The 72,089-nt window shown below is 30.7% G+C and overlaps 1 protein-coding gene, 2 non-coding genes and 1 pseudogene across 3 annotated transcripts in view; 2 read left to right on the top strand and 2 right to left on the bottom strand.

Moving 5' to 3' along the window:
* The first annotated feature begins 6,665 nt into the window (after positions 1-6,665).
* LOC149514262 (uncharacterized) lies at positions 6,666-7,395 on the top strand (annotated as a pseudogene).
* A 24,738-nt stretch (positions 7,396-32,133) lies between these two features.
* Positions 32,134-32,240, top strand: LOC149514261 (small nucleolar RNA R71). Its single transcript, XR_016328876.1, has one exon. It is a non-coding gene; the product is annotated as a small nucleolar RNA R71 (small nucleolar RNA).
* A 7,710-nt stretch (positions 32,241-39,950) lies between these two features.
* Positions 39,951-40,057, bottom strand: LOC149514260 (small nucleolar RNA R71). The gene has a single exon (XR_016328871.1). It is a non-coding gene; the product is annotated as a small nucleolar RNA R71 (small nucleolar RNA).
* A 24,442-nt stretch (positions 40,058-64,499) lies between these two features.
* The window catches only part of LOC111298464 (uncharacterized), an 8,468-nt gene continuing 878 nt past the window's right edge, over positions 64,500-72,089 (bottom strand). The window contains exons 1-4 of the mRNA XM_022893176.2: positions 71,795-72,089; positions 71,583-71,633; positions 71,354-71,426; positions 64,500-64,886 (exon numbers count right to left, since the gene is read on the bottom strand). The exon at positions 71,795-72,089 is cut by the window's right edge and continues 878 nt beyond it. Of these exons, the coding sequence (XP_022748911.2) occupies positions 64,731-64,886; positions 71,354-71,426; positions 71,583-71,633; positions 71,795-72,089 (575 nt within the window). The 3' untranslated portion in view covers positions 64,500-64,730. The remainder of the gene's footprint in view (positions 64,887-71,353; positions 71,427-71,582; positions 71,634-71,794) is intronic.

Below are 72,089 nucleotides of genomic sequence, written 5' to 3'. Positions count from 1 at the left end.
GGTTTTGGGGTTTCATGATTTTATTTAGGTCTTCAATTGGGGTTTAGGGTCTCGATGTTGTATTTTAGGGTTTCAAGTTTTACCTAAGGTTTAAGGTTTCACTTAAAGTTTCAGTTTTAGGGTTCTGTTTTATGGTTTCATTTCAGGGTTTTAGTTTAGGTTTGATTTACGGTTTCATTTTAAGGTTTCATTTTGGGGTTTTATTTAGGATTTTGATTTTAATGTTTTAGTTTGGGGTTTTGATTTAGGGTTTTAATTTTAAGGATTTACGAATCTCTCTAAAAATTTTTAACATCTAGGCAAACTCTCGGAGTAAGTTCATATTTTGTAATTTTCTTAAAAATAGAATTTTTTTATATTTTCATATTTTTTCCTTTAAAATTATTATTATTATTTATTTACCCTTATCTATTTTTCTAAAAGATGGATTTTTATATTTTATTTATTTTCCTTTTCATTAAACATTTTATCATTATTATTATAATTTATTAATCTTTTATTATTTTTATTTTTTAATATTTAATAATTTCTCAATATCTAAGTGAAATTATTAATTTTTAAAACATGATTTTTAATTTCCTCCAACATCTAAGCGGTGATTTTTTAAAATTTTATTTATTTATTTATTTATTATTATTATCATTATTATTATTATTATTATTATTTTGAGTTGCATGAATTTATCTTAAAATTGTTCACTCTAATTTTTGTAGTGAATTTGGCTTTCAAATTGTAAGGGATTGGTGTCAACAAGTTGAAAAAAAAAAAAAAAAAAAAACTGCATGAAGATTTAATAAAGCAGTAGCTAATTGTAATCACATCAAATAAATCACATCTACAAACTATCAAGTTTCACACAGTAGCTAATTTGCTTAAAAGAAATTTTGCTAAGCTAAATAACGACCAAAACCAATTAAAGAAAGGTTTAAACAAAATTTAAAACAAAAAAAAAAAAAAACAAAGAGAAGTGAGCTAAACAGCCAAGGATCTAACAACTGAGAAACTAAAACTAAAAAGAAGGTTTTAAATTTTATGAGCAAAGGATCAAGATATCAAAGCTAAGCTTGGAAGATTTATGCATGATGACATGCTCGAAAAGGTCCAAAGAGATTACCTTTCCTGTGAGCTTCACCCTCTCAGTTTTTTTGGTTGTTTTTCTGCTAAATATTTCCAGTTTTCCTTTTGGCTACTGCCTTTCTGCTCTTTCTTCTAATTTTTCCTCACAAGCTTTCACGTTAAGCGTCCTTTCTTCGCTGTGAATTTTGCTACATTTTTCTTTGCTGAGCTAGTCTTTGGTTCCTTTTTTTTTGGCTTTGTTTTTCTTCTTCACGTGCTGGTTGCCTAGTTTTCTTCTCACCCTCTGTTTTTCCTCTTTGCTTTTGTTTCTTCCATTTTGTTTTGGCCACTGCCTTCAGGTTTTTCTGCCTCACCGTTTGAGAGACCTTCCTCCCTTCTTTTTACTTTCTGTTTTCCTCCCAGTCTTCCCTTTTCTGGTCTACTTCACCCCCGCTACTGCCTTTTGCGCCCTTCTTTCTCTTCTCCTCTCGCTTTTGTTTTCTTTTCTTGCCTGTTTGGTTCAGTTTCTACATGCCCCCAGTTTTGTTTTCATGTTCATTTTTTTTGGTTTTGGCTGCGAGCCAGTTCTTTTTCACTCCTCCTTCTGGTCTTCGTCCTCTTCTTTTTTTGCTTCCTACTCTTCTTTTTTTCACATTTCTGTTTTTCCTCCCTTTGGCCTCGCGTCCTTCCTTTCTCTTCTTTGTTTAGTTTTTTTGCCTTTCCTTTTGCACGTATCTGCTCCAGTTGCCTTCCCAGCGCATGAAAACCTCTCCCCATGCAGTTTTTGTAGCCACTTCCATTCAATTTTTTCTCTCAACTCACATCCCATACGCGCCCTCTTCCTCTCATGCTGCCACCCTTTCTGTTTCATGCCTCAAGCCGTTTTTAGTTCTTTACCATTTGGCAGTAGCTTACTTTTATTTTTTTTCACCTAAAACTTCATCTCATGCATGGTTAATGGCCCTTATTTCTTGGCCATGGGCCTCTCTTCATTTTAGTCTTTTCGGCTTTGGGCTTTTATTGGATTGGGCCAAGCTTTTTTGTTTTTCTATTTTTTGGTTTTGTATTTATTTATTTTTTATGTTATTAGTTTTAAATTTTGTAATTTGTAATTTGTAATTTTTAATGTTTTAATAATAATTTTTTAAATTTTAATGTTATTATTATTTATTTTATTATATATATTTTTATGTTTAATGGCCAACTTCAAGCTTTCTTCATTTCACTTTTTCCTTTGGGCTTTGATTGGGCCACTTATCAAGTCTTTTATCGGGCCATTTTGGGCTTTATACAGAGCATTTAAAAGTAGACCATATATTGGACTTAAAAAATGAAGATTGGGTCCAATTGCAAAAACCAACCCCTAATTAAAAGATAAAATATTATGGATAAAATTCGATATCTGTAGCTACCCTTCGTTGCATATTTCTGAGGATCAAGAATATTTTAGAGATATAAACAAAAAATTTGTTTGGTTATTATTTCCTAAGACAATTTTTTTTTTTTTTGTTTTGGTTCTTTTTTTTTTTGTTTTGGTTTTTTTTTTTCTTTTTTGGTTTTTTTGGTATTTTGTTTTGTTTTTTTTCCTCAAGACAACCAAGATTAAATTGTAAGTCGAAAGATAAGAATGACCAAAATTAAACTATAGGTCGAATGAAGTGATCAAGATTAAACTACATATCAAACTAAGTGACTACTAATCTGGGCCAATATGCAAGCTAATTTGGGCTTTTGTGCCAGCTAATATTAGGCTTAAAATTTCAAAGCTAGCTAATTTGAGCTTAAATTTTCATTGGTGTTAGTTAAACTAGGCTTAAATCTTTCATTGGGTGCCAACTAAACTGGGCTTAAAACTTAATTGGATGCCAGCTAAATTGGGTTTAAATTTCATTATGTTCCAAATAAACTGGCTTAAATTTTTATTGGGTGCTAAGTAATTTGGGCTTAAAACTTTATTGGGTGCCAGCTAATTTTGGCTTAAATCTTTTCATGAGTGTCAGATAAACCAGGCTTAAATTTCATTGGATGCCAGATAAATTGGGTTTAAATCGTTTCATGAGTGCCAGATATACCACCTTAAATTTCATCAGTAATAGATAATTTGGGCTTAAATTTTATTGAGAGCCAATTATACTAGGTCTAAGTTTCATTGGTGCTAGCTATACTGGACTTAAAACATCATTAGGTGACAACTAAGTTGGGCTTAAATTTTTTCATGAGTGCTAGCTAAATTGGGCTTAAAACTTCATTGTTACCAACTAGACTAGGCTTAAATCTTCATTTGTGTCAGCTATACTAGGCTTAAATCTTTTCATGAGTGCAAGCTAAACTGGGCTTAAAATTTTTTATGGATACCAGCTAAGCTTGGCTTAAATTTTCATTGAGTGCCAGATAATTTGGGCTTAAATCCTTTGATGAGTGTTAGCTAAAATGGGCTTAATTCCTATCGATGCTAGCTAAACTAGGCTTAAATCTTTTTAAGAGTGCCAGCTAAATTAGGCTTAAAATTTTTATGGATGCCAACTAAGTTGAGCTTAAATTTTCACTAAGTGTAGATAATCTGTGCTTAAAACCTGGATAGGTTTTAAATTTTTCTGGACAATTGATGATCCTTACTAAGATTGAAAAAGGTGAAAATTATCTCTCTCAATGGATTGAATGATTTTGTACCTAAAAATTTCTGTTGATTCAAAAAGGACTTCACAACTTGAAGGGGATAAATGAGGTGTATATTTTTTCAACTAATCTAGGCTTACATGCCAAGTAGACTAGGCTTATGTGCCAGTTAATTTGGGCTTATGTGTCAGCTAATTTGGGCTTATGTGCCAGTTTTACTAAGCTTAAATTTTGATTAATGCCAACTAAACTAGGTTAAGACTTCATTGGTGCTAGATAATTTGAACTTAAAACCTGGGTACTAGCTACTAGCTAAACTAAGCTTAAATTCTCGAGAATTGGCAATCCTTATCAAAAATAAAAGTGGTGAAAATTTTCTTTCAAACTAGATTGAATAACTAGCACACTGAGGTTTTTATCCATTTAAAAGGGTTTCTCCACCAAAAAGAGATAAATGAGGCATATACTTTTTCCATGCAAACTCACAAATGAAACATAAGTTTTTTCAAAACATGAATCCCTTGAAAATCAAACAAGTTAAACATTTTCTTTAGCCTTGAAATGTGACATTTTGATATATGTCAAAGTTAGCTGTAAAGGCTTGAGATTTTAAAGGTTATTTGAGAATGAAAAAAAGTTAAGATTTTCGAAATCAACCCTTCTCAAACTTTTAGGGCTTTGATATTTTAGATCTTTCAAAAAAGTTTGGCTTATCCTTATTCAGTATCCACCTCATTTAGTATTGGTATGGCTTTCAAAGTTTACTCTAGATTGCCCTTTTGTAGGGTTTTACCCCAGAGCCACATTCATTTTTTTATTTTCTATTTTTTTCTTTTCTTCTTTTTTTGATTTTTTTAATATTTTGGATTGATTATCACACCATGCACTTAAAAATTCAAACTTAATAAAAAAGGGTTAATGGTCTAAATAGAAAATTAAGTAATAAAGAGGGACCAAAAGGTTCATGGGTTTTAGGGCCATTTTTCCAATAGAAGCTCTTCAATTTTCAAGCATCCATGCTTGATCTAATATGGACTTTTCATAGGATGTAACATATGCTAAAGATCGAGGTTGCCAAAGAAAAGGATAAATAGGCCTAAAGCAAGTGTTTAAAGGTAATTAAAACCAATGATCATTCTTTCATTTGAAGGATTCACTCTAAAGTATATTCCTTTTCATTTTTTATGCTTTTAACCCATTCATTTCATTTCATCCTCTTTTTCTTTCTTTGTTCTTATTCATTTTATTTTCTCTTTTTCCTCACCTTTTCTTTTGTATTCTTTCACTAAATGGATTCAAAACTTTTATGAACTTTTATATTGGGCCTTTGGCCTAACACATAGGATTCTATTTGGACATCACCATTTTTAAACTCTTGAATGCAATCCTTTTGCCTCTCAATGTGGAGAGTGATCCTTAGTTAGGGCTTATTTGGAAAGAATTCAATAAGGCTCAAAGGGATAACAAAGGATAAATTTCTACATTCATGAAAGAATGATGAAAGATGGCCATTTGTCACTTCAAGAATGATCACTTAAATCGAAAAGTAGTTTCCTTTAGGAAAATGAACTTGAATAAATAATTTTTTATTCCAAAAATTTTCCCTCTCTTCTTGGTTTTTTTTACTAACTTTTTGGTTCTCTTGACTTTTTTTTTTGGTTTTTCATTTTAGGCTATTGTTTTTTTATTTCTTTTCCAAAATTTTGGATTTATCAAGACTTTATTTGGATTTATTTGAATTTCTTAAGTGCATAATGTCATAACCAATTTTTTTTTTATTTTTTTTCCTATTTTCTATTTTCTTTTTTGTTTTTAGATGCCACCTATAACTCATGCCTAAATTCACTTTGCCAGTAGTATGTTTCATGGAAGATGCCCCATTTTAACAAACCACCTTTATGAATGTCATTGTAAGAAAAGAGTCATATTGGAATGAATAAGAAAAAAGGTTATATGAATTAACCCATTTATTGTTCAATAGACTTTCAGACAATAATTTTTTTTACTTCTAGTACATAATAAACATCATTCAAAGTTAAAGTTTTTCCAAAAGTGAATTCAAGGTCAATAGTCCTTTTGCCGTTGATTGTTGTTGTAGAAGAATTTCCCATGTAGAAGAAATTGTCATATTCACTTGGTTTGAATGTTGTGAACGTGTTTTTATCCTTGCACACATTTTTTGTTACTCCAAAATCAACCCACTAAGATTCATCATTTTCAAGCATGTTGATCTTGAAAATCATGGCAACAAATTTTTCAAATGTTTCCCCTTTTGAGGAATCATTTTTCTTCTATAGCAATTGACATTCTTTCTTGAAATGTCTTGGCTTACCACAATGGTAGTATGAGCCTTTCTTATTCTTCTTGAATTTAGGCTAGGTAGCAATTTGCTTAAACTTTGACTTCTTTTTGTCAGGCTTTTTAATGTCTATTTCCTCCAAAACATGAACTTTGGCATCATTAGAACCAAAATTATGTTCTTGCTTTCTTTTTTCCTTTTCAATTTGAAGACGATTAGCCAAAGCCTCAAGAGTGATTTCTTCTCTTTTATGTTTCAAACTTCTTTTGAAACCCTTTCACGATGGAGGAAGTTTGTTTATTATAGAGGACACAATAATTGTTTCATCCATGCTTATATTATACTGTTAACATTGATTAAGCATTCTTTCAATTTCACGTAATTGTTCAATCAAAGAATGACCATCAACCATAGGAAAATTATTGAAATGACTAATGAGAAATTTTTTACTTATTGCATCCTTGGTCATATACTTGGTCTCCAATTTGTCCCATAACTCCTTTGTAGTAGCCTTGTTTTGGTAGGTATCAAACAGGTTGTCAGATAGACTATTTAGAATATGGCTTTTACACATGTAGTCTACATTATCTCATTTCTACCTTTCTCTTGTTGCAGCAATAAATTCTTCTATTTCATTTTCTTTTGGCCTGAGAGTAGTCAGAACATATACAACCTTTAAGGTTAAAAATAGAAAATGCATATTCTTCTGCCATCTTCGAAAATTGCCACCATTAAAACAATCCAGTTTGACAAAACTAAAAGCCAATTCCTTGAGTGTTGCTTTAGTAGTCATTGTTTAAAAATATGCACTTATCTTAAGGTTTTATTCGATTTAACAATGGCTACTAAAACTCAGGGAATTGGCTTCTACTTTCGTCAAATTAGATCATTTTGATGGTGGCAATTTTCAAATATGGCAAAAGAAGTTGAGTTTTTTACTTTCAACCTTAAAGGTTGTATATGTTTTGACTACTCCTAGGCTAAAAGAAATTGAAACAAAAGGATATATTGTTGTAACAAGAAAAAAACAGATAAGGGATATACAAACTATATGTGTAAAGGCCATATTCTAAATAGTGTATCTGATAGCCTATTTGATACATACAAAAATGAGGCTACTACAAAGGAGTTATGGGAGAAATTGGAGACCAAGTATATGATCGAGGTTGCAACAAGTAAGAAATTTCTCACTAGACATTTCAATAATTATCATATGGTTGATACACATTTTATGATTGAACAACTATGTGAAATTGAAAGAATGCTTAATCAGTTTAAACAATATAATATAAGTATGGAAGAAACAATTATTGTGTCCTTTATAATAGACAAACATCCTCTATCATGGAAGGACTTTAAAAGAAGTCTGAAACACAAAAAAAAAAAAAGAAATCACTCTTAAGGCTTTGGCTAATCATCTTTGAATTGAAGAGGAATATAGAAAGCAAGAATAAAATTTCGGTTCTGGTGATGCCAAAACACATGTTTTAGAGGAAAGACAAACTACAAAGCCTGACAAAAAGAAGTTCAAGTTCAAGTAGATTTCTAATGGGCCTAAATTCAAAAAGAATAAGAAAGGCTCATGTTACCATTACGGTAAGCCAGGGCATTTCAAGAAAGAATGTCAATTGCTATAGAAGAAAAACAATTCTTAAAAAAGGGATATTTCTAAAAAATTTGTTGCCATGATTTTCGAGATCAACATGCTTGAAAATAACGAATCTTGGTAGGTTGATTTTGGGATAAGAAAACATGTGTGCAAGGACAAAAGCATGTTGACAACATTTAAACCAAGTGAACATAGCAATGCCCTCTACATGGGAAATTCTTCTATTACAACAATCAAAGGCAAAGGGACTATTGACCTTGAATTCATTTCTAGAAAAACTCTAACTTTGAATGATGTTTATTATGTACTAGAAGTAATGAAGAACTTAGTATCTGGAAGTCTATTGAACAAGTTTGGTTTTAAACTTGTATTTAAGGCAGATAAATTTATTTTGTCTAATGGAGTAATTTTTATTGGGAAAGGGTTTATGTATGAGGGAATGTTCAAACTCAATATTATTAATAAAAGTAAGAATGCTGTTTATGCTTACATGGTTGAATCTTCATATTTATGTCATTATAGATTAGGTCATTTAAATTATAAAAAAATGCATGATATGAGTAAGCTTCTATTAATTCTTGAATTTAGTCAAAACATTAATAAATGTAATAATTGCATGTTGGTTAAGCTTACCAAAAATGCTTTTCCTAAAGTTAAAAGAAATACAAAATTACTTGAGTTAATTCATAGTGATGTTTATGATATGTATAGCTCTCTTACATTATTTGGAAAGAAATATTTTGTCACATTTATAAAAGATTATATTGGATATTATTATGTTTATCTGTTATATTCTAATAATGAAGTACTTGATAAGTTTAAAACATATAAATATGACGTTGAACTTCAGTGTGAATCTTTTATCAAGTGCTTGAGGTCAAAAAGGGTAGAGATTATTATAGTCCAAGTTAATTGAATCCACCAAAATAATCCATCAAGTTATTGCTCCTTATACACCATAATAGAATGGTGTAGCTGAAAGGAAGAACAAGGTCTTAATAGAAATGGTAAATGCAATCTTATCGTATTCTAGTCTTAGACAAGGATTTTAGGGTGAAGCTTCATAAACAGCTTGTCATATACTAAATAGAATTCCTAACAAATAAAAAAAAAAAACCCCCATATGAGCAATGGAAGAAAAGAGATCCAAATCTTAATTATTTAAAGGTTTGGGGATGTAGAGCTGTAATTAATATTATAGATCCCAAAAGAAAAAAGTTAGGTGAAAGAGGAATAGAATGCATATTTATAGGAAATGACAAAATAGTAAAGCATATAGGTTCATGGTTATTCAACAACCTCTCTTTTGTTGTAGCAACAGATTCTTTTGTTTCAATTTCTTTTGGCTTAGGAGTAGTCAGAACAGATACAACCTTTAAGGTTGAAAGTAGGAAATGCATCTTTTTCTGTCATCTTTAAAAATTGCCACCATTAAAATGATTTAATTTGACAAAACTAGAAGCCAATTCCTTGAACGTTGCTTAAGTAACCATTGTTGAACCAAATAAAACCTTAAGATTGTTAGAGCAAACACTAAAAATCTAGAATAACTGCTTTTGGTAAATCTAGAATTTTAAGGAAAAGATCCAAGGCGTGTAATGGTGCCTCTTTCCTTAAGGTTTTATTTGCCCTTACTGTATTATTTACTTAGTAGGTGTACAAAAGGGTTGCAAGCAATAACCTTGAGGATACAATGAAGCCTAGTGACTAACTATGTTTTGCATTGAGAAAATGAATCCACCAAGCAATCATTGATGCATCACAAGATCATTGAACTTCTATATAGGTTTTTGGCAGTAAAACTTTTATAAAAGAAATCTAGAGTTTGAAGAAAAAATGAGAGTTCCAAGAATTGTCTCTATATATTTTTAAAAAGCCATAGGAACCTTTTATAAACATATAAGTATCCTTTCCTACAAGCATGACTATCTATTTTGAATAGACAAAAACTGTCTATTTTTGAATTGTTGAAACTATTCATTTTGAACATTTTTATCTCTTTTTTTTAATAGACTTAACTATCTGTCTTTATTTTCTCTTTTCCAAAGTGGGATTATTTCCCATATTATACTTTTAAAATCTCTAACAATCCCCTACCATTTTCAAAATAATCTAAATTTATGATGACCTTGGAAATCAATTGCAAAAATGAAGGTATCTTTTGATTTGAACCTTCACTTAGTGAAAATAAATTAAAATTAACTAAAATCATATGGTAGACTGTGCTTTGAATTGGCTATTACATTTGGTTAATCGAACTTATCTCACACAATGATTTTAACACCTAATGAATGCTTAGTTAGTGACACATTTATGGCCATGTGTCTGCATCCTCTTTTCATGAGTGTTGTTAGAGCCAATCTCTTAAGCTCCTAGAAAGAAAATTAGCCAAATGGTCTTAAAAAATGTTGAATTTAAAGAAAGGAATTGAATCAAAGAAAGTAAACACATGAATTAACAAGATCAAAGTAAGAAAAGAATGGATCGATCACTTAGCAAAGAGAGATGAATCATCAAGTGCTGTCACTAGTTGATCACTGCCATTGTTGTCACATCTTCAACTGAAACTTTCTAGAATTTTAGAAAATTTCTTGGAATGAATTTGAATGTGAAAATTTCCAAAATTTTAAGGCTATGAATTGAGAGTTTATAGAAAAAAAACTTGGATCAAAACTCAGAAGAATTGAATGAGAACTGATATGGAAACTACAACTAACTTAATGAAGCACTTTGCAAAACAACATTGAGTAATCAATGAAAAAGCATGAAATTGTGCAAGAAAACTTTAAAAAAATGGTAAATTGCATTGCTTAAATTTTAAAGTGCATGAAAATAAATGCAAATAAAGTAAATTTTGCTGGAAAATGTAAAGAATTTTCTCCCAAATAGCTCTTTAAAAAAACAATGAGAAAATTAACGAAAAAGTAAAATGCAAGAAATGAAAAGAATCTAAAAATACCAAAAACTCCCCCACTTTGCCAATCATCCCTCTTATTTATTGGTTAAAGATGATGTGTTCCAACCAATCATATTACAAAAAAAACCAACTAGGATGCCACATGTACAAGATATTTCCATGTCATCCAAGTTTTGCTTCATCCTAGTGGGCTTCTCTTCATTTCACTTCTCTTCATGCTCTCTACCTTTTTTCTTATTAGCCTAAAAAGTCAGAATTATGACCAATTAGAAGCCTCCAAATCACCAACTAAGTAGTTGCCCATTGGCCATTCTCTTTGAATCCAAGACTTGGCACCAATCTCACTTGATCATCAAATGCATTAAGCCGTTGGGACTTAACCCTTGTCTCAATTTTAGGCACCAATCATCCTTCTTTTAATCTTTAATTTCTATCCAATTAGAAGCCACTTAATTTCTAAATTAGCCTTGTAAAAATCTAGAAACTTCTAGCTTAATACAAGCTCCCAAAACTACACCTATGCATTGTATCCATTTTAGCTCATACATCTTTACTGCAAAGATGATAAAGCACTAATGAGTTAGAAAGAATATTTAAGAAAGGAAAACTATGAAGAATAAAACTTGAATTGAAGTTCAATTAAGGCTCAAATAAGCAAAGGAAGTAATGAAGGAAAAGGTAGGAAAAATCTCCCAAGTATGGCGTTGAAGCATAAACACACTAATTTCAGTCAAAGATAGCTTTTTACACCAAAATGTATCCAAAATAAGTCCAAAAACTGCATATTTTCTCTTTTTCCATATTTTTATCTACATATTGAATATTTAACCAATTAGGAGTTTTTTTGCCATATTTTTTCAAAGAACAAGCAAATGTTCATTAGAAATTGCCCAAAAAAGGTATGATAAATTAATAAAATTTTAGTGCAATCCAACCCCCAAACCTGAAGTTTTGCTTGGCCTTATGTAAAATAAAACTAAGCTAGATTAGAAATTAACATTATAGATATCAGAATACATGCTTCAAATATTAGATTCTTAGAAGTTCCTTAAAAATTACATGATCAGTATAACCTAGGAAAAATCATAAACATAGTTTAAACACCAAGACTCATTCATGAGTTAGCTCCCTTTAAAATTTCAATTTCCATGTGTATTTGTGTGAATAGTTAGTCTCATATCAATGTATTTTATTCAATTGAAATTATGCAAACATGAAATTTAACAAATCACCTCAAAGCATGCATAAATTTCATAAGTTTGCTCTTCACATACTCTATCCACTAATGTAGCCATTGTTAGCCATAGATCAATAGGTCTTTATTAGGCTTGTATTGTCAAGCTAAGGTTAAAATATGATAAAGGAAAATTTAGGCTCATAACCCTACACATGCATTACTTAGGATATTTTTCTTTGATGAAAGAGCTTTCATGAGAATTGTACACCCCCAAACCTAAAGTTTTCTTTCTTTCTCCTTTCTTTTCTTATCAAACAGCAACTTCTTAATGATTTGCATATATACCTTGTTATTTTCATATTTTCACCATTTTTTCTCTCTTTTTTTCTCAAATAGAAACTTCTTAGTGATTTGCATATATGTCTAGCTATTTTCACATTTTCACCAATTTTCTTTATTATTCTTTTAAAAAATTTTATTATTTTTTATTTGAAATATGTTTTTAGCTTTTCTTTTCTTCGTTTGCGGACAAAATTTCACCCGTTTTTATCTTTGCAACTCTTAGCACCATCTTTCTCCCAAATGCACATAACTCTTTATTTAACTTTTCAAGATCAAAATGCACATAGGGTAAGGTAGAAAAATAAAGATAATAAATAAAGTCTAGGAAATATCATGTAGGTTAAAACAAAGAAAGGATATACAATAGCTCAAATGGAGTGACTAAGGATAAACATATAAGGGTTAGCTTGAAAGGCTCAAATGATTCAAAGATAGCCTAAATCATATTCTTAGTTAAGTGTAGTCTATATTTTAGCCTTAAGATATACTCAAACAAATTCTAAAATAAGAACATAACCTTAAAGATCAATGCAATCCCATATCTACATAAACCTTAACTAAACATTCCTACATCTCCATAATCAAGTGCTCAAGAATTTGGAAATATCACAATTAAAAATAAAGTACTCAAAAACTCGTCTCATGCTTTCACTACAATTATTCTTTTTGAATAAGTTATATTCAAAGTCAATCAAAGTCAATCAAAGTTTCTATTATTGGATTATGAGAAAATAAAAAATGGAAGTAATATATTGATTCTAAACATGACAAGTTAAGTTGAAAGCAAAAAATTTTAAAAATTTTTAAAAAAATTGCACAAAATTTCTCTCCCTCCAACTTAAGCGACACATTGTCCTCAATGGAAAAATAGAACAATAGATCACAAAAGAAAGAGAGATACTACCCTAAACATCTAAGATCAATTTTGCTTATGTAGCATTCTCTTCATTGTACCACACATTTCTTAAGCTTCTTGATCCTTGTATCTACAAAAGCAAAAAACAACAAACCAAAGGCATTACTTGTTCCTAATAGAAAGAAATATAAAACTAGTCCAAAGTATGCAAAACTAAAATTAAAAACTTGGGTTGCCTCCAAAGAAGTGCTAGTTGTAGTCAAGTTTGACTAACTACTAAATATCTTCATCCTTGTAAATTTACCACACCTTTCTTTGTAGAAGCATCTATCGTGATGTCTTGGGACTCGAAGGTGGATTGACCCAAAAGCTAAACAAAATGAGATAGAGATGCTAGAAAATGCAAAGGATGAATATGGAATGGATACCTTCAAGCCAGGCACCAAAAATTTTTCCTCTATTTCTTTTTCACATTTTTTACTCTCTTTTTTTTTTTTTGTGTTTTTCATGTTTTTAGCTCCTCTTTCATGCAGTAAAAAATCCCCCCTTGAATGAAGAAAAAGCCAAAAAAACATCTTACAAGATTGAATATGGAACCTAGGATTAAAAACCTTCTACTGGCTTATATTTTACCCTTATTGTCATTTCAAGAAACCAACTTTCACCATTAGATCCACCTTCCTAATATGATCTAATGGTCCACATTATTCACTACAAAGGTAAGATTTTTACAATCCCTAAATCATAAGAAAAAAAACCATTCTGCCCTTAGTGTAAGGTTTTTGTTATTTTGGTCATTTTCTTAGAAATCAATGTTCCTGTGCTCATTTTTTAGACTTTTAAGCATAAAAAATAATGAAATATTATGAAAGTGAGATCTGAAAATTTTTGTGAAAATTCAACCTTAGGAAGATCAAATTACGAAAATACCCTTAAAAGGGTATTTTGGTAATTTCACACCTCTCAAGGTACTATGATGCTTCTGAATGAACCAAAATCATCAAACATTATAAATCATGATCTAGAAAGTTTTACAAAAAATCAACCTCTGAAAGCTCAAATTACAAAAATACCCCTAAAAGACATTTTGATTGTTGTTTTACACCTCCCAAGGTACAATCAACATTTTCAACATTTTAAAATCCATCAAATATTATAAAATCATGATCTAGAGCTTTTTGAAAAACTTCAACCTCAAAGAGGTCAAATTATAAAAATACCCTTAAGGGGCATTTTGGTAATTTCAAACCTTTAAGGTGCGATTTGGGTTTTAGTGTATCAAAAATATCAAATAACATTCATTTATAATCTAGAAGTTTTCACAAAAATTTAACTTTGAGAAAGCCAAATGACCAAAAATACCCTTAAATGTGTTTTGATAATTTTACACTTCCCAAAGTGCAATCTAACTTTTTAGTGTTTTAAAAATCATAAATTTCCATTTCAAACCATATTCCATTCAATTTTGTTATGAATTTTGAGGATTGGCCCAAATTCGATATGTTTTTATTGAGTTTAACCAAGTTTGACTGATTTTGATTTTGTTTAACCGATTTTGGCCGAAGTTGACTTTGGGGTATTCAAGTCAAATTGATCCAAAATTTAATTTGAAAAGCTTGGAAAAATGTTGGATTTGAATCGAGTTAGATTTTAAGAACTTTACAAATGGTCAAAAATTTTGCCCAAACAAAATTAGGTGTTTATAACTACCCTTATTTGCATATTTTTGAGAATAAAAAGTAATACAAAGACTAGAGGCACCAATTTTGTTCGGTGTTAAGGGCTGAGAGGAAATGTTTTTGTGCTGTCTCTTGCTTTCATGTTAGAGAAGGTCTTTTTTCTTTTTGTGGGAACCTATTTGAAAATGGATCCTATAAAATAGGCATCAAACTTTAAAAATCTATTTGAAAAAGGCTATAATAAAATAGGCATCAAACTTTTAAAAAAAAAAAATGTTTGAAAAGGGCTCCTATAAAATAGGCATTGAACTTTTAAAAAAATCTGTCTAGAAAAGGGCTTCTATAAAAAAGGCATCAAATTTATAAAAAATCTATCTAGAAAAGGGCTCTTATAAAATAGGCATCAAACTTTTAAAACAAAAGTCTGGAAAAGGCTATTATAAAATAGGTTTCAAACTTTAAAAAATTTCTCTAGAAAGGGCTCCTATAAAATAGGCATCAAACTTTTAAAAAAAATTGTTTAAAAAAGGCTTCTATAAAATAAGCATCAGACTATAAATATATGTCGAGAAAGGGCTCATATGAAATAAGCAGTAAACTTAAAAGAATTTTATCAGGTGCTAGTTAAACTAGGCTTAATTACCTTCGGCATCAGCTAGATTGGACTTAATTCTTGTTAATGCCAACTAAATTAGGCTTAATTCTCTTTGTGCCAACTAGACTAGGCTTAATTCTCATCTCAATGTCAACTAAATTGGGCTTGATTCTTATATCATTCCAAAATTTTTTTATATTCATTCTTTCTATGAACGCATTCTGATTATCACATCTCATTTTTACTTTCACTTTTTTAGCAACCCTTCCTCTTTTGCAGGTTCTCTTTTTTTTTTCTTTTTTTCTTTTCCTATTTTCTTCTTCTCTCTCTTTTTTTTTTTTTTTATAAGAGCTCATATAAACATAGGTAGGTGACTATAAAAATCAATTTTGAAAAGGGCAAATCTAGTTTCAAAAAAGTTTGAAAACTTTCATTTTAAAAGTTGGGTTGTATAGGAAACTTTAGAATAGATTTTGATCTTCTTTAGAGGATTATTTCTCATATTTGGTTTTAGGATTTTTTGTTTTTTTCTTTTTTTTTACAAAAAGGGTTCATTTGTTTAGTGGATTTGTTTCTTCAAGGTCAAACTCAATTTGCATGCAATGTATATGATGAATGCAAGGAAAGCATTATGATTTCAAATTTGTTCATATCATGCCCTTGTATTATAGGAAACAAGATTTTTATGATTACAATTATTCTTCAAATTTGCAGTTCTGGCTAGGCCATCAATAGTCAAACATGACCTATCTAATTGAAGTTTTTTTTCTTTTCTTTTTTCAAAACTTTTTGCCTTGACCTCTAATGGTTATGTTGTGAAATTTTACCAAAAGCATTTTCCTTTCCTTTTTCCCTTATCCCTGTCATTCATCTTTTTAGTCATCCTTTCTGTTTCTCCCATCATTATCCTTTGGTCAATCATCATTCATTTTCCCCCATTCAAATTGATGTCTTTTACTTGGTATCATTTCCAATTTTTCTTCCCTTACTTTTCTTTTCTTTAAGAGCCTAAGTCTATTTATCTCAGTTATCTTAAAACCTTCTATATGCATGTTTCAAGTTTGATTATGAGAATTATCATTCAATATCAACAATATCATGTTAAATGCAACACTTTTTCAATCATTGATGAACAAAAAGGTTTGAATGAAAAGGACAACAAGGTGTTCATTGAAGTTATGGAGATTTGATCTAAAAACTAAGTGGCTAAAAGGGAATGAAAGTATAATTAAGCATAAGAGAAAAGTAAACAAATGAAATGGTAAAGAGAAACTATTTTCAAAACTAGCAAATACTAAACACAGATCATTCATTTTTTATTTTTTTTCAAGAATCTTGTCTCATCAATCTTTTTGAGTAATGCTGACTCATTGGTGGTAATGCTACCCCCTAACTTGTAAACTAATGATCTATCTTCTATTTTCTCTTCTATGAACCAATGAAGATGCCTTTTATTTTTTTCTAGTTCAAGCTTGGAATCCAATTTCCTTTTTTTTACCTAAATCATTTTTTTAAGGTTTTAACTTAGATATTTCCTTTTGTGATCTAGATCGCCTTTTTTGGGTTTTCAACCTGGACCTTCCATTCTCTTTTCTTTTTATTTTTTATTTTTTATTTTTTCCTTTTTTTCCTTTCCATTTACTTTTTTTTCTTTCATTTTATCTTTATCTTTTTCTTTTTCTTTCATTCTTTTCTTTTTTTTCAAGCATAGTATTTCTTGATAGCTTATGAGTTTATAAGACTTGATAGTTCATCTCCATCCAATTTTTCTTAAATCAAGGCTACTTTATAGAATACCTTTTTGACTATATATGGACCTTCCTAATTGGGTGTCCATTTTTCCCTATTATCGTGTTGATTTGACAATATCCTCTTAAGGACTAATTCCCAAGCATCTGGGCTTCATTTTCTTATGATGGGCCCTTATCATTCTTTTTTGGTACATTTGGTCATGTTTGAGTGCTACTAGCCTTTTTTCTTCAATCAAATTTAACTATTCAAAATGGTTATGAACCCATTTAGTTTCCTCTAATTGTATTTCCATCAGAACTTTTAAAGAAGGGATTTCAACTTCAATTGGCAAAACCACCTCCATTTCGTATACCAAAGAAAAAAGAGTTGCCTCTATAGAGGTATGGGTTGATGTTCTATATGCAAGTAAAGCAAATGACAACTTTTCATGCCAATTTTTATACGTTTTAGTCATTTTTTCAAAATCTTCTTGATATTCTTATTAGTGGCCTCTATTGCCCCATTTATCTTTGGATGATAGGGTGCCAAATTATGATGGCTAATTTTGAATTGAGAGCAAACTTTTTTCATCATTTTGGTATTCAAATTGCTAGCATTATTAGTGATAATCCTTTAAGGCAACCCATAACAACAAATTATTTCCTTTTTCACAAATCTGCACACTACTGATCGAGTTACATTGGCATAAAATGCTACTTCCACCCATTTTATGAAATTGTCAATTACAATAAAGATGAATTTGTGAAAGTTTGAAGCTTTTGGGGTGATGGGTCCAATCACATCCATTCCCCATATGAGAAAGGCCATAGAGGTACTAAAACATGCAATGGTGCAAGAACATGGATTTTATTTGCATAGATCTAACAATTATAGCATTTTCTTGCATAATTGATATAATCACTTTCCAAGGTCATCCAATAGTAACCTGCTTTCATTACTTGTTTGGCCATCGTGTGTCATTGGCATGTGTCTGGCATATCCCTTCGTGTACTTCTTTGAGTATTTTCCTTGCTTCTACAGCACTCACACATCTCAATAGAATTTGATCCCAGCTCTTTTTATATAATGCTACCCCATCCAATACAAATCTTATTGCCAATTTTCTCAAAATTCTTTTTTCATTCTTTGATGTGTGTTCAGGATACTTTTGGTGCTTAAGATAATGCATAATTTCAAAACACTAGGGCTAGTCATCAACTTCTTATTCTACACTCACCTAATGTGCTGGGAAATCAAAAGTTTGTATTCTAATAGGTTAAACTTCATTGTTTGCATTCATTTTGAACATAGCTTATAGCTGATAATGTGGCCTGAGCATCAACTATTTGGTTTTCTTCTTAGGCACATGTTAGAATTGAATGTCTTCAAATCGCTTTACCAATCGAGTAATAAATTTTTGGTATAACACCAACTTTAAATTCTTTGTTTCCCATTCAATGTTTAGTTGATAAATTATTAATGCCGAATCCCCGAAGACTTTTAAAACCTTGACTTTTCTATCTAGAGGCATTTACAATCCTAAGATGCATGCTTCATATTAAGCTATATTGTTGGTGCAATAAAAGGATAATTTTGTAATGCCAGGGAAGTATTCTCCTTTAGGAGAAGTCAATATAGCTCCAATGCCATGCCCCAAAGCATTTGATGCCTAATCAAAAAATATTTTCCATACAGCATCCACATGTTCTACTTTTACTATTGATAAGATAGCCATAAGATCTTCATCTTTAAATTTAAATTGCATTGGCTCATAAGTATCAGTAACTCTATTAGCTAAAAAATCAACTATGGCACTCCCTTTAACAACCTTCTAAGCCATATATATATCATATTTAAAGAGTAGTACCTGCCATTTTGCTATTCTTATTAATAAAGATGACTTTTAAAATATGTACTTGAGGGGATCTAATTTTGATATCAACTAGGTTGTATAATGCAACATGTATTGCCTAAACTGATGAGTAGTCCTTACCAAAGCACAACACATCTTCTCAAGCTAGGAATACTTGACTTCATTATCAATATATTTCTTGCTTAGGTAATAGATAGCATGCTTTTTCTTGCTCATGTCATCTCTTTGCCCTAGTATACATCCTATAGAGGCTTCATTCACGATCAAGTACAATATCGAAGGCTTTTCTACCATAAAAAGTACCACACTGACAGGTTCACCAAATACTCTTTAATCTTATCAATGCTCTTTGGCATTCTTCATTCAATTTTTTGAGATCATATTTTTTCAACAATTTGAAGATAAGGTCGCATTTTGTTGTGAACTAAGATACGATTCAAGCAATATAATTTAATCTCCCTAGGAAACTCCTCACTTTTTTCTATGTTCGAGGAAAAGTCAACTTTGTGATTGCCTGAATTTGGTTGGGATCTACCTTAATTCCTCTCTCGCTGAGCATATATCCCAATAACTTTCTTGATTTCACCCAAAAAGTGCACTTGGCTAGATTCAATTTGACTTTATATTTAAGGAGTCTTTCAAAGAGTTTCATAAGGTTTTTTGCAAGATCTTCACCTTTTTAGGACTTTACAATCAGATCATCCACATAAACTTCTATCTCCTTATGCATCATATCATGAAACAAAGTGACCATAGCTCTTTAATAGGTAGCACCAACATTTTTCAACCCAAATGGCATGACTTTATAACAAAATGTTCCCCACATAGTCAAAAAAATGGTTTTCTCCATATCTTCTTTTACCATCTTGACTAATTTTACCCAAAAAACCTATCTATGAAGGAAAATACTAAATGCTTTGTCGTATTGTCAACCAAAGTATAAATATAAGGCAATGGGAAATTATCTTTAGGACTAGCCTTATTCAAATCTCTATAACCCACACACATTGTCAGCTTTCCATCCTTATTCAGAACTGGAACTATATTGACCACTCATTCGGGATATTTAGCCACAACCAAAAAGCTAGCATCAAATTACTTTTTGACTTCTTTTTCAATCTTTAATAGCATCTCTGGTTTTATACGCCTTAATTTTTGTTGTATTAGTTTAGAATTCGGGATCAGTGGCAATTTATGCTCTACAATATCTATGTAAAGCCCTGACATATCTTGGTACGACCATGCAAACATGTTTATATACTCTTTGACTAATTTTTCTAGTCTATTCCATTCTTTTTATGGAAAGAAAGTACCAACATTTATCTTTTTTTATTCTCATCATCCGTCAAATTAATCAACTCTACTAGCTCCTGATGGGGTTTTTTTTTTACTTTTTCCTCCTACTTACTAGTCTAATTAGATCAGGATGTAAGATGCAATCCTCTAAATCTTCATCATCAAACTCATTAACTTGAACAAAATTCTCAAAATTAAACTTGGAATAATCATCATGATCATCCATGATCAGCATTTGGAAACCTAAAAATTGTTAAGATCACAAGGATATAGATGGATATTTTGGCAAAGAATCAAAGACATATTTGGAAAAAATAATAATAACAACAACACACTAAGCCTTATATCCTATATTCTACATTTGGCTGTATGAAACACCCAATAAGAGTATTAAATTAGGTTATAGTTTGAATTCTCTTATACAACTCATTTCTATTAACAACTACCTTTTATCTAAGTTCTTAATCATCATATCATTTTTTATTACTTGCATCCATATCTTTCATGGTCAACCTTTAGATGTTTTGATCTCTCATAGACTTAGAAACTCAATTCTCTTAACAGGTGCATAATTAGGCCTATGTTTCATATGAAAAATGCATTGTATTCAATATTTTATTAATGATACTAAAAAATAAACCTATACAAACTATCCACTTGCCATTGGGCAAAGGCAATTGGATTCGATGCAAGGATAACTATAGTAAGTAAACTAGTCTCAATCATTCATCCTCTTCTTCTTCATTGTAGAACTCAATAATTTCAGTATCCATTAATCTTTGAACTGTTTGTTTAAACTTACAATAATCCTAGATTACATGATCTTTCATTATGCCATGGTATTTGCAAATTCGATTAGATTCCAAATGACTAACATCAATCTCAAAGCCTACTACTTGGATCCTATCAACCTTTACTAAACAAACATATACCATTTCTAAAGGATTCTTCACCTATTTTATCCATCTTTTGACCTTTTACCATTTTCTATTGCATTGGTCATTCTTTCGATATGGTTGGGCAGTGGATTCCTCCAATATTGGGCCTTGTATAGATATTGAAATTGAGCCACCCATCCTTTATCAATGCTTGCACTCTATATTTCAAAGTAATATAGTATTCTACATAATAGCCTACAACACCAAAATGATATTCACATTGAGCATTGGGGTTATACCATTTAAGATACAATGGTTTAAGAGGTTGGATGGGAATTGGGGCAATGAGGTGGCTTTTTAGAAGTTAAGGATAAAGATCAATCTATGACATGGGAATCAAGTCAATAGGAATTCTTTCTTAGATGGTGCAAGGATTTTTTGTTTAGGGGTTGGGTTACTTTGTGGAGAAAAAGGTCATGCAGTTGAGGTAGGAGTGAATTAGGGAGCTCTAGGTCTGAAGTTAGGTTAATATGTTGATGGTGGTAGTGGTGTATATGGGTATGGTGCTTGGGATATTTGATTGGCAGATGTGTAGTAAGGTGTGTATATGGGATATGAATGGTAGGGAATGAATTAAGGGCTAGAGACGATCATTTCATGGGTTTCAAATTCTTTCTTTCTAGTTGCTAGATTATTTTTGGTGTCTGAGGCCTTTTGACTATCAATCTTGCCATTTTTTATAGCATTCTCAATCATATCACCTAATATCACCATATCTGTAAAAATTTTGGTTGCATTACCCACTAACTTATTATATTATGGAGCTTTCAAGGTAGTAACAAAAAGAATAGTGGTTTCTTTTTCTGTCAATGGTGGTTGAACTTGTACAGCCATATCTTTTTGACCTATGTGCATATTCTTTGAAAGTTTTAGTTGCATTTTTCTCCATATTCTACAAGGACAACTTATTTGGCGCCATATCCTCAACAAGCTTATACTATGTTATAAAAGCCCTAGCTAAATCTTTCCAAGAATGTATCTTGCTACAATCCAGTTGAACATACCACATGGTAGCAAATCTGATAAAATTGTCCTGAAAATAGTGTATCAATAGCTTGTCATTTTGGGTATGACTGGTCATCTTCCTACAAAACATTATGATATGAGCTGAAAGGCATTTTGTTCCATCATATTTCTTAAATTTTGGAACTTTAAATTTTGATGAAATCACTAAATCGCATACTAAGCTCAACTATTGAGCACCACATTTCCATACATATCATGCCCTTTTATGGCTTTCAATCATTCTTCTAACATATCATACTTATTCTTCATTTTAGTGCTTTCCACTAGATCAAATACCCTTTTTAGTTTTTTCTATTCTTTTAGATCATTAAGGTTTGGCATGGGATTAAATGGAGTGGATCTAGGATTGATATTCACTTTGACTAGTGATGGTCTAGCAAAAGTACCAGCATATTGTTGATGAGTGGCTGGTGGTGTCTAAGTAACATGCAAATAAGGATATGTGAACCTAGCATATATTGGCTTTTCTATGGCGATTTCTTATTTTTCAATAGTGCCTTTTCCTTTAACCAAGCCAACCAACATTTTATTTTAACTTTGCTATCTATCTATTTATATTTTGTTGAATTTTCAAAACTATTTTCCTAATCTTTTCTTGGGCCCTTTCCATCTTGTCTACTCGATTGACAAATTCACCTTTCATGAATCCTGCACAAGTTTAAGTGTTGTGGGTGTGTAAAATGAACTGGTCTCATTTCTTTGGAAGTGCTATCCTGAAACCTTTTATTGATTCCAAAAGTCAACAATGCAGATATGAATCTTATTATTGGCCATGAGAGATAGTTTAAAAATCCTCCCATATTTAGGTAAGACCTTTAACAGTATCTCTTTGCTTTAGAGGTTTAATGAAAATATACTTGCAATCACCATCCCTTATCCTTAGCTAGCATGAAAAACCATGAATTTAGACAAATCATGCATGCAATGCAATTTTGGTTTTATAATTATTATTAAGAAGGAGCTTAAATTCCCTCATATATTTAGGTAAGGTTATTTAAAGACATTCATCCCACCTCAAAAGTTTGGTGAAAGTAATATTCACATCCATCATTCTTTTTCATCTGCACCTTTAAACATATTTTTAAATATAAGCAAAGATATTCATTTCTAGATAATTTAAATCAATAGAAGTTCTTATTCATTTCAAAAATTTCCAGTTCTACATATCAAGATCTTTCTTATAACAAAGGTCATAAATATACTGAACTTGTTTATATTGTCCCTTTGCTTCTTTCAAAAACTCTAAGAAAAGCTAGTTATGACTACTAGTAGGGATGACTTTTTATTTCAAAGCTTCTACCTTCTCCATCATTACCTCGACCTGTTTGACTACCTTTTGGATCTAAGTACTAAGGTGGTCAATATACATCTATCTCTCTTAACTCTCAGTCTTCTAATACTCATAGGCTTCTATCTCTTGATTACAGACTTGTTTCTATTCAACCTTATTTTCTTGCCATTCTCTGTGTAGGCAAGGAATTTAATCCTTGTTTTCTTGTAACTACATCTCCATGGCCTTGATTTCTATTCCTAGTGCATCTTTTTCCACTTGAGTATTTGATCGCCTGTTCTTCTCACATCTTAATTCTTCATTCAATTCTTCATTCTCTCTATGCATTTTGCTTAATTTCCTTTTATATGCTATAAGGGCTTTGTGTGAGTCCTTCTTTTCTTACACTGTCATATTGATTTTTTCATTACTACCCCAAGCCCTCTACTTTCATAAATGAACTTCATCCCGAAGCTACTCTATCTCATCTTAATCTTTGTTTTCTTTTACTTTATCTTTTAACTAAGCCTTGAATCACTGGTTTTTCGAGTGTAAATCCTTAAGGTCACTTTGAGCCAAATCCATCTTCGAGCCAAATCTTTCTCCTTTGTCATCTTTTCCAACATGTCCTTTTGTACACCATTTTTATACTTGACCTAACCTATTTCTAGTTATAGCCTTTGGTTTTCTTACTTTCACTTTTTTGTTTCGACTTCAAACTCTTTCCTAGCAATCTCTAGTTTGATAATGGTGACTTAGCCCATAGGTCCATTAGCTATACTAACTCCTGATCTGCCAGCAATAGCAAATCATTGACTTACTTGGCTCACCAAACTAGGCATCTTGGGGCTACATCATCGTATTTCTCTCTAATTCTGACCTTACTATATGCCCCCAAGCTTTGGTGATGATATGCATTTTAGCCATGCAACTTTCTATGCCATAGTCAAACTCTACCTGATCTAATCCTTAAGTCTTCAGGATAAAATGCTAGGACCCATACTATCATCTAACTATCAATAGTGTATAATTGAAGCCTCTTCAAATACCAGGCAATGAAACCCAAGATTGATCTCCACAACCATACATAATAGAAACTCCAAGCATCCAAGGTGCTTTCCAAGTCACCACTTCTCCTTCTAAGCTTTGAAAGAAAAACATCCACTATTCCTTTAAAAGATTGGTAAGCCACTCCTTTGTATTGAACTCGACTAATAGTGCTAGGACTCTTATATAAATCAATAACAAAGCTCGATCGATACTCTAAAAATGGCTTTAAATCCACACATACAATAATTGAATTCAATAAATTGATTTTCCTTTTCCCTTCTTTTGGTAATAATTCAAAGATCCAATGGTTTCTACCAAAATTGTCAGTGAAAGGTTAATATTCTATTCCAACTACACGAAGAAGTCCACAACAGATGCACTATATATCCTAAAGTTCTTGGAAATATCACCAAATTATAAACAGCCAAAGTAAACATATCTATGACTTCATCTTCATTCAAACTTTGAAGCATGATATCTCAAAGAAAAGTCCACGGTACCCCTTTGTCAGATCTCTTTTTCTTCTCAACCACCTAAACATCGACCCCTCTTATCATTGCTAACTTTTTCTTATATCTAGTCAACTTTTATGCTTTCTAATATACTCTATTGAACTTGGGATGCTCTAAGTGTAATAGGGCAGAATATTCTTCTATAGTATGTATCAAGTCTTATTTGTTGAATGTGAAGCACCGATATGCTGGATTCCAAAATCTTATGATGACTTTTAACATCTGATCATTAGGTTTTAATGGTACTAACAAAGTAAAATCCTATACTTTGTTATGAAGGCTGACTTCACTTTTGGACTCCATCAATTCCAAATACCCTCTAAATCCATCATATCATTTCTTCTCAAATCCAAATAAACCATCTCCGGCAATTTCTAAACATACCCATCTATCAAACAATCCCCTTCTATCTGTTGCCTATTTTTTTACTGATCATTGACTTCCCAAAATGTCTTACTTGTTGAAGATCCTACTCAAGACTCTTAAGATGCCATAAGAACTTTTATTAACAAATAAATAAACAAAGAAAATAAGAAAACATAGAAAAATTAGTATAAAAAATTTAAAGAATGCAATGTAAAAAATAATTAACAAATAATTTCTTTTATTCCATTTTTTTAGTGATTTAAAGATTTATTTTTTTATTTTTTTTCTTTTTTCATTTCTAATGATTCCCTATGTCTTTTATTAACAACAATAAATATAGAGTTATCAAATTAACAATAACATGAAAATGAGAAAGGCAGGAGGTGTTCCTTCACGTGACCAATTTTAGGTAATTTCTATGGAAAAGGTGTGGCATGGCTCTACCTAGGGCTAGCTCCCTAAAACTTACTATGTGCTAGGTCAGGAATTGACACATTTAGGATTCCTAAATTGCTCCTCACATCATTGTCCATTACAAACTAGTGTGGCACCTTGACCCTCACCCATTACAGGCTACAAATAGATAAGGTTCAATCTAAGTAGGAGTGTTTCACTAGCTATTGCTGACACCTCACAAGGGCATAGCTACTTTACTTCCTCCCAATTAGAGTTAGAGCCTAGGTATAGAGCTTATGCTGAAACGCAAAGTGAGTGTGTTTGAAGGAACAATTAAACCTTTCACATTTTCCTAAACTACCCCTATCCTAAATGCCTCATTAATATTAGGAACAAAGTAAAGAACAACAATATAAAATAAATGACACAATTTAAATATACATGAAATGAAATAATTAAAATATTCATGAAATGACATAAGTAAAATATACATGAAATGAAATATTAAAATATGCATGCAATGATATATTTACAATAGCCATGAAATGATATAATTAAAATATGCATGAAATAACATAATTAAAATATGCATGAAATGTAAAACACACACATTTTTTTTAATATTTCATTTTCATTTTTCTTTATTTTTTTTTCACTTTTCCATTTTGTTTCATTTTATTTTGTATTTTCATTTTTCCATTTTTTTAGATTTTTTTAAGAAATTAAGGAATTAAGATTAAACACTAATTAGACCATTAAACCAAAAGTAAGGATAACATGCAATCAATTTTTGGCCTTACTCTTTAAATGTAGCTTTTAGTGGATTTGCCAAGCTGTTGCAACATCTCGGGACCTAGGGTTGGGCTGACCTAAAAACTGAACGAATGGGAAACTTTTGGAAAATGGGAGGATTAAAAATATTTCAAATAAAAACAAAATAAAAAGAGTTGCTACAAGTCTTTTTTAAAGTGTGATTAGCCACCAAAACGTTTTTAAAAAGAACAAATTTATGATCTGTAAAATCATAATTGAGTCCAGGAATCAGTTACATGTGGGGAAGGATTAGCACCCCCATAGTGCTCGTCAAAGACGGTACTAATTGATTGCATATTATCTTTTAATTTTAATTAAAATGTTTTTATTTACTTAATGTTTAAAATTAATTCATTTTTTTCTTTTCTTTTCTTTTTTTTTTTTGTTTTGAAACAAGAAATAGATCAAATTTAAAACAAAACTTTTTTTCTTTTAAAAACAAAACCAAATCAAATTCAAAACAAAACTTTTTTTTAAAATTTTTGAATAAAAGAGAAAACACTTTAAATATCAAAGTACTTTTTCTACTCTTCTATAATTTGGCAGAGCTTAAAAAATATTCTTAATTTAAAAGTTTTCAAATTGTCCCACAAAACCAAGATAACACCTCATATAAATAATAATCATTGAGAGTTCTCCTATAGTTAGACAAGATTTTGATGACTATATGTACTTAAGACATTATCTTATTTTAAAATATTTTTACTTAAAAACCCAATTTTAAACAAACAATACATGAGAAACATGAACATAATAACATGTGATGAATGCATGACAATATAATATGAATGCATGGTAATATAAAAATCCACATGATACAAGATAAAATGTAATGCAAATACATTAATGATTTTAGGGTTCGGGGATTGGTTTAGGGTTTAAATTAAGGTTTAGGGTTAGATTTTAGGGTTTGGGTTTAGGGTTAGGTTTTAAGATTGGGTTAAGGGTTTAGGGTTATGTTTTAGGATTTGGGTTTAGGATTTAGGATTTGGCTTTAGGTTTAGGGTTAAGGTTAGGGTTTAGGGTTGGGATATAGGGTTTGGATTTAGGGTTTAGGGTTTAGGGTTTTGATTTAGAGTTTAGTTTGGGGTTTGGGTTTAGGGTTTGTATGTAGGGTTTCAGTTTAAGGTTAAACAAAAAAAAATTTTTTTTGGGTTTTATGGAAATGGGAATAAAATAAATGCAAGATTGCAAGAATGCCATTAATGAATGCATGTGCCAAATGCATGACCTAGAAACAAAATTACATAATAAGGTATTTTCAAACTTTATAACACAAACATGAAATGCATAAAAATTCAAAATAAAAATGGATCAAACATGGAAACTTTAAATTTTGTTTGAATGTCCCACCATTGTTCATCATTAAACACAACCAAACAATCATAAAAGAATCATCAAAACAACTATCAAGTAACATTTTTTTTATGAAACTTTCTATCAACTTCAAACTGAGAAAATTGCTAAACACCATAAAAACATAGCATGAAGCAAAGATTAAAGAACAAAAAATCCATAAAACAAAAAACATGGTTCAGCCAACCCAAAACCTACCATTGCTAAACCTTTTGATATATATTCAAACATTTTACTTAATCTCATTTCATCCAAACATGCATGATTCATGTGAAAATCAAAGTAACAATTTCATCAAACATATAACGAACTAATATAGCTTGAAAATCTCATGAACAAATATATTATCAAAACAAGAATAAAATCTTCATTAGAAATATGATAAAGCCACATGGAAACTTGGAACTCATAACTAAAATATCATTTATCATCCATGAATCAAATAACACATATTCAACAAACCAAACACATTCAATTAAAGGAAAATTTTCAATGGCCGAACCTCTCTTGGATTTTCTTTAAGCATACTTTGATTGTATTCAATCCAACCAAGCTTCATCTATTTACTCATCCTTCATACAAAGCATTTGGAGCACCAAAACATTTATCAAACATGAAGTAAACTAAAAAACCTAAAAAAGATACTATGGAAATCAAATATGAACCAAATATCCACATATTTCAATCACCAAACAAAAGTCTATACAATAATCAAACTAACCAATCATGTAAACATCACAAGTAAGATTAAAAAGCAAATGAAACAATCAAAGAAACCAAGAAGAGGTTCGGCCACCAAGGAGAACATCCTGGCTGAACCTCCAACTTGGTTGTATCAATGGTAGATTTTGATGTTTTTTGCTTAGTTTACAACTTCAAACCAACTATAGATTATTTGGATGAAAATTGTTTCAAGCTTTTTGCAAAAAAAAAAACCTAAACTTTTTAAAAATCAAACAAGAAATTAATGAAATATGATGTAGAAAGCACTGAAAAAAAAAATAAGATGGAGATGCTAGAAAATGCAAAGGATGAATATGGAATGGATATTATCAAGCCAAGAACCAAAAATTTTTCCTCTCTTTTTTTTTGCATTTTTTCCTCTTTTTTTTTTTATTTTTTGTTTTTCACATTTTCAGCACCTCTTTCATGCAAAAAAAAAATCCCTTTTGATTAAAGAAGAAGCCAATAAAAAAAATATCTTGCAAGATTAAATAAGGACCTTACGATCAAAAACCATCTAATGCCTCACATTTCTCCCTTATTTTCATTTCAAGGAGCCAACTTTCACCATTGGATCCATCTATCTAATATTATTTAATGGTCCGCATTATTCACTGTAAAGGTAAAATTTTTGCAACCTTTAAATCACATGAAAAAACCATTTTGCCTTTAGTGCAAAGTTTTCGGTATTTTAGCTATTTTCTTATAAATCAATGTTTTGTGCTCATTTTTAGGATTTTCAAGCACCAAAAATCATGAAATATTATGAAATTGAGATCTAAAAATTTTTGTGAAAACTGATCTCAGGAATGTCAAATTATGAAAATACTCCTGAAAGGGTATTTTGGTAATTTCATACCTCCCATCTACTGCTGTGATTTTGAATGCACCAAAAATCATAAAATATTATAAAATCATGGTCTGAAAAGTTTCACAAAAAACCAATCTTGGGAAGGTTAAATTACAAAAATACCCCTAAATGACATTTTGGTAATTTTACATCTCTCAAAGGTACAATCTAGGTTTTCAAAATTTAAAAAATCATTAAATATTATAAAATCATGATATAAAGCTTTTTGTGAAATTTTGACCTCAAGAAGGTCAAATTACAAAAACACTCATCAAGGATATTTTGGTAATTTCACTCCCATAAGGTAGAGTATGGGTTTTGAGTGCATAAAATACCATCAAATAACATTCATTTATAATCTAAAAGTTTTTCATGAAAATTTCACTTTGAGAAAGTCAAATTATGAAAAATACATTTAAGGGCATTTCAGTAATTTTACACTTCTTGTAGTGCAATATAACTTTTTGGTACTTTCAAAATCACAAATTTCCATTTCAAACCACATTGATTTCAATTTGGTTGTGAATTTTAAGGATTGGCCGAGATTCTATCCATTTTGACTAATTTTGACCAAGTTTGATTTTAACTTTGATCAACTTTGACCAGAGTTAACTTTAGAGCATCAGGGTTAAATTGGTCTAAAATATGATTTTAGAAACTTGAAAAAATGTTAGATTTGAATTGGATTGTATTTTAACTACTTCACATATGGCTAAGAATTTTACTCGAACAAAATTCGATGTCTACAGCATCCATCCATTTTACTATCTTCTTTTTCGTGACATTTTCCTTATGATGGTTTTCTAAAACATAGGATGTGAACATGACTTCCTCTTTCCTCCTTTTCATTTCGAGCGGCTTTGTTTTCACCTTATTTTTTACTAACTTCTCATCATTCTTACCATCCATCATCTTATTTTTCCTCTTAGCTGGACTTAAATAAATCAGCTTACTCTTATCATTCCTTCCATTTGTATCTTTCTTCAAAACATCCATAAAAAACTTATTCTTCTTGAAATGCTAGGGTTGCCTAAATTAGATGCAATCTCCCTATCTTGGGACCTCATAATAAGCTCCCAACATTAATTAAAGACCTAGATGTAGCTAAGAATAGCCTCTCTAAGATAATAGGGATCTTCTTGTCATTAGCTATGTCTGTCACAACAAAATCTACTGGAATGCATATTTATCAATTTTCACAAGAACATTTTCCACCATTCCTAAAGGATGCTTAATCGATCTATTAGCCAATTGCATATAAGTCCTTGAAGGCTTCAAGTCTATAATGCCTAATTTCCTAAAATATACAAAGGCACTAAATTAATACTTGAACCAATATCACATAAAGCTTTTTCAAAAGAAATAGAACTAATAGAATAAAGAATAGAAAAACTCCTTGGATCATTGAGCTTTTGTTGTAAATTCCTTTCAAGCATGATATTACACTCATCAGTAAGTGTAACATTCTCTAATTCAAATAGTAGCTCATCCAATTTAGGCTTTTAAACTTTTTATGCAAGAAAGAATTGTTACCTACATAGAGTAGACATCCTTAGAGTAAACTTCTTTTGATCTTCATCTTTCCTTACCTTGCTTGAATTTTGACTATTTCCTCACATTTCTATTCCACAACTTTAATAGTTGGCTTAGCTTCCACCAATGGTCCTTCTTCAATTGATTTCTTAACCACATCATTATGAATCATTCCATCATCCAATAGCCTCGCATTTGTTGATTCGTCTTCCATAGCCATGCATTTTACCTTAGGCTCATCTTTACTTGGATCTTTCTCAATTTCATTTTCACATAGATCCTCTACAATTTTCTTCATTTTTTCTTCCACAAGCTTAATAATACTAGGCATATTCTCTTAAGTAGGTTCCTCTATCTTAAACTCATCATCAGAATCAACTCCCCTCATACCTATATTTAACTCTTATCATTTTGGGTAATGATGGAATTACATTACTTTTTACCTTGTCTTTTGGATTTTACTTGGTATTACTAGGCAAGGTTCTTTGAGGGTGATTTGTGAGGGCACTAGCAAGTTGACCTATTTGAACATTAAGGTTTTTTATAGTAGGTGCTTGGTTTTGTAGGATTTAGGTGAACATTTCTTCCATAGAAGGTTTCTTTCCTTGGGGTGGGGGACGTGGATAGTATTAGGATTATTGTGGTTAATGGAAACCAAGTGGATGGGTCTAGAATGATAAGTGGATATTTACCCCCTATTATTACCCTAAGAAAAGTTCAAATGGTGTTTCCAACCTTGGTTATAGGTGTTTGAGTATGGCTTAAATTGTTGTTTGGGTTGAGTAACAAATTGGACAGATTCTGCTCTAATAAAACACCTATCTTAAGAATGGTTCCCTCTACAAATATCATAACAGAGAAAGAAACTTTGTATGGCTTGGACCTGGTTGGGTGTATAGCTAGTTCTTAAAGAATAAAATTTTTTAGCCAAAGCAATAATTTGAGATGTAAGGGTGATTAAGGCGTCAAGTTCATATACCCCAATTGGTTTCTTTAGAAATACTTTTTCATTAGACCATTCATAATTGTTCACGACTATCTCATTTATCAAGGCATATGCCTCATCAATTGGATTGCTCATCAAAGCTCCATCAGTAGTAGCATTTATGGTTATTCTAGCTAGCACCACTAACCCATTATAGAATAGTTGGATCTATAACCACTTGGGCAAACCCATTCACAGTAGCATTTATGGTTATTCTAGCTAGCACCACTAACCCATTATAGAATATTTGGATCAATAACCACTTGGGCAAACCATTGAGTGGGCATCTCCTTAATAACTCCTTATATCTCTCCCACACATCAAATAAAGATTAAACCTTAAATTGTTGGAATGCAATAATGTCATTCTTCATTTTAGTGATTTTGACTGATGGAAAAAATTTTGTTAGATACTTTTGAACAATGTCATCCCATGTAGTGATGGTGCCTAACTAAAAAGAAGTCAACCAACTCTTTACCATGTCACTAAGAGAAAAAAGAAATTATCTTAATCTAATCACATCACTAGTAACATCATTATACTTAAAAGTATCATAAATTTCTAGAAAATAAGACAAGTGTAAATTGGGGTCATCATTAGGCAACCTACTAAATTGGACAAAATTCTAAATCAAGTTAATGATAGATGGTTTCAATTCAAATTTATTGTCTTCAATGGCAGGCCTTCTAATGCTAGGTTGGAAGCCATCCAATTATGTGATAGCATAGTCCCCCGGTGTTATTTAATTTTCTTGTTATTTAGCCTTTGGTTGCTCAAAAGTTGCTTCTTTTTTCCTTTTTTTTTTATCTTTATAAGAGTCTACTCAATTTTTTTTCCAAGGGTATTAAGCTAGAACTCCTAAATTTATGCATACAACACAAGAATAATCTAACTTAAATAAAAAACTCCAAGCTACAAGAAAGATGGTTAGTATCATTATTGAATCAAATACGCTAATCCTAGGCAATGGCACCAAAAACTTGATTTAGAATCAGCAAGTGCATAGAATCCAAACAAGTAATATAGAATGAATAAAGTATTATTCCCACAGAGTTTGAAATATATGGAAGTGAACAAGTAATATAGAATGAATAGAGTATTGTTCCCACAAAGTTTGAAATATATGGAAATGAACTTAGAATTGAAATTATTCACCCTTAATTATATCTAGAACAAAACATGATTTGCATGAATTAAAAGCATTTAAAGAGAGAAAACACAAATTGAATTGAATTGAAAGCAAGAATAGAAATTTAAGAAAGCTTGAATCGAATTAAAAACAAAATAGAACTTGAATTTAAAGGAAAACTAAAATTGAACCTTGCATAAACTCAAAATAATTTAAAAAAAGCTTAAAAACATGAAAAGAAATGAACAAGAAAACATAAAGAAGCAAACTACTTTAGGTTGGGCTATCACCCTAAACATGATTTTTTCTAATGCTTAAGCTAGCTATTTATAGAACAAGAATACCAAAAATCCTAAAGTTAAAAGGATAAGCAGAAGGTGGCTAAGGCTTTCTTTAATAGAAAAGATTGTTTTGTAATTACTTTTAAACCCTTTGTAGCTTTTTTGAATAAGAACTTCAACTTGGATTAGGCTTTAGCACTTCTTGGACCTTTTTTAAATTAGGCTTAAATCTTGAAATGAATTGGTCTCAGATCAGACTTATACTCTTAGTTGAAAAGTTTTTGGAGAAGAAAGATTGTAAAATTCTAAGTCATTCTCTCCTTTTATGTAGCCTCATTTTTTTATAGTGTTCTTCTCTCTTCATGCAAATCCTACCCTTTGTAGGAATATCCATTCAAGCTAGGATTTCTTAGTCAACTTAGAAAAAACAACTTGAAGTAGGATAGCTAAGTGCTCTTCCTAGTCAAGGTAGCAATTCCAAGTCAAAATGGGATTTTCAAGTCAAAGTAGGAAAACCTTCTTGAAATATGAAAACTAAAGGCTATTTGGATTTTTCCAAGTATGTACAAAACTTCCAAGTGATCATGCACATAAGCCTCAAAATCATCTCTCTTGGCCAATGAGAAAAAACTTGTTACCATTTCATCCATTAGTAATCTTTTGAATTGCATACTACATAAGCTACCATGGACTTGCATTTAACTTGAAATTACACATCTATCGCTATTCATAGCCAAACATCCTTTACATAATTCTTGTATGAATTTTCTTAAATTTTGAATAAGATTCATCAATTCTAACTCCAATAGATTCGACAAAGCAAACTTTGTAGAAATTCATCGATCCAACTTCAAGATTTTTAAGAATCAACAATTACACATCAAGAATAGTCCAAGATTACTCCAAATGTACCAAAAATCATCCAAGATTGATCAAGAAACTCTAAAATTCTTCAAGATTCACCAAGATTCAATCTTTTCTTTAAGATTTCTTATAAAATATCAAAAACATTAGGATAAAAAAGAAGCTTATTTTACCAAAAACAAAACAAAAGTATCTAATTAAGCACTAAAAATAACTATATCTCATAGAGTTATCACCATCTCAACATTTCAACCTCAAGCTTTCATTGGTGAAAAAGCTTTCTCAGATATATGGCATAAGTGTTTAGGTCATCCTACTTCCAAATTGGTTCAACATATATTTTCTAATAATCTACCAATTAGAGGCAATAAGTCAATATTTTTTGTTCATCTTGTCAATTAGGAAAATCACATAGATTGCCTTTTATTTATCTAATTTTGTGTTCGAAGGTCCTCTTGTCTTGGTCTATTCTATTGTATAGGGACCCTCTCTAGTTTAGTCTAATAATGAATATCATTTTTATGTGTTATGTTGATAATTTTTGTCTTTTTCCAATAACAAAAAAATATGAAGTTTTCCAAATCTTTCAAAGATTTAGAATACAAGTTGAAACTTTCTTTAGTTGGAAAATCAAAACTTTGCAAATAGATTGGGAGATGAATATCCAAATGTCTCAAATTTCATACAATCAAATGGCATTCTTTACAGAATTTCTTATCTTGACACTCATACCAAAATGGTTAAACAAAATGAAAACATAAACATATTGTTGAAACATGACTTACCTTATTATTTAATGCCTCACATTATTTATCATATTATGATGATGCCTATGATGTAGTTGTCTTTCTTATTAATTGCTGAGCCTCTACTACATTACATCATAAAAGTTCTTATGAAAAGTTGTTTTATAAAATATCTTATTATAAATTTCTTAATGTATTTAGTTGTGCTTGTTTTCCTTATTCCAAGCCATATAATTCAAATAAAATGCAACTAAGATCTTTAAGGTGTGTTTTTTTAGGATATAGTTCTCTTCATTGAGGCTACAAATGTTTACATTTGTCTGTAGGTATACATTTTGTTTCTCATCATGTTATTTTTTATGAAAGTTTTCCATTTTCTAAAATTAAACAAAACATATCTATCATGACTTCTCTACCTACTACAAAATCTATTTCCAAATAGCAATATTCCACTTTTGTCATCTACTCCTTTTAATGTTATTGCACCTTTTTCTTCTTCCACTCCTATTACACCTACTACATGTCCTTACTTCCTTAAACTCTATTTCAATAATCAATCCTCTTGATACAAGGCATTTTATGGTCACTAAAATTAATGATCACACTAGGAAACCAAAAGTATATCAATGATCATGTTACTTACCTTTCTACTTGTCATCCCATTTCCTTATCTTCATTATTTGAAACAAAGCCATCTTGTTTTATACAAGCAAACAAAATTCCTACTTAGAGGTCAATCATGGATAATGAATCTTATGCATTGATTAAGAATGGAACCTGGTCTTTAGTTTTCTTTACTCTAGATTTGCATATTATTGGTTGTAAATGTTTTTATCGAATCAAAAGAAAAGCAAATGGCTTAGTTTAAAGATATAAAACAAGGCTTGTTACTAAAGGATATAATTAAGAAGTAGGTGTAGATTTTATTGAAACCTTTAGTCTAGTTATTAAACATGTCACTATCAGAGTTGTTATTACCCTTGCTCTTTTAAATGGTTGGTCTTTGTGCCAACTAGATATGAATAATGCATTTCTATATGGTTTAATGCAAGAAGAGCTTTATATGATTCAACTGCTAGGCTTTGCTCATCCTACACAGCCTCATGCTGCTTAAAAAATCTACGAAGCCATCTATGGTTTTAAATAAGCTTTAAGGGCATGGTTCAATAAATTTAGTACTTGTTTACTTAAACTTGATTTTGTTAATTCCAAGTCCAATTCCTCTTTATTTATTCAGCACACTAACATCAATATACTCGTCTTACTTATTTATGTTGATGATATCATAATAACTGGTAGCAATGATTTAGTAATTGGTTCTTTGTTTCATGATTTGAATGCCATTTTTAAATTGAAAAATCTTGGTAGATTAAATTATTTTTTTGGTATCACTACAAGAAAATAGGTATTTAGTGGCACTTTTTTAGAGGTGTTTCACCAACAAATGTCACCAAATTTCATCTTTTTATAATCTTAAGGGGATTTTATAATTTTAGTGGCATGTATTATATAAATGCCATTAAGGGTCCATTTGGATGGGGGGTGAGATTGATTTTGGCGAGATTTAAAATAGCAGTATAAGTGAGATTAGTTACTATAGCAGTGAGATTGAATACTATAGCTATGCGATTAAAATCAATGGTGAGATATATATTTGGATACAAAAGCTGCTGTGGCGGTGAAATAAACTATAATGAGAATGGAAAATGACTATTAAAGGCATTAAACTGAAGTTTGTATATAGTAGAATTTGTAAATTATTTATGTGGTTGTCTATTTTAGTTAATTCTTATTAATTATAAGGATATTTATTTTTATTCATTTATTAATAATTTATTTCATTATAAAATTTATTATTTATTTATGTAGTTATTCAATTTCTAGTTATTTATTTATTATTTTATTGTATAATTATATAAATTATTTATTATACTAAATTAAAGAATTTATTTGAAAATTGTTAAATAAAAAATAAAAAGAAAAAGGTTTACTAGTATGGGCATTTTTGTCTCTATATTATAGTTCTAAAGGTATAATAGGAAGAGGAATTGCGATGAAGACTCAAAATTTTCACTGGAGGTTCAAGCTCTAGTCACAATTTAGGGTTGTAGCATGATTAAAGTAGCTTCACCACACCTAACTCGGAGATCCAAACAATATATTAGTGCAATTGAGACTTGTAACCATACCACACTGGAGCCAATTATGGATCCAAATGTCCCTTAAATATTTATATAGTGGCATTTACTTTGTAAAGCACTCCAAAATATTTCTTAAAACTTTTTTATTTGAAAAATATGTTTTTTAAAAATTCATAAAAAATTGAAATGCAATTTTTCATTCTAATTTAGTGGCCTTTATTCTTATAAACGTTGTTAAGTAAAAGAATTTAGTGGCAATTCTTGTAACAAATGTAGCTAAGTTTTCCCCAAATTCAACCAAAAGCCCCTTTCTTTCATCCCATAACTTTCCCATATTTCATCTCTCTCGTTTGAAGCTTTTTCCTCCTTCCTTGAACTCCTCTCATTTCTCACTTTCAATTTCCTTGTTCCTTTCATTTATATTGTCCTTTCCTTCATTTTCCTTTTGTTATAGTTTCTTTTCCTTTTTCAACTTCGATGCCTTCCACTTCTGTAACAATGGTTGAATCTTAGACTTCCAGTTAGGACTTTCTTTCTCTAGTAACCAAGACCTTTTTCCATTCATTCCCTTCTTTTGTTTCCTTCTCTTATCTTATTTCACCATTTATGGTAACCAAATGTTTTTCTATTTTTGACTAATTATTTTCAAATTTTTTGCTCATTTTTTATATTAATCTCTAACAATACTAGTATGTTTCCTTTCTTATTTCTTTTTTAATCTAAGATTAGGGTTAGCTCATTAGCAATCACTCTATTCTTGTTCATTGTGTCACTGCCCACTAGTCGTTTAAATTTGTGAAGGTAATTCCCATTTCAACAAGTTTTATTTTTTATTTATAATTTTTTGTCTCTTTTAAATTTGCGTTTAGATGTTGAAAGTCAGTTTGGAAAAATACACTCAGTTTTAACCTCATCTTCACTCAATCTTAAGTTTCGTAGTTTTGAGAGCTCGTGCAACTGTTTAAGTTCCATGCTTCGATGCATTATTTTAGGTCAATGATTATTCATTTGCATAAGCATTTGCTTACCTATAAAAATATGATACTGATAACCAATTAAATAAAGCAAAGTTTTTTCTAGTTGAGATTGCACCCATATTATCTTTACCAATGATAGGGAAACGTCAAATGAATCAAGTCTTTTTGAAGATATGCACATTCATACATTTAAACAAATTCTCAAGTAAAAAATTTTGAAATCTCATATCTTGATCTCTTTTATTGAATGATCTCATAACAAGCATGTATAATGAAACCAAGAAATAATATCTATCAATGAATAGTAAAGGATTAGATAATACTGATTATGAAGCATAATGATAAAAAGCGTAAATATTGTAATTTTTGTTTTCTTTGTAAAAACGTAGTAAAAAAGGCAAGGCATCTTAGATTTAAAACCACCTTTTAGGCATTTGTAAGACTTTACTTATTCATATGATTAATCCTTGAAATTTCTAGTTTATTAGAATAAGAACAATGACCATCACCATAAGTTTGGTTTAAGAGAGACAATGTGGAAAAATATATATGGTATTGGGGAAATATAGAATTTTGTCTAGTTTTGAATAACTATTGATAGCGATGAATCAACCAATTGTCTTTATACTATTAATTTAAAGCCTTGATAGCACTAGAATTATAGTGCTTTTCCATGTTAAAATTAAAGCTAAATTTTAACAATTTTTTATAGATTTTGGTACTTTTAATGTTATTTTCATGTTTTTAGGGTCTAAAGGCATGAGGACTTGGATTTTCATTCAAACCATGCACACAAGCATGCAAGGTGCACATTCAACCTTGTCATGAAAACTAATACCTAGTTGCTTCTCATCATCCATTTGTGCAACCAAAGAGAAGTTCACACACAGAAGGTTACTACCATTCGGCTACAGCAAGGAAATTTAAAGTGTTTGAGATGCAAAAGAACTCTATCATATTCGGCCACACCTATTTCAAGAAGAGTTCATGTATCATTTGAAGAATTTCAATCCTAAATGGACAATTGGATATTTGGCCAAAGAAGTTTAAACTTTGCCATGATTTTTTTGCTTAGCTTTAAAAACATTAAAGTGGAGGAGGACTTTATCTCTTTGAATTCCAAGAGTTTGGATAAAAAGCAAATACCTATATAAAATCACATTTTAGCCAAACCTATGAGGGAGTTTTAATCAAGAATGAATACTAGCAAGATCAAAGGCCAAGATGCCTCATAAAAACCCCATTCAGCCAAACTCTCTAAGGATGAAGAGTTCACATTCAGCATGCCTCTTTTAAAGATAAAGATAAACCATTATCCATTAACATTTGAATTGAAGTTAAACTCTTGTACATTTATCCCCAATGGCTATCAAGTTTTCAATATCAATAAGGATTTTCTAAACTTTTACAATCAAAACTTATTTTATTATTATTATTATTATTTATCTTTGCTTGCTTGTATGTGTAGTTTGAAAAGTGTGGAACTAGTTCCAATTGATCAAGAAATTGAAAGGACACTCAAACGAAGAAGAAAAAAGCAATCAGCACCACCTGCACCTATACCAATGCTAAATGCACATAATGAAGCTCAAAGAACCATGAGGGATTATGCTGTCCTTAATGCTGATAGTTTCTAACCATCCCTTCGAAGGCCGGCCATTCAAGCAAACAACTTTAAAATTAAACCTTCAATAATCCAAATGGTTTAAACTTTTGTATAATTTGAAAGGCTACCAAGCGATGACCCTAACCTTTATATCTCTAGTTTCTTAGAATTATGCAATACTTTTTAAATATAATGGTGCTTCTGATGATGCAATTCTACTAAGGCTTTTCTTTTTTCTCTCAGGGACAAGGCAAAAGTTGGTTGTCTTCACTCCATCAGGCTCCATTACAACTTGGGATAACTTTCGTACAAAAATTTCTTGCGAAATTCTTTCTATTAGCCAAGTTGAGAAATGAGATCACCACATTCATGCAAGTGGATGGCAAAAACCTATATAATGCTTAAGAGAGATTTAAGGAACTGCTAAGAAAGTGCCCATATCACAGTTTACCCCAATGGCTTCAGATCTAGATTTTCTACAATGACCTTACACTATCAATGAAAACTAATTTTGATTCAGCTGTTAGAGGAGCTATCATGAGTAAAACTGTTGAGAAGGCTAATAAGGTAATTGAAAATATGGCTGCCAATAACTACCAATGGAGAATGGAGAGAAAGGTAAATAAAAAATCCGATGGCCTTTTTGAGATTGATACTATTACCTTTATAAACTCTCAGTTGGTTACTTTAACCAAAAAGGTAGAAGCTTTAGGATCTCAATCTTAAACCAATCTTGTCAATGCAATCCCAAACCCATTTGTTTCATGTGATATTTGCGAAAGACTCCATTCCAATGACAAGTGTTAATTTAGAGTAGAAGTAGTCCAATTCATCCAACAATCCAAACCCACTTATGACCATTATGACAACACCTATAATCCAGGCTAGCGTAACCACCCTAAATTTTCTTGAAATCAACCTAACCACCAATCCACCAACCAAACTAACAACTTCCACCCCAATCCACAACCCTTTGATCCACTCTAAGAAAAGAAACCTAGTTTTGAGAAAATGTTGACCTAGTTGATGCAAGCCAATAATGCCAACATTCAAAGTCAAGCTACATTAGTCAAAAAACTTGAAAACCAAATAGGTCAACTAGCCCAAGTTATAGCCAACCATCTTATAGGAACCCTACTTAGTAATATTGAGTCCAACCCTAAAAGACAAGGTAAGAAAAGCTTGTAATGCTCTCTATTCATTTAAAGATGATACGGTGGATGAATCTGATAATGACGATGATATAATATATAAGCCTGTAGTGGTAAATCTCCCTACTTTTGTGAAGCAACCTAAAGTAGATTTTATTAAGAGAGAAGACATCTTGGAAGATAAAGAACTATCGAGATATGAAAGAGAGATTCTAAAGGGTTTTAACCCTATGGTACTTAAAGCATCTGAAAGCATTACACCCTATGAGGAGGAAGATAAAGGACATTTTGATATGGATTCTAAGAAGGATCTTGAAGAATGCATTGAAGGATCCACTGAAGAATGAATGATGTCGATACAACTTGGGAGAGAGCATTACTATCAAGTATCCAACCTGAGCCTAATGAGGCAGTTCAAAAGGAAGAAGTTTAAGTGAAAGTACAAGAAAGGCCAAGGCTAATTGCAATAATGTCTACTCATAAATAATGTTTTGATGTAGCACCACCCAATCCAAGGCCTATTCTTAAGGAGCTATTTAAAGAGTTGAAGGATGCCACATTTGTGGAAGACTACAGCTTTAAGCTTTAACAACTCTTTCCCAAAAAGCAAAAAAGATCTAGGGAATTTTACTATTTCTTCTAAAGTGGGACATTTAAATTTTGATAAAACTCTTTGTGATCTTGGATCAAGCATAAACCTAATGCCTTTATATGATTTCATACAGCTAGGATGTGCTGAGTTAAAGCTTATGAAATGTAATCTTAAATTAGTTGACCAATCTGCTAAGATGCCACAAGGAATGTCAGAAAATGTGCTGGTAAAAGTTAGTAAGTATGCATTCCCTAAGGACTATGTTATGTTAGACATGGATGAGGATAAAGCTCCATTACTATTATGTAGACTTTTCCTACTAATAGCCAAAGCCCTAATTGATGGGTACAACTGTAATATGACCTCAAAATTTAAATATAAGAAAATATAATTTATAATTGGTGGGTATCGTATCCTTAGGTACACATAATAGCAAAAATGACAGAAAAAGAAAACCTTAGGGAATCTAACCGGGTGGCTAAACTCCTAATCCTTTAACACAAGATTATTTGGCAACCCCTAGCTCTAGTAAGGCTAAAGCCATGATGAACTCATACTCAATTTATGTTATCCCAGCCAAGAGAGCCCATACACCTCCTAAACCCAGTTCTGTTTATGTGGTTTATTAAAGAACGATGTAATAAAGTAAACTCCCTCCTAAAGGGATAAGATGATTTTCTTAGATTTAGGGATGATCAAGCTTGACCAAAACTAGCATTACTTAGGAGGTAACCTAAGTTTAATGGTTTTACTTTTTTGCTTTTGCTAGGATAGGTATGCTTTGATTTTTTTTTTTTGTGTTTTAAGTTTGTTTTGATATGGATGAAATGGATGCAAGGATGATGCCTCGTGCAAAAAGATGATTCGGCCTTAAAAAAAATTTGGAGTATGTGTTTTCCCTTGTTTCTTATTTAAATAAATTGTTCAACTCAAGTGTGAGGGGAGGGAAGAAATGATATTTAAACTTCAATATTTTTTGAAATTTTAACCCAATTTTGCTTTCAAACCAAATTGGCATCCTAAATTTCATTATTATGCACACTTAGTTAATTTTGCATAAATTTTCAAAGATTGGTTTGAGTATGATATGAAGTTAATTATGAGTATGGTGGAACTTGAAATGATTTCTTAAGCATATTTCTCTTTGGATATGATTTTTGTACATATGTTTTTATTCTCTTTCAATAAAATGCTACGATTCTAGTGAGAGTTTGTGAGATGTGTGTGAACACCAAATTTTGTCTAAAACATTTTAGCATGGTTAATCCAGGCCCATTTGCAACCCATAAAAAACCCATAAGTTGGCCCATTTAGAGACCCAAACAAAGCCCATTTAAAGTCCGTAAAAAGACCCATTTAATAGCTTATAAAATGCATCGATATTTAGGCCTATAATAAATAAAGAAAAATTATACCCATATGGTTACTATCAAACTCTTTTGCATGGGATTTATATGGATGATACCTTTTCACATTGGTGCATGAGAAATAAAGAATAAATGAAACGAGTAAACCCTAAAGTCAATTTTGATCAAAATTACACAAAACTTGGTCAAAATGAATAGAACTAGGGTCAATATTCAAAATTCATGACCTAATTGGAATTGATGTGGTTTAAAATTAAATTTGGTGATTTTTAAAACACTAAAAATTTTTATTGCACTGAGGGAGGTACAAAATTACTAAAATACCTTTTAGGGGTAATTTTGTAATTTGGTATTCTTGATATTGGATTTTTATGAAACTTTTCAGATCTAAATTTCATAATATTTCATGATTTTTAGTGCATTTGAAATTGCAGTAGTACTTTGAAAAGTGTGAAATTACCAAAATATCCTTAAATGGGTATTCTTGTAATTTGGCCTTCTTGAGCTTGGATTTTTATAAAACTTTTCAGATCTTAATTTTATAATATTTCATGAATTTTGGCGCATTTGAAATCACAACAAAACCTCGAGAAGTGTAAAATGATGAAAATACCCTTATAGGATATTTTCGTAATTTGACCTTTTCGAGCTTGAATTTTCATGAAACTTTCCAAATCTCAATTTTATAATATTTAATGATTTTTTTTAAAATCCCAAAAATGAGCATAGGAACATTGATTTTTAAAAGAATGACCTAAATATTGAAAACTTTATACTAAGGGTAAATAGTCTTTCCATGGGTTTAGAGACTATAAAAATCCAACTTTTGCAATGGATAATGTGGACCACTAGATCTCTTATTGGATCTTGATCTAGTGGCTAAAGGTTATTCCTTGAAAAAAAAAAGGCAGGAACTTTGGCCCTTAGATATGATTGGATCCAAGGGCCTATACTCACCAAGAAAGAGAGATATTTTTTTGGTCTTATTCTTTGAAAGAGAAGAGCAATATGTCGAAAAAAAAAAAGAAAATTTGGGTTTTGAAGAAAATGAGTGAAGAAAAATAGAAAAGAAAAAGAAGGCCTTGTAGAGAAAAAAGGGAGGAGCTTTCCTAAAAAGAAGCCAACCTTTAGAAGATAAAAAAAAAAGGTACCTTCATACGCCTCTTGCATGATTTACCAACATTAAAAAACTAGTATATTTTTGTATAAGGTTATGGCACATTGATGCTTTTCATCTATGGTTTATAAGCATAAAAGGGACTACTTGCTAGCTGATAGTTTTAAAGTAGTCCATATACTTGATGGGGCTACCATTCTTTTGTTTGTTGTTGTATATAAGACCATAAAGGTTCTTCCTTTTTCATGTTTGCCAATTGGGGTATTAAAAAAGTGACTTTTATTTTACTTAGAAAATAAGAAGAATAACAAAAATTTTCAATGAAGAAAAAAAAGCCTTTATAGTCTAAAGAACAAACAAAAGCTTCAAAAGGTTTTGAGCTTAGAAAGCTATGTTCTTTTCAACAACTCCAACGCTATTTTCTCTTTACAACCTAGGAAACTTAGGTCCCCATTACGGTGTATCTTTCTTGACTTGTGCAATGAAAAGAAATTTTTTAAGAAAGTTAATGCTTTCTCAAAACCTGAGAGAGAATAGAGCTTAAACCAAAATGATATTGGTTTACAGGCAAGTTTGGGTCCAACTTTCATATTTTTTTTATCTTCAAGAATGTTGAACCTAGTTGAGAGGTAGAAACAAAGAAAAATCAATCATGGATGAACCTTTTCCTTTAGTTTTAGGGTTTGTTTCAACTCATGTTTATAAAAGCTTAAGACACCTTCTTGTTGGGTTGTTGTGGCATGATGTAAAACAAAGAGAAATTTATTTGTATTTTGGCATTATCTTTCATAGATATATGAAACTCCATCTTGTTTGTGCATGCTTATTTTTATCCTTCTTGTATGGGTCTATGTTTAAAAGCCATAAGCTTTATCATGTTTACAAGTACTGCCTTGCTTGTTCTTTAAAATTTAAGGCTTAAAATGGTCATTATTGTTGTTTATTGTTCTACATGGATTGCCACATGTACTTAAGGTGTTATTTCTTTTGTTCGCTTGGTTATGTTTTTTCTACATGAAAGCCTTTCATGGAGAAGATTCTTTGGAAAGGTTATAGTCCATTTTCTGCTACAAAAGGTGGAGGTTATTATTATCTATGATCATAAGATTTTATTTTAGCAGAAGAATAATTATGAAATAGGAAGAAACATAGACTATCTATTTTTTTTTCTTAAAGCTAGTTTCATAGTTTTTGTCTTGAGGTATCGATTTTACAGAAGTTTGAGGTCTTGTCTTCATTTCTTGCATAATAGTTTTTTAATAGCTAAGGTTTGGAATCCTAATAATTGCCTAGTTTTAGGTTCTATGCCTTTTGCTTTTAGGAAAGTTTAAAATTTTTCAACTTTTTTATTGATGATGTAGTACAAAAAGTGGTCCCGTTGTTAGTAAAAACACAACCATAATATTAACACCATATGGGAGGCAAGGGGGCCATGGTGTAAAGGCCATGATGATGAGATTGTTGCATTGCATATGATACTTTGCCCTTTTGTTTGTTAGTTAGGTTTAGGTTTTTAACTAAAATTCTCTAATAAATGATTTTTTAAAATATAAAGCATCAAGTTTGTTCCTAATAAAGACTTATTTCCATGTATGTTTAAGTTTAATCATGCCTATATGTATACTTTTATGTTATTTAAGTTTAGTTTACAAGTTTAATTTTATACTTTTTTAATTAGATTCCTATGTTTTATTTTAATTTAATCTTTCATACTTTAATCTATATTTGGCATTTTATTTGTGCAACACAAGTGTTAATGGTAATAAATGAAATTTTTTAATGATGAGATTTTAAGGAAGTCTAAGTAGTGATTCTTTAAAATCTCTAGGTGAGGATATTTTTCTAAAAAAAAAGACTACCAAAGTAATGGAGTATTTAGGAAAATATTCAATACAAAAGATTTTCATTTATCTATTTTAGATGTTAATAATAATACGTAATGACTCTTTTAGTAATGATATTGGTATAACTAAAGACTAAAAAATTAGAATAAAAATAAAATTAATTAAATAAAAAAGAAAGAAGCAAGTGAAACTCCAAGGAGGGGATTGTAAGGAAATCCAAATAGAGATTCCCAAAAGATCCTTAGGTGAGAAAATTTTTCTAAAATACCACCAAAGGATTGGGGTATCTAGAAAAATTTTCAATAAAAATTATTATTTACTTTATTCCTTCCAAAAATTTTAGTGATAATTGTAAAATAAGATTAAAACATAATTAAAACGAGTAATGAAAGGTATAATATAAAGAAAATAATTTTTATATATTTTTCATATGCATATTCTATTTTATTGTTTACATTACATAATCTTGAAAGTAATGAGAATTTTCAATGATGGGACTCTAGGAAATCCTAGTGATTCTCAAGAATTCCCTAAGTGAGAGAAGTCTTTTAAAAATTGCCAAAACATTGGAATATTTAGAAATTTCTTTTCAATACAAAAATTTTCTATTTTATAATTATTTTCTATAATTTGAACATTTTTTTAATAAGTAAGAATATGTTTTTTAGGAAATAAATATATTTGTAAATAATTATATTATTACATGACTTTTAATAATTTTTAAAACAGACTAAAAATCTTCGAGGATGAGATCCTAAAGAAATCTAAGTAGTGATTCTTTGGGAATCTTTAGATAAGAAAATCTATTTAAAATGCCACCAATATATTGAAGCATTTAGATTAATTTCTGATAAAGATTTCTCTTTTTTTTTTCTTATAAATGACATAGAAATGAGTTTTAGAAAATACTATTTGTTTTTAAAATTATAGATATCATATTTTATTTTTAACCTAAATACTAAAAATAAATATGAATCACCAAGGATAGAATTCTTTTAGAATTTCGAGTAGTGAATTTTAAAAATTCCTCAGGTGAGATAGTTCTTTTTAACATTGTCAGAGTATTGGAATATTTTTAGAAAATTTTCAATATAAGGTTCTTATTAATTTTTCAAGCATACTAAAAATTAGAAATATGTTTTTCAAGAAATTAAAGAAATTAAATTTTTAAATACCAAAATTAAGACCATTTTAGTTATAATTAAAGCATAACACATAATTAATTGAAACCATTTGAAATGGGCATTGTGGGGGTGCTAATCCTTCCCCATGTATAATCGATTCTCAACCCTAACTATTTTTGCAGACCCAAAAATTATCTTTTTAATAAATTATATTTAGTTTTAAAATTTTATTAAGAAGGTAAGTTTTCATAGGTGGCCAATAATTAAAAAAGATTGGTGGCAACTCTATCTTTTGTTTTAAAATTCATCTAGTGGTCCCCAAAACTATTATGACAGGTTAGAGACTCCACTGGAGAAGTCATTTTTTTTAGAGAGTCAAATCAAAAATTACAAATGTGTTATCTTTAGTTTTGTTTTAATGGTCTTAATTGGTATTTAACCTTAATTTTCTTACTCTTAATTCTTTCTAATAATAATAATAATAGCGGTAATAATAAAAGGGCAACAAAAAATTGCATTTTATTTTACCCATGTCATTTATTTACTATTTACTCTTTTATTTTGTGCTTCGTATGTACTATTATTGTTATTATGAAGTGCTTAGAATAAGAATTATAATACTTTGTTCCCTTATTCACACACGACACATTCACATCATGTATTAGTTCTAGACCTAGGCTCCAACTCTCTTAGGAGGGAGTAAAGTACCTATGCTCTTGTGAGGTGATAACCTTTACAATAGCAAGCAAAATACTCCTACTCAAAGTAAACGATTTTCGTTCGTAACCTGTAATGGATGAGGATCAAGGTGCCTTACTAGTCTAGAGTGGATGTTAGTGAGGAATAGTTTGGGGACCTTTAGATAAAAATCAATTTGAACCAAGCATAATAAGAGCCGACCTGAAGTAAAGCCATATACACCATTTTCGTGGACTGTCTCTATAATTTAGAATAAAAAGGGGAACATTTGTATTCTAGTTTTCTTTTTAAGAAATCATAAATGTAGGCATTCATATTTGTTTTGATTTTTTAAAAAATATAATAAGATCTTTGTCTCATTTTCTTTTCTAAAAAAAAAAACTTTTCCTTTTGTTTTTTTTTTTAATTTTCAAGCTTTTATTACTATATATATTTTCTCTCTCTTTGATACTAATGACTTTTTTTTTCTTTTGTGTTTTTTCTGCATAAATCACATTGCCATGATACGATAACATAGTGAGGTATTTGCTCCGAGACATCTTTCAGCATATTTCTTTTTATGGATCCCACAATATTACAAATCTACTTTTCTCTATAACTGCCCTACGTGAATTGTACAATAAGGTATGCATGAATGGTTTAAAAAAACTTAGTAAAAGGAAATAGATTGTTTACCTGTTAGTTTTATATCAAGGTTACCAGAAAAAGTGCATTTAAGTCTTACCCAGAATAATTTGGAAGATTTGGCTACCATATGGAATCGGATGGGTAAAGCTAGGAAGGAAAAATTTTGTAAAAAATATGGGCATATTGTGTCTTTTATCTTAATAGTGATTAAAGAACACTTGATTCGAATAGCTGTTCATTTTTGGGACCCATCATACAGATGTTTCACATTTAATAAGGAAGATTTGACACTGACCGTTGAGGAATATTCGATTTTGGTAGGATTTGAATTGTAGTACCCTAATAAGATATATGTAAGAAAACTAAAGCCAGCGTACCATAAGAAGATAGCTAAATTGATGGGAATGAAGGTAGAAGCCATAGATGCTTTAACTAAAGACAAAGGTAAAGGTGTCGGCTTACCTTGACATTTTTTTCATGATTTCATTTTGGGACACTTAGAAGATGATCAAAGCATGGTAGTGTTCGCCCTAGCAATTTACGACATGGTGATATTTCCAAAAACATTAGGATATATTGAATTTACAGTAGTTGATCTATTTGAACAAATCGAAAGTCAAGCAATTAATCTCATTCTAGCCATCCTAGCTAAGATAATCAAATCATTGAACTTTTGTCACCGAAATGAAGGACATTTCTCAGGGAGTGCACAGCTACTATTTATCTAGATAAAAAGCCATTTTAGATGCAAGAAAAGTGCTTTCCCCAAGCCTTATCTTTAAAACAGAACCTGGTCAAAAAGTTTTTCCAGAGTTAGTGGCCAACATTGAAATCAAAGAAAAATGGGTAGCATTCTTTTGAGGGCTTACTAGTGATCAAGTCAAATGGACGGCACCATAGATGCCTAATGTGCCACTATTATATCAAGGTGAAAATGATCCATAGGTAATACTTTTGGGATTATGGGGGGTGGTAAGTTATGCTCCACTAATGGTGTTAAGGCAATTTGGTACGAAGTAGTTTATCCCTGCCACACATAGAATCGCCCAAGTAAAATGTGCTTATGGAAAAGTAGGCTTATCAAAAACAACAGAGTAGTCGGTTTAAGTATGGAAGAAGTCTCGAAGGTTAAGATTAGAACCTATTCTTGACAAAGTCACCCCCAATTACTTGATTTGGAAGGCAAAGTGTTCAAGAGATATTGTGCTCCCTCTAAACAATTTCTCATTTCAATAAGTGAACCCATGGACAAAAAAACCATTGTTAGAGGTTGAGCTTGTTAAGCAAGAACTTGAAGCAAAAAAAGAGAAATTGAGAAAAGAAAATTTGAAACTCTAGGAAGAGATGGGACAATTGAAATATTAAGTGAAGCTCAGGAAAATAGACTAAAAAAGGCAATGTAAGATTAGGATGTGGCCCAAAATGATCTAAAAGATTTGCATTAAGAAAACAAAAAAATGTGAACCTAACTAAAAGAGGGAAAATGAGCTAGATTTAGTGTCAGGCAGTAAAGGAAAATGATTGAGCTTCAAGAAAAGATGCAAGGTTGGAAGGATAAAGCTAAGGAAAATGAGGAAAAAGCCTTCAGGATTTTTCAAGAATAGCAAGAGTGAAAAGGTTTGTATTCAACAGCTTCAACAAGATTTATGGATGTCAAAAGTAGAATGCTAAATTGAAGGCACAGATTGAAAATGAAAAAAAAAAACACTACAAAATGCAAAAGGAGAAAGAATCACTCTGCCAAGTAATTCAAGAGATGGAATAGCAATTATGAGACCACAAAGACCATATTTCCAAAATCATCAAAGAATGGTAAAATAAAGAAAAAGATTGGAGATACACTTACGATCTTAAAGTGGATGCTCCTATGAAGTGGAAGGCGGAGAGCTTGGGAAGGCAATAATACATAGAGTATCTGGCTAGTCAAATTTGTAAAGCAGTAAAGAAAGCAAGCGAAATGGTCGAGAGAGTATAAGCTTTAATATAAGAAATTAACCTAATTAGAAGTTATGGGCAATGTTTGTTGAACTTTTTAGTTGAGGCTAAGGATCACTATGAGCAAATTAAATGTCTTTATGGCTACAATGCTAAAATGATAGACTCTTTGTTAAAAAAAAAAAATAGTTAGAATCAATGAAAAGTTCTAATGTTTGAGATATGTCTTGGAGTAAATACCTCTAAATGCATTCATGCATAAATTGTGCATATTTTTTTCTTTCTCAATATTTACCTCATTAAAATGACATTTTTAAAATTAAAATAAAAATTCTTTTGCTTTCACAAAAATAATATGACATCCTAATTTTTCAAATTGTAGTAATGAAAGGTTTAAGGATAGCTCAACCACCAAAAGTTCAAAACTAATCTACTCATCACTAATACAATACATGATTACAAGTTAGAATTATGGAAAACGAACATGCAGCAGGATAGAGAGAATGGAAAAAGCTCAGAAAGATATACAAGAATGGATGGTTGAAATGCAAGAAGAGATGTGAAGACAAATGATAGAGTTAAAGGAGTTAATGGGGGGCATGGCCAAAGGAAAAGGTATTTTTGAAGCCTATACTATAAGAGAGGAAAATTGACCTTAAGAAAACAACAATGTCAGAGAAAAGCCATTTTACCCACCCAAGTATATACCACCCCATGCTGGAGCTCCTTAATTAATGTATCCATCGCATATGGGTGGGTAACCTTATCATTCATGAATGTGAACTTATTGACTAACCAATAACCAAATCAGCGGCAATTTGAACATAACCCATTATGTAATCTGGTTGATCCAATTTTTGTTCTCAATTTAGATGATCCCAGATAGTGAAAGAAATTAAAGGGCATGTTGGAGTTAGGAGAGAAAAAAGAAATTCAACACAAGTATGACTTGCTAGAAAAGAGACTAAAAGCCATTGAAAGAAGAGATATCTTTGGCATTATTGATGCAAATGACCTCAATATGGTCTCAGATCTAGTAATTCTACTAAAGTTTAAAACTCTTGATTTTAAGAAGTATGATAGAACTAAGTGCCCATTGGCCCATCTCACCATGTTCTATCATAAGATTACAAGTCACACCGATTATGATAAGCTTTTGATCCACTGTTTTTAGGATAGCCTCACTAGGTCTATAGCTAGATGGTATGTCCAACTAGATTGGACTTGTATACATTATTATAAGGACCTTGCTAAAGCTTTTCTTGGCCAATACAAGTATGTATTAGACATGGCTCCTAATAGGTTGTCACTGCAAAATATGGAAAAGAAAGCCAATGAAACTTTTAAGGAATATGCCTATAGATGGAAAGATCTTATCGCTTAAGTATAGCCACCTTTGACAAAAAAAGAGACAACGGTGCTTTTCGTTAATACTCTTAAAGCACTGTATTATGATAAACTTGTTGGCCATGCAACGAAAAATTTTACAGATATGGTAATTTTTGGTGAAATTAGAAAATGTCATCAAAAGTGGTAAGATTGAGATAGGTGATGTCTCCAGTTTCAAGAAAGTAATGCTACCTAAAAGAAAGATGGAGAGGCATATGCTATGGCTTATGAGAATCAACCACCCAGAAATTTAGTCTCCTATCACCCTTACCCAACCTACCCACCTTATTACCCCATCACACGTAACATTTTCCAAAGTCCACACCCATATCAACTGGTACCACCATTGAGATTCCCATAAAGCATTTGCCCTTGCATGCCTACTTACACTTATACACTTGTAGCCTAACCTGTGTTCAGCCTAATAGTCTAACAAACAATCCCAAAAGTCTAAGGGCCACTTAAGAGAAAACTCCCCTTGACCCTATTCCCATGTCTTACACTGATTTGTTCCCTTAATTGGTAGCAAACCATCTTATTGTAGCTTACCCCATAAAACTATTAAAGCCTCTACACCTTAAATGGTAAAATCTAAATGTTCGATGTGATCATTATGATGGGAGTGTGGGCCATTCCATAAAAAACAACACAACTATTAGGTATAAAGTGTAGCACTTGATCAAGAAAGAATATGTAAATTTTGACACCAAAGGAAAGCCAAATGTTAATAAAAATACTTTACTAAACCATGTTGGGCCAACGGTCAATGCAATCAATGGCAGTATGGTAAGGTGTATTAAGGGAAATGTTAATGAATTTTAAAACCTCAATGGGTCAAATGTTAGAAAACTTGGTCAAAATTGACATGCTTCACTCAATTCACTCAAAACAAGAGATTTATCATAAAGTCTATGATCCGACCTAAACATGTATCTATCACATGAATATGGTAGGACACTCAATTCAAAATTATGGCATGTTTCACCAAATGCTACAAACAATGATAGATTCATCCTTGGTAGAGTTTTATAAAGAAAATGATTAGAACATAATGAATGCAACAGAATAAGGGTCTTTAAAGAGTATGCCTAAGTTTATGCTTAAGCCAGTGATGATTTACTATAATGAAAAACCAAATGAGGTGCAAAAGCAATCCTTGGTGAATATAGCAAGAGACGGATCTTTAAAAAGTATGTTTTCTAAAATTTTGCTTAAACTGATAGCTATTTTTTGTAATGCAAAACCAAGCTCGGTAAAAGAATAGCCCATTTCTTTTTGCATAAAACCTATAACAATTCAAGCTCCTATCCTATTCCTCTATCAGAGTAATAAGGTAGTGTTGTGGAAGTATGATTATAATGTCATGGCATAAGAATAAAATGACTGTCAGGTTGCGAGTGAGCCAAATACCACTAGTACTGCAAATATAACTGGGTAGGTGGAATGATAAGAAGTGGGAGATATTATACTCCCGAAATGATAAAGAAGGCTCATAAAGGAAAAGCTAAAGAAAGAGAAAAGATGTTGGTATAAGAAGATAAGACTCATTTTTTAGTGGCTTAAGATGCAAGATATAAAGAACCTGTCACTGAAAAAGAAGCCTATGAGTTTTTTAAAATTTTCAAACATAATGAATACAGCATAGTAGAGCAGTTGAACAAGATGCCCACTCAAATTTTTTTGTTATCGCTATTGTTGAATTCTGAACTACATCAAAATGCCCTATTAAGATTGTTGAATCAAGCACATGCAGACTGTAATATCTCTGTCGAGAATGTTGACCATATTGTTGGGAGTTTTATGGCTCTAAATTTCATAACTTTAAATGATGATTAAATTTCATCAAAAGAACGAGATATTTCCAAGGCCCCTTATATCACTACTATGTGTAAAGGCCATTGTAGACAATCTTCTGTGTCTGATGTCGATTTTCATTTTCATTTTCATTATTATTATTATTATTATTATTATTATTATTATTATTATTATTATTATTATTATTATTATTATCATCATCATCATCATCATCATCATTATCTTCATATTATTTTTATTTATTATTTTTATTTTTTTTCTTTTTTTTTGATCATTAAAAAGAATTTGGGAAACTGAAATTTTGAATCAGCAGATCAGAATCACATAGTCAAATGGTTTTGTTGCAAAATTGGATTAGTATAACTATTGAAATCAATTAGGACCTAAGATCATGCTCAGACGGAACCCAATCATAGGATTCAAGCCTGGGATGATTCTATTCATTTCTTAAAATTTACCCTAAGGATGCCTATAAATTGGATGCAAAATGATGGAACAAAACACATAGTGCATTTTTGAGTCACAATTGATTTTTGGGGAAAACGGTTGATTTTTGGGAGAGTTGATGTTCTGGAAAATTTTGACAGTAAAGAATTTCTAGGATTTGGATTTTAAAATTTTGGGTTCGATTTGAAGTTTTTTGGTTAGATTAAGGTTTTTAGGGTTTAAATTAGAATTTTAGAGGGTTTCTAAGGAAATTTGGGCAAATCTAGAAAATCTAGGATTTTTTTGAAAAATCTAGGTTTTTGGGAAGAACATGAATTTTTCGATGATGTTTCCAGTGAAAGGTTAAATTTTTTGGCTACATTCCAACTAGTTTTCTAAAAATCGATGGGTTTTCTAGTTTTCAGTTAAATTTTTTAGTGACTTTTCTAAAAACCAGTGGGTTTTTAGTTTTTAGTTGAAGCTTTTGATAGCTGTTCTTCACTATCCTAGAAAGAAGGTAGAGAAAATGGGGTCTAGAGAGAGAGAAGATAGAGGATTCTGAAGCAAAAATGCTAAGGAGTGCTTTTTATAATAGCCCAAAACGGTGTTGTTTTAGACCGCCAAGATTCGCGCATTGACCCCCTGATCCGCGCTCTGACCCGACTCGAATTGTAGGTTTTCCTCTTTTCATTTTTATTTTATTTTTCAATTTCATTTTTTTATTTATTTTAAGTTTTATTTTATTGTCAATTTTTATTTAATTTTACTGTTTTTATTTATTTAATTATATTTAGTAATTCAATATTTAAAAAATAATAAATTAAAAAAAATCTTATATTTTTGGAAAACAAAAAAGCAAAGAATAAAAAAAACAAAAAATAAAGGATAAAAAAACTTTAAAAAAATCTTTTCAAGTAAAGTTATGGAATTCGTCAAACTATTAGGAAATTCCATAAATTAGTTTTAAGAAAAATAAAAAATAAAATAAATTTTTTCATGAATCCCACCAAATTATTGGAGAATTTTTATGAATTTAAATTTTGTGAAATCCACCAAACTATTCAGAATTTCATAAATAAATTTCAAAAAGAAAAAAACAAAAATAAAAATAAGAATAATTTTTATCCTTTAAACTATTGGAGGATTGTGTTTCAAATTAAGTCCTACCAAACTATTAGGAGACTTAATGAATTCTCTCAAAAGAAAAATAATAAAAATAAATTTTACAAACCTTTTCAAACAAAATCTCACCAAATTATTGGGAGTTTGCCAGTAAATCTTACCAAACTATTTGGAGACTTATTAATTTTTCTCGAATGAAATCCTTTAATAAATCCAACGATGAAGCCTCTTCAGAGTAGGACCCTAGTCTTCATAAATACTCTTAAGGTGAGAGAATTATCTTAAATTACTACCAAACTACTAGGGCAATTTTAAGACTAATTTGTAATATTAAATATTTTGGTAAAATATAAATATGTTCAAGGCTTGGATAATTTGATATCAAACTGGTATCATCCTTTAGATGGATGCTATGAGGGTGCTATAACCTTTCTTACACATAGCCGTACTCCCAAACCTAAACTTTAGTTTTGTAGACTAGAATTTACTATTTAAAAATACCTAAGTCAATCTTGAGACTCCTCTTTAAATAAGATAGATTCAATCAGGTAACCAATCACACCTAAATAAAAAAGATTGGTGGTGACTCCTTTAATCCATGTCTACTAATAGATCCATGGATCTATATGTTATGACAATTTAGTGACTCTGCTAGGTATATTGAGAGTCAAGCCAGTAAATAATTTCTTATTATCCAAGCCTTACCTAATAAATTTGAGATTTTTTTTCTTTCCTATTTATTTTTTTATTGTTTATATTTGGTAATTATTCATTTATTTATTGTATATATCTGTCATTCATTTACATATACATAACATAAAGCTCTCTACCCGAGCTCTACCTTTAGGAGAGAGTGAAGTACCTATACCTCTGTGAGATCTCATTTCTTTGCATGAGCCTATAAAACACTCTCACTTAAATTGAACCCTTTCCGTTTGTAGCCTATAATGGGTAAGGATTGGAGTGCCTTACTAGTCTGTAATGGATGATGATGTAAGAAACAATTTGGGAACCTTTTAGAATTTATCTACACCACATGTAGTTAACTTTAAGAGCCCAACTATAGGTAGAACCATGCCTTCTCTTTGTGTTAAAAAATCCTAAATAAGGCCTATGATTGGATGTTTATTTTATTTGTAAGCCTATATATTGTCTTTTTGTATATTTTTACTAACCTTGTATGTTGAGCTCTGTATTTGTGTATTTTTTATTAACCTTTTTCTTTTATCATGCATTCACATCATTATAAGGACTAATTACCACGAAATATTTTTAACAAAGAAAATCTCAATTACATCCATGGAAAGCCTAGGCAAATCCTTTACTAGCCTAAAAAAAGATTCTGAAGAGTTGAAGCTTACAAACAAAAGGTTAAAAATGGAAGTCCAAACATTAGAGCAAGAAAAGGATGGATGGAGGAATTTGTGCATTGACCTTAATACAACAAGGTCATCCACTAATCAAGAATTAGCCCAATTATTGTAAGAAAATAGACAATTGCAAGCAAAATTGCAAGAAAAGGATGCAATGCTCTTTGAAACACAAAAGCATATCCAAATGCTAAATGGAGTAGTTATGAGAATCAAAGCATAAATGAAGGCCATGATCGAACAATGCAAGCAAGTGAAGGAAGCATATGAGCAAAAAAATAACCAGTTGAAGTCCTTACTTGACTAAATCATTGTGGTTGTTTACAAAGCCAAAGATATGGTAAAAATGATTGAAAAAAAGAAAGCAAGGGTGCCTTTAATAAGAGTACACAATTAAAAATTGGTAGATTTTCTTAACGAAGTGCAAAACCAGTATCAACAAGCCATGGGTTTTTTTTCCAGTAGTTCTAGACCTTTCATAGATATAATGTTAGATTTGGTTGAAAATAATCTTAATTCAATAAAGATTTTTTTTATAACACTTGCTATGTGGTAAATTTTCCTTATTGCATTCATGTATTTTTTTTAGTACTCATTCTTATGTATAATTTGAGAGTTCCATGGACATCATTTTAAATTTATTCATTATGGGAAATCAAAGTTCAGGGATAGCTCAACACTAGTACTATACTCAGGCTAAAGCTAGGAAGATGGAGTAAGATAATACGGACTAGTTTGAGAGGTTGGAAAAAGCCTAGGAAGTAATTAAAGGGAAGTTAAGCAAGATCCTTAAAGCTTTAGAAAAGATAAACATGGGGAAATCAGTAAAAGAAGACATCTTATATGAAGATACTGAACCACTATATCCTTCAAGTTTTGCTCTACATCAGGCCCAAGCCATTCCAAGCTTTCAACAACAATATACCACATTTTCAAATTACAATAAGGGAATGTTCATAGCTATACCAATCCTATCTTCGTTGAAAATGTGGATGAGCCCATCCAAATTCCCAAAATGGATAAGACCAAAGAAGAAGTGAAGTTACAAAAAGCTGTGTCCCTAAAAGACTCTAAGACTGATCAAGCTATAAGCATGATTGAAGAAAGATTGTAGGCTATAGAAGGCATTGATTATTTGGATCCATGGATGTTGCCAACCTTTTTTTGGCTCTAGATGTTATGATTCCTCTAAAATTTAAGGTAACAGAATTTGAGAAGTATGACAATACTGAGTGCCTTATTACAAATATCATAATGTATTATCGTAAGATAGTAGCTCACGCCAGCAATGAAAAGCTACTCATGCACTTTTTCAAGACAACTTAACTGGGTCTATTGTAAGATGATATGTCTAGTTGAATAAGACTTGTATAAAATCATGGAAAGATTTGACTAAATCTTTTAAAACCAATACCATCACATCATAGACATGGCTCCTGATCATCTTTCGTTTCAAAGTATAGAGAAAAAAATATTCAAATCTTTCGAAGAGTATGCCTAAAGATGGCGGGATGTTGCTACTCAAGTATACCTCCCCTAACAGAAAAAAAAAATGACAATGCTATTTGTAAGCACTCTAAAATGACCATACTATGATAAGATGATAGAGAATACAACTAAAAATTTTATCGATATGGTGAGTTTAGGGGAGATCATTGAAAATGCAATCAAGAGTGACAAATTGAAAGAATGAGAGTCTTCTGCTACTAAAAAAAATACCAAAAAAAAAAGAAAAGTAAAACTCAAGCTATGAGTTTCGACAAACAGTAATCTAAAAACTACCTTCAGCCAGTCTACCCCACATATCATTCTCTTATGAGTCATGCTTCTACTATAGTTTACCAATCAACTCCATGACTTTCTTATCCATCCACACCTGGGCACTCTGTTCATCCAAATACTCCAACAAATGGTGTATGGGAATCACAAAACTGAAAAAACATTTGACCCTATTTTTATGAGCTATGCAGATTTGTATCAAGAGCTTTACAAGAACCATTTGATTGCTCCCAATTTCTGTAAAACAACCTAAACCTTCCTATCCCAAATGGTATGACTCCGTTGCTCACTATGACTACCATTTTGGAATGGCAGTGCCATTCCATAAAAAATTGTATCATTTTAAAACAAATGGTGCAAAGTATAATTAAAGAAAAGTTGATAAATTCGGATACCAATGGCAACACAGTGTCTAATGTCAGTGGAAATCCATTGCCCAATCACCCAAAGGCATGATTTTGGAAAGGTTGATTAGAACTGCTTATCATTTTGGACTTCTTGAGAATATGAATCTTCTTTTATGTACTTGAATTTTATTTTATTTTTTATCATTTTAATAAAAGTGACAAATTTGATGCATTTTTATTCTTCTTTTGTGTGAATACCTATTATTTATTTTTACCTTCTCACACATTTCCCATACCCATTTTTTGATTTCAAATAATGAATATTTAGATAGTTACGACAATAATTTAAGATTCTACTTTGAAAACACCATTTGATTGATAAATTTGAGATTGTTGGTCCATAAAAGGTAAATCAGGTAAAAATTTCCAAATTGATACAACACATGATCTTCACGATTGTTCACTCACAAGCCTATTCTTGATTAATAAAACTCCATTGAGAGTATTCATAGTCAAAATGAGAAATGGCCATGTTTCTTCTATCTTTCAAAAAAAAAGTAAAATTATCCTTTGCTACCCCTATTTGAACCAACTAAAATTTTTTTGAAAAACCTTAACCAAGGATCACCCCACACAATGGGGAAAAGTTTGAGAAACTTGTTCATCCTTTGGGGCAAAGTCTTTTTGTGCTCAAATGAAAAAGAAAAGAAAAAATGAAAATGAAAATGAAAGAAAATTGATAGGGCAAAATACCAATGTGCTCCACCAAAAAAAATAGAAAAAAAAAGATAAATTATGGGGGTAAAACACCAATGTGCTCCGTATGAAGAAATGATCCTTAGTTTGATTACCTCACAAATACAATTTGTTTTATCCATTTCTTTGGCAACATTTACCCTAACTTACGTTATGTCCCTTAAAAGTCCATTTTGATCGAACATAAATATTTGATTTGGAGAATCATGAATTGAATTGGGTTGGGTTTTCCATTAGATTATTTGAAGCTTTGATCAAAGTGTCATTGATGAATAAAAGGGAAAGAAAAATGAAAAAAATGAGAAAAAAGTGTACAAAAAAAAAGAAAAAATAGAAAAACAAAAAAAAAAGAAAAAGAGAAAAAAGAGAAAAAAGAAGACTTAAACTAAAACCCTGAAATGAAACTATGGAACACAGCTCTATATAAGGGTCTCAAAAATGAGGATGATATTGATGGAATCACATTTTTTTTAAAAAAATTTGACTTTGAGTTCAAAATTGTCTGAACAATCATTATTTTGGATATTAATGTCCTATTTGAATGAATCGTAGCATTTTACCTTTGTTCACCCTTTGAGTTGTTCTTGACTATACCTTTTGTTCCTTTAATAATAAAAACCCATTTTTCTTATCCTTCACCAAATGAGCATTCCCTGAATGAACCAAAGAAATGCGTCATGTCTATCACTAATTTGAATGATGGTAAATAAATGAATGACATTTTTCATAATGAGTTTTTGATTCTTTTGAAAAAAATCCAAGATGAGATAAATGAAAAAAGCATGAGAAAATGATTTACAAAGGAGCAAACAAGATGACTTGATGATGAATTCAATGATAGATTGGTTGACATAGCTGGTAAATCATGATCAGATAAGATAGGGAACCACTAAAAAAATTTGCTTTGAGATCATTAATACCAATAAGCTAAGAAGAATTGGTGGAATCTTGAGAATCTTGTGACCACAATTGAAATTTCATGACATTAACACTACATACATTGCATTTGCATTTGCATCCAGGATAGGACATGCATCTGCATTGTAGCATGATCACTTATCATTCATTGTTTATCTCGGTTCAGTCCAAATCATTCTTCTAACTCACGATTTCATCCTGGTTATTCATCTTTGTCTTCAACTTGGTTTTGGTCACTTTTAGACTCACGGTATCATCCCGATCATTCATCTATGACCTTGACTTGGTCTTGGTGGCTTTTAGACTCACAGCATCATCCTAGTCATTCATCTACGACCTCAACTCAATCTTGGTCACTTTCAGACTCATGGCATCATCTCAGTCATCTGATCTCAACTCGATCTAAATTATTTTCTTGACTCGCGATGTCATCTCGGTCATTCAATTACGACCTTGACTCAATCTTAGTCACTTTTAGACTTGCAACATCATCTCGATCTTTCATCTATGACCTAGACTTAATCTCGGTCGCTTTTAGAGTTACGAAATCATCTCATTCATCCGATCTTTGCTTGATCCAAATCATTTCTTGACTCATGACATCGTTTCGGTCATTCATCTATGACCTTGACTCGATCTTGGTCACTTTCAAACTCATAGCATCATCCCAATCATCTAATTTTGGCTCGATCCAGATCTTTTTTTTAGCTCATGATTTTGTCCCACTTAATCATCTTTGACCTTGACTCGATCCTATGTTTTATCTTTAGACTCATAGTTTTATCTTGATCATTCGATCTCGGCTTAGTCCATATCATCTTCTTGACTTTTAACCTCGATCATTTCTCGATTTGTGGCTTAGTCCCAGTCATTTCTATTCACTGATTTGACTCTTGGAACAAAGTGAGTGTCTAGGTCTTTGCATCATCCTTGTGTGATAGAGATATGTAAATAGGGGCAGCTGTAGGCACCAATCTATGTCCGGGGTCAATTTTCATTATTATTGTTATTATTATTATTATTATTATTATTATTATTATTATTATTATTATTATTATTATTATTATTATTATTATTATTGTTACTACTACTACCACTACTACTACTATATTATAGTACACTATTTTATTATAGTATTGTTTATGGTATAGTGTTATATTATTATTATTATATTTTTATTTTTTATTTTATTTTCTTTCTTCTTTCCTTTCTTTTTTGATCTTTGACGAGAATTTGGGAAACTAAAATTTTGAATCAGAAGATCAGAATCCCATAGTCAAATGTTTTTAATGCAAAATCGAATCAGTATAATCGTTGAAATCAATTAGGACCTAAGATCATGCTCGGACAGAACCTAATCCTAATATTCAAGTCAGGGATGATACTGTTCGTTTCCTAAAATTTACCCTAAGGATGCCTATAAATTGAATGCAAATTGATAGAATAGAACACACAGTGGATTTTGAAGACTCGGTTGATTTTTGAGAGAGTTGGTGTTCTGGAAAATTTTGGCAGTAAAGAATTTTTTGGATTTTGATTTTGGAATTTTGGGTTAGATTTAGGTTTTTGGGGTTTGGATTAGAATTCTAAAGAGTTTTTGAGGAAATTTGGGCAAATATGGGCAAATCCGAAAAATCTAAGATTTTTCTGAAAAATCTGAATTTTTGGTAAGAACATGAATTTTTCGATGAAGTTTCTAGTGAAAGGTTGAATTTTTCAGCCATATTTTGGCCAGTTTTTCAAAAATCGATGGATTTTTCAATTTTTGATTATATTTTTTGATGACTTTTATAGAAACCAATGGATTTTTCAATTTTTGGTTGAATTTTCAATAAGTGTTCTTAGCTATCCTGGAAAAAAGGTAAAGAAAATGGGGTTTAGAGAGAGAGAGGGCAGAGGCTTCTGAAGCAAAAACGTTGAGGAATTCCTTTTATAGTAGCCCAAAATAGTGTCGTTTTGGAACGTTAGTTTCCACGTGCTAACCTATTAACCCGCGCACCAACCTACGTTCTAACCCAACCCGAATTGCAGGTTTTCTTTTTTCCATTTTCATTTTATTTTTTATTTGATTTGATTTTTTATTTATTTTGAGTTTTTATTTTATTTTTAATTTTTATTTAATTTTACTGGTTTTTATTTATTTAATTGTATTTAGTAATTCAATATTTGAAAAAATAATAAATAAAAAATCTTTTCTTTCTAGAAAATAAAAGAAGCAAAGAATGAAAAAAAATAAAAGGAAAAAGAATAAAAAAATCTTTTTAAGTAAGTTTATAGAAGCTGCCAAACTATGGAAAAATTTCATAAATCAATTTTCAAAAAAAACAAAAAAGAAAAGAAATTTTTTCATGAATCTCACCAAATTATTAGAGAATTTTTATGGATTTAAATTTTATGAAATCAACCAAACTATTGAGAAATTCCATAAATAAATTTCAAAAAGAAACAAAAATAAAATAAGAATAATTTTTATCTTTTAAACTATTGGAGGATTGTCTTTCAAATTAAGTCTTACCAAATTATTAGGAGACTTAATGAATTCTCTCAAAAGAAAAATAATAAAAATAAATTTTTACAAACATTTTTCATACAAAATCTCACCAAATTATTAAGAGATTTGCCTCAAAATAAGTCCTACCAAACTATTGGGAGACTTATTAATTTTTCTCGAATGAAATCCTTTAATAAATCCGATGATGGAGCCTCTTTAGAGTAAGACCTTAGTCTCCATGAATACTCAAGAGGTAGGAGAATTATCTTAAATTGCTATTAAAGTATTGTGATAATTTTAAGACTAATTTTTAATATTAAATATTTTGGTAAAATATAAATATGTTTAAAGCTTGGATAATTTGAGATCAAACTAGTACAATTCTTTGGATGGGTCTTTTGATGGGTGTTATGAAGGTGTTATAACTTTTTTCACACATAACCGTACTCTCGAATCTAAACTCTGATTTCGTAGATCAGAATCTACTATTTAAAGATACTTAAGTTAATCTTGGAACTCCTCTTTAAATAAGATAGATTCAATCAGGTAGCCAATCACACTAAAACAAAAAAGAATTGTGATGACTTCTCTAATTCATGTCTAGCGATAGTTTCACGGATCTATACGTTATGATAATTTTGTCTCATAATATATTTTTTTATATTTTAATTGTCTTAAATATTAAAAAAAACTTAAAAAATAATATAATAAATTTTCAACATGGTTTCTGATATTTTGAAAACGAATTCTTAAAAGCAAACCGTATATAATTATTTTATTAAAAGACTCAATGACATATTTAAAAGTTTCCTTGTTTTGTTCGCAATATTGCACTTATCATGGGGTGAAAATGAGGTGATCGAAAACTCTGATTTCGTAGATCAGAATTTAATATTTAAAGATATTTAAGTTAATCTTGAAACTCTTCTTTAAATAAGACAAATTCAATCAGGTGATCAATCACACCTAAAAAAAAAAAAATTGTGGTGACTTCTCTAATTCATATCTAGCAATAGTTCCACGGATCTATACGTTATGACAATTTTGTCTCATAATATATTTTTTTATATTTTAATTGTCTTAAATATTAAAAAAAACTTAAAAAATAATATAATAAATTTTCAACATGGTTTCTGATATTTTGAAAACGAATTCTTAAAAACAAACTGTATATAATTATTTTATTAAAGGACTCAATGACATATTTAAAAGTTTCCTTGTTTTATTCGCAATATTGCGCTTATCATGAGGTGAAAATGAGGTGATCGATAACTCTGATTTCGTAGATCAGAATTTACTATTTAAAGATACTTAAGTTAATCTTGAAACTCTTCTTTAAATAAGACAGATTCAATCAAGTGGTCAATCACACCTAAACAAAAAAGAATTGTGGTGACTTCTCTAAATTATGTCTAACGATAGTTCCACGGCTCTATACGTTATAACAATTTTGTATCATAATATATTTTTTTATATTTTAATTGTCTTAAATATTAAAAAAAAACTTTAAAAAATAATATAATAAATTTTCAACATGGTTTCCGATATTTTGAAAACGAATTCTTAAAACAAACCGTATATAATTATTTTATTAAAGGGCTCAATGACATATTTAAAAGTTTCCTTGTTTTATTCACAATATTGCGCTTATCATGGGGTAAAAATGAGGTGATCGAAAAAGTTTTGCTATAGCATAATTTTATATATATGATTGTTTTTGTTAACATTTTAAAGGAGTTCGACTATTGTTAATAATTAATATAGGAGTTTTTGTATATTATTATATGGTAGTAACATGAGCAATTAAGGGCTGTTGAGCACCATTTATACATAATTAAATTTTCAAGTGATTATTTAATTAATCAAGATAAACAAGGTACCTGCTAGCTGTGGCAAGTCTTCAGTCTTGTTGATTGAAGATATGAATATTAAGGCATGAGTTATGGAGAGCGAGAAGCGAGTAAAAAAATGGTTTAATTACTCAATTAATCAAATGAAGTTTGTACTAGTTGAAAGAAACGATAATAATTAAGTATTAAGCTAGCATAGCTAGGAAAAACAATTTTGGTTAAAATCAAAACATCATTTCAGGACATCTCCAAACTATTTTCTCCAAGAAATATATTGATTAGAGATGCAAGAAATAAGAAAACAAATTAAGGGACGGGTTTCCATAACTTAAGAATGATACATCCATCACATAAAAAGGAGGCGATTAAATTATGAGAAATTTAAGAGGAAAAATGTTTTGTTTCAAGCGCTCCTACCATAGTGCAGAACCATGACATGTTCAGCTGTTGAGGTTTCCGGAAGCAAAGTCACAGCGTCTCTTGAACTCCATATTTGATCTCTTACATGCTGCAACGTCATCAATGGTAGAAGCTGTTGCCCTCGACATGTTATCTCTATCTGCTTTTTCCAATCGTACAATACGCTCTTGTCAGCAGTTCCATATTTTATTCATAAAATCTTACAAAATAATTGAGTAAAAGGAATGAAAAAAAAAAGAGAAAAATTTTCATATCAAATGGTCATTTTTTTATTTTTCTTTTTTGTCGACAAGTTTCCTCAAATTTCACTTGAAAGCAACGAAACGATGTGGACGTGAACTGTATGGGGATCAATTAATTGGTTAAAAGTCATTAAGAAAACCCAAAAAGAAACAAAATTCCTTCAGTCAATCGGATACGAATTTATGTTTCGAAATAGAATATTTATGAATATTTTTTAAATTAAAAAAATAAAAATATTTAAAGAAAAATTTTCAAATATTTTTGAACTTTTTTTTTTTTTCTTACGAGTGCTATTGAAGTCATGCTTTGTCACTGGGTTACGTCTCTTATCCAGGCTATGCCCCATCAATCTGAAACTTCTACTTTACCCATAAAATTTCTCCCTTTCTCTTTCTCCTACTTTTGTTCTTTGCTCCAACATATTCATTCCCCCTAACACGAAAAATTGAAAAATACTACTAGTACTACAAACTTAGGTCAGCGGTCAGGCAGGGAAATTGACACTCTATTCTTCTGAAGCCTGCCCGTCAATTCCACGATCTTAAACTGCCCGAAATTATCATTACGGGTCCCACCTATATAGACTTTACTCGTAAGCCAAAATCATGATTCTATAGACTTTTATTTTAATAGTGGTATTAAAATTAAAATAATTCACTACATAAATATTCAAAAATAGCAAGCATTATGTATAATAATTAAACACGATTCAAAAGGCAAAGCGAGGAATAGGGACCCAATTTTCTTTTCATGTTTTTAAAAATCTTTTTGTTACAGTTTTTTTATATTTATTCCTACAAAACCTAACTCAACATCTGTCACGTGCACCACTCACATTAATGCACGTCTTCTTCAGGTTATTTTTTAAATACACAGATAATCACTTAATTTTAGATTTTTTTACTTTCATCACTTAAGTGTACAAAATTATATTTTAATCGTTAACGTTTAAATAAATTTTTTTTATCATTTAACTATTAATTTCTAATAAAATGTTGACTAAGCGAGCCATGTACAATATTAGTGACTGTGATATGTGTGTGTCAAAAATATATAAAGTTAGCGTTGCTGATATAGCATAAAATAATAAAAAAGTTTGTTGCTGCTTATTTCTATCTTCCTCACTTTTACTTCGGCATTTGATTGTGGCAACGATTTGGGATAACAACCATGTGAGAAAGGCGACCTGGACCAATTCCAGAGTAAGAGAGAAGAATATGGAAATGGCTACATGTTAGAGTAGCAACAACATGGTGCCTTTTTCTATTTTGTCATGTCATGTCAGCAATTTTACTGTAATATTTCTTTTACTTGAGCATGTCACATGATCATTGATATCATGCGTGACTAATTCTGTTAATATTATGTTAAAGATTAGCAATTAGATAGTAAGAAATATTTACTTAAATGTTAATAACTAAAACATACGTAAATTTTTATAATTGAGTGATTAAAATAAAAATTCATCTAAAATTGAATGACTATTGGTGTAATTTAGTTTCTTTTTTAAATAAAACCGCTAACGCCTAAAGTCAATATTCCTCAAACTGTGTTGATTTTTTCGATTTGGTTAAATATTCATAATAATTAATTCTTAAAATCCATATGGTGAACTAGCTAAGGTGGGGGAAAAGGGATTAATAATTGTTTAATGGGTGGATGTTGATGAAAGATAAGGATTTATTCCCTAATATTTAATTCTGCATGCATTCCATGTCCACCAACAATAAAGAACTCATTTTCATGGGGCTCTTATCAGTCCTTTTATGTTTTTATTTTTGTTTTTTTTCAACAACTAGGAATGATTCTGTTGTGGAATTATCCCTCATGCATTGCTTTCCCCCGACGTAAAATATGTGGGGATTTTTTTTATAATTGAATATAAGTATTATGTGGTTGGTTGTGGGAGTGATGATGGGGTGTTTTAAAATCCATCAAAGTGGTGCACTTAAGGTATTTTGAAGTCCCTTTTTAAGCAAAATCCATGAGAAAAAAGGGCTCAAAAAAGGAGGGCCTACAATTAGCTGTGCTGAGAAGAAAGAAGCGAAAGCGTGACGAAAGGAAGCGAAAACTCTTTCAGATGGGAGGGTTTGAGAATCACAGGGTCCACGTGTGCTTTTCAAGGCCCTACGATATGATTTTACTACCTGTCTTAATATCAAATCCTCTCTCTCTCTCTCTCTTTTTTTTAATTTTTTATTCAGAGCACGGGTATGTATATGTTGGTGAGTGTCAACTATGGACGAGATGATAATAATTCAAGGATGAAGATGCTTTTATGCTATAATATCTTAAAGTCAATGCATTGCATTTGCAGTTAAAAAAATGCAAAAGAAAAAAAAAATCAAAGGAACCTTTCCCATCATGTTCAAGAGGTTATCTTTTGGGCTTTTCCTTGGACTGATTATTATTAACCTGAGTATGTAAAAATAAAGAAATTGGCCATGCTTCTCTCTGTATTATGGGTAATGATCATGACAACAAAATGGTTTAAAAGAGTAATAAAGAACATGGATAATTTATTTAAGGAGATATCAAAGAGAGAGAAAGGGAGAGAGAAGAGTCCTACATCTACGCTAAAATCACTTATAACACTAATCATTGGATCCTTTGTTGCATGTCACGTGAAAAAGCAGAAATTTCTTATCCCAGGCCGATAGACTAAAAAAACCCTAGCTAAGATGAAAATTTTATGTGGCAAAGAGATGATTATCGCCCAGCCGCTGCCAAGAATTTGCCCAAATCAATGGCAGCCGACTTGAACTAAATAATTACATGGGGATTTTCTTTTATTATATAAAAGCATGAGGATGTTTCAGCATGACGCACGTCTATATTATCTAAACAAATTTTATGATTTTTTGAGATTAGGTGCATTTCTCTTAGGTGAAGAATACAAACAAGCAATAGCTGTTAACATGACTTGTCATAATCTCAACTGGATTACTTCAGGTCATGAAGTTCAAGGAAAGAAACAAAAGTATATATGCATCCACCATAGTTTAAATAATTTATATATATGCGAAACAATATTATATAATTGATACTAATGCAACGAAACAGAATGTCGAAGATGTCATAACTATCATAAATTCTAGCAGGCTAACATAGTTTAGATGTTTTGGATGGCAGGCATAGAGACAAGACATACAAATGATATTTGGAGTGCTAGAAAGGACAAAGAATGAAGGCCAATGTAACTGACAACGTTTTCAATCTAATAATTAATAATATGATGTCTAAGATCTTCGTTTCCTTTTAATATTAGATGAATTGACGAGAAGAATTGGTTAGTATAATTTGTCAACATGTCTACACGTACCCAAAAGAGAAAACCAAATGAAGAAAAATGTTTCTCAAGCTTGGCAAACAAAAGCTTCATTTTGGCTTTTACAGAAGATGTAGGGCTCAAACAACAAATTTCAGAGTGCAAGGATGCCGAAGTTTTGTCAAAAGCTAATAGCTAAGGAAAGATTACTGCACATTTCCGTCCAGCTGTGATTCTTTTCCTAATAATTTGTCATTTGGACGTAGTTAAACCTAGAATCTCATCCTATGATTCAAAAATTGGGTAGAAGAAGAACATGAAATTAACTATATATATAATATTTATGTGCATAGCATGCTTGAAAGTAAGTACATGAAATGAGAAATGAACTAAATATAACATTAAGGACTTGCGGTACTAAAGTTTCATAATTATTTATATTAACTTATACACACTAGAAAAGAAATTAACAAATGCAAATCTTTCTTTTCAATTGATCTTGGGAGAATACTAGCTCTTTGAAGTTTCTATACAACAAACACACAATTTCTCTCCAAAATAGATCCTAATATCAAATTCCACTTTTCACCCAAAACAAAAAAAAAAAAAAAGAAGTCATGTTAAGAAGTAAGCAAAGGAATATATTTACCCTTTTTTTTTAAAAAAAAAAAAGAAAAAGCTTACTAATAAAAGATTACCGCAAATTAAAGCTATGATTAAATGTAACTTGCTAAAAAATGACATATGGTAATTTGACATTTAAGTTCTCTTTGAAACGTATAGAAAAGCATAAGGATTTATGCTTTCCATGAATACGTAGTACATTGAGTATATATTTGAAAAAAAAAATTAAATCAATAAATTGAAAGTATCTTCTTTCATACTTTGAAGCCTATTTCCCATCAAAATATAAGAGATGGTATAAAAACCTATAAACTTGAATAAATTGTATTGTATGTTAATTAATTAAGAATCTATAAAATCTCTTTTATGTTAATCCTTGCATGACATACACATGAATGTGATGAAGTTGTCGACTTCGAGTTCAAATGTCAATGTGCATATGCACTTGGGAATTAATTATTAAGATTTTTAATATCCTTTAATCTAGAAATTAGAATGAACACCAAGCTTCGTTTTGTGAAAATTTTATGATTTACTTTGGACTGTCTTAGGAGCTATTTGTTGATTTAAAGGTTACATTTACTTTTAGCAGATAAAATTGAGTAACTTTACATACTGAATTATTGTATCTCTTAGGTTTAAAATTATAAATGCTAACGTAGTATGGAAGAAACTTTACTTTAATGTCATAATTAGGGAAGAAATAATTGTATTTGATTATGAAGTGTGCATGAGAAGCATTGTTTATAAAAGGGACGAGGAGAAAAATAAAGTGAATCTAGCTAACAAGTTGAGATACACAAATTATTCACTTATATAGTGCACCTCGTGCACAAATTATAGTGGTATAGACATCGTTTTTTCCTGATAATGACCACCTATAAAGCAACTTGAATTTTCATTATACGGGTATTTTTACCATTGAGTATATATTTTTCCCTTTATAGGAATAGGAGTATAGATTGTAATCCTAACTAATCAAAGCTTTAATCGATTTTCTGTGTCTTAGGCTATTTTCCCATTTTTCATAGCTAAACCAAAATATTTTCTATTTTCTTCACTACCAACTTCGTTTTTCTTTTAATAAGGGAGCAATTTCCGTCCATATACATCTAAAATGAGCTGATTTGCCAATCATTTAGCTTTTTTTTTTTTATTTATTAACGGACAGGAAGGAGTACAAGGGAAATAAAGGAGAAAATGAGAGAAGTAAAAAAAGAAGAGGTAAACAACCCAATTAAAGCCAAGCCCCAAGAGCTCCCAATTAGAATCAAAGCATAAGAACGAGGAACTCAAAATTTAGCTAAAGCATCGGCAATAGAATTAGCCTCCCAAAAATGTGATTGAAAGATATGCCCTCAATACTGCTTAAGATGATGCATGCAATCAGCTAGAATGTTATCTTTGCTTTGTTTTACTGCTTGTTATCACTTTACATGAATTCTGCTTGAATTTGGAGGCAAGCATATTTGCATTACGCTCTTTTTTTTTTAGTACATTCTTGCAATGCTATAGTCTAATTCAGGTGATTGAGGTGGTTAGGGGTTTTGATAACAGTCTTAAATTTAAGAACGGTTTTCCCTTTTGTACAAAGAAATGGTTATATTTCTCAAAGTTTCCACAGTTTTTAAAGGTAATTAATGGCTGTACAGTGCAAAATACATGCCATTCAGATTCTGTGTATTATGTAACCATGATTTATGGATTTGCAGGCAGGGGCATCATATTTTTTCTAAATATTTAATCATATAAGATTCATATTTATTTTATTTAGTTTTGCTTTAATTTACACAATACTTTGCTTGTGTTTTCTTCTGTTCTCTAAGCAAGTATGCCAGATCATTGATAGGTTACTTTCATATAAGTTTATGGTGAGAAATAGTAAACCCCATTTATAGAAGCAAGAAAAGCAATTTCTCTTCAAGTTATTTTTGGGGTTGAGAAAAGAAGGTGGTAGGTATTTTTCTATATCATCTCTAAACTTCTACAATTGAACCCTACTCCTTTAATCCTGTCACTAAGGTCATCCATAACTAACCCAAACAAGAAATTTATAGCCATTTCAAAAATTCATTACCTTGATTTGAATAACATTTGGGCAATCTCAGGAACCATAGATTATGGGTTAAAAAGCTAATGAATTTTAGATAGGAAAATGGCTACCAAAGACATATACTTCCCACCTAAATTATGTGATGTTATCAGACATGGAAAATGACAATAAGAACTAGCACAGTAAGAGAGATGCATTTAGTTCTGCTGTTTCTGTCATGTTTCTAACACCAACCAAGTCCTATAATAATGTAATTAAATTTATTGGATAAAAAAGATGACTTTATTTTCTCTTTTTGGCTCTTTTATGCCGTCATGTTTTGCTAATCTGAAGCAAGTGAGGTATGCAAAATGAAGCATGGGGCAGCTCATTCTCAACATAGAAGCATTTTAAAGGAAAAGGAGTTGCATTTAAATACCTCTGATTCGCTATCCAATCTCAGCTTGTTAACCAGATACTTCATTAATAACTGCACTGTCATCTTCCCTTCCCTGAGGATATAAAAAATGAAGCCCAAAACACGAAAAATGTTTGTAAAGCAGAAGAAGACTTCTTATATTTTAGGAGTTCCTGTGAAAGCCTCGAAAAACCAAAAGGAAGTAGAAACTGATAAATTGGAATAAAACAAAGGGATAGAATATAATTACTTGATTCTCAGGTAACTCTTTGGTATTTGAGGCAAGAACGGTTCTTTTGCTCTGAAATGAAAAAACCAACTGAATTTCATCAGAAAGTGAACTCTTAATTATTTTAAATCCCACAAATTGATACGATTAAAAGAGTAAGAGAATCCTGAAACAAAAACAAAAAGTGAGGCTAATATTTTCCAAGTTCCCTTTTTTCCTGTTCTTTTACTTACTGATTTTGCGATGCTTGTAGCATAAACCAAATGCCAGAATGGGGTCTTCTAGGAGGATCAATGATTCTGACATCCGAGCTGGGCCCTGCAACATCCATTCCGGATTGCAGTTGAAATTGTCTGGCTAAATAGGAGCCCAATGGCATCAAAGAAGAAGAAGATGAGGAAGAGGGAGGAGCTGCTGCTATATTGTGCGCTATCGGCCTAAATGCCCAGCTAATCTCACCGTGAGGGAAGGTGGAGCAGCTTCCTTGTTGGTGTTGAAAGAATAAAGAAGTACTAAAACTACGCATAA

Source organism: Durio zibethinus, chromosome 16, assembly GCF_047325235.1.
Source record: "Durio zibethinus cultivar Kanyao isolate XHJ-2024 chromosome 16, ASM4732523v1, whole genome shotgun sequence".
In the NCBI taxonomy this organism is placed as follows: Eukaryota; Viridiplantae; Streptophyta; class Magnoliopsida; order Malvales; family Malvaceae; genus Durio; species Durio zibethinus.
This window is presented reverse-complemented; position numbering and strand designations above follow the sequence as displayed.